General features: G+C 40.9%; 1 protein-coding gene across 4 annotated transcripts; it reads right to left on the reverse strand.

The window, feature by feature from the left end:
- Window positions 1-1,650: 1,650 nt before the first annotated feature.
- Window positions 1,651-50,740, reverse strand: LOC134861850 (zinc finger protein 516-like). 4 transcript variants are annotated; one of them, XM_063879409.1, is made up of 6 exons: window positions 50,672-50,740; window positions 48,004-48,162; window positions 20,048-22,288; window positions 15,071-16,423; window positions 10,600-10,704; window positions 1,651-5,725 (listed from the first exon to the last, which is right to left on the reverse strand). In XM_063879409.1, exons 3-6 carry the CDS (start codon window positions 21,789-21,791, stop codon window positions 5,526-5,528), a joined length of 3,402 nt encoding a protein of 1,133 aa, XP_063735479.1. In that variant the 5' UTR covers window positions 21,792-22,288; window positions 48,004-48,162; window positions 50,672-50,740; the 3' UTR covers window positions 1,651-5,525. The 4 variants fall into 4 exon arrangements, with proteins under 4 accessions (XP_063735479.1, XP_063735481.1, XP_063735482.1 ...); XM_063879411.1 differs by lacking the exon at window positions 50,672-50,740 and having other exon boundaries at window positions 20,048-22,010; window positions 22,127-22,288; window positions 48,004-48,264; XM_063879412.1 differs by lacking the exon at window positions 50,672-50,740 and adding an exon at window positions 7,994-8,064 and having other exon boundaries at window positions 48,004-48,264.
- Window positions 50,741-51,963: the final 1,223 nt, after the last annotated feature.

Here is a 51,963-nt window from a genome sequence, read left to right on the forward strand (position 1 = left end):
CTTACAATGTTTTAGGCTTTCTCACCTTGATCATAATACGATTCTGAGTAAAAGAGTTTAAATGGTTATGTCATATCTATCGTATATAGGCTATAAACATTCCTTTAAACAGGTGGAACATTGTAATGTTTTGCTCAAAGGCAGAAGTTACCTGTAGATATAACCCTGCGGTAACACATTTGTGACTGACAAAGAAAAACAACAATAGCTTACTTTTGCCACACAAAGATGTGAAATAAGAGGCACACTATACTGTGTTCCTCAGCACACCTTTCCATCAAATGTGAGTCAGCCTGACTTTCGGCGTATTTTCCGTCTCAGTCAGTCATTCAGTCAGTCAGCTTCTCTCTGCTGTGTGACAGAAAGAAGAGATGTCAGCGAACAGGTTTTTTCAGGGAGCTCAGGGCCGTCACGTCTGCCTTTGCAGTGACTGATGAGGTTGGGAAGAGTGACGGGCAGCTGCAGTCTTTTCTCAGCCCGCGGGCTTGCCTGGCATTAACGTTATGTGCCATGTTCTCAGAGGGAACCCGTCATTCACCTGTCGCTCAAACCGACAGACAGATGGTGCACATAGACACGCAACATGAAAGAGACTGGCAAAGTAGCAACCAATCCCTAGGTGGTCTCTCGCAGTTGAAGGGTGAGGGTTTCTCATCACCGTTGCTTGGCAGCTCGACTTCAACCGCACGGCCACACACGGACATCAAGGTGCCAACGGGCCCGGACGAACATCAAAGTGGCTATCCATCAAACCTGTCACACGCTATGAAAGGGAACAGCTTGCAGTGTAGCTTATGTCTGATCTGTTTTTCACCTCATCTTCATAAATCATGACCACTTTCTCTTTCTTCTGCGGGTCATCGGGATTGTGTGTCGAGTGAAATCATAGCCACAAGGTTTAGGATAATAGAAGCAATTTTTCATGTTGACAATTAGTGACATTCAACTAGTTGCTTTTTGGAGTGCAGTTGAATTTTCGACTCCACATAAACTATTAGACAACTTAGATTCAAAATGTTTATTACACGGAACATGATGATTTAACATACCCCCCGCCGTCATCTTAAGTGTGAGGGAGCAAGAAGGGACAACTTAGTGAGACCCAACTCCTCTTCGTAGGTAATGGTTAAGGGAGACACTCCAAGTAGGGAATCTGTACTATGCTGAGTGCACTTTTATGAACTTTTTATTTTCCGTTGTAATTTCTGCTGTACTTCATTGCTGCCAGTTGATATTGTATATTTATTTTGATCTCCGCACTGCACAACCATTTTTAAAAAATCATTGAATCAGAATTGGGTCATTAAGAGCTTTCAATTGATCTTATCTGTTTGTGTCTGGACTGTGTAAAGAGAAAAGACACATAGGATAAACATTTGAACTTCATATAAAGTAAAATATGATGACAGTGAGCAACCATGGCGAGAATAAGCCTTGTGAGAAAAACATAATACCAAATATGCTCAGTTCTCAGTAATCTTGTCAATATTTATAGATGTTGCACTGAACGTTACTTTGTAAATTGCACATTGGTAGTCTAAGTAAAAGAGAAAAAAGAACATTTCATCTAATCTTGGATGTGTTCAGTCACAGAGGCTGAGGTAGATTTAAAACAAACAAGCACAAATCAGATGAAACAGTGCCAACAGGTGCCATTTTGTGTGTCTTTTATTGTGGACATGACATTACATCTTTTTGAAATGATGTACAAAAGTGTAACAGAACTGAGAATGGCTCAGACGAGGTAGAGCTTTCACATCGGCTTGCTGGCATGAAAACTACACGGTATAAAAACAAAAAAACAACCCAGGAAAATTGTTTTATCAAATTCAACAAACGCTCCTGTCTGCCTCTGTCCTCTAAACCTGTTTGAAGTGATAATAAATACAGATATCAACCAAACACATTTGGAATAATAATTTCTTCTAAGGTAAATTAATCATGAAGTTCATAACAAATAATAATTAAAAAAGCAATACGGACACAAATAATACAACTTAAGAGGCACGATAAAAACCCAACCAAAGAATAAAGGACAACACATGCCAGCCCCTGTGGGAGGGCACCCATGGCTAGCTACTGAACAAATCCTACAGTTTAGCAAAGAGAAATACTAAAAACACACTCTTACATCTTTATTATGAAAAAAATAACCACTGCTGCACCTAGAATTATCCAATTATCCAAGCAGTGCCACACAGCTGTCACAAAACAAATCATTTGTCAATAGAAATCTATGGAATCATCCTAACAAAAAGCCTCTAAACCCCAAGTGACATTGCAGTGTGTTAGCCGGCACCATTAAAAAGACATTCTCAAAGAAACCTTAGCTAGTATTGGACAAAATGAGAATGGTTAAAGCAGTAACCTAGTCTAAGTGCACTAGTAATGCCATTTGGTTTCTACCGCTGTATATAAGGGTTTGGTAAGAGTGGATTACTTATATACAGTTTTATTTTACATACACTCACTCCTGCTTCAACGTTTTTCTAAGTCACACTTCGGAGTACAAATTCATCACTGAGGAGTTAATCTTAAAGGGAATTCTGTACAACATTGGTATTAGTACTACACTACCTCGAAGGCTAGAGTATCCGTTTCAAGTATTTTCACTACCCACACCTTCAATACACACATTTGTGTATGATTAGGCATAGTCAAGCACACAACGCTGTAAGCACACAACCCACTGGTATAGCAACCATTTCATCATTAGGGAAAAACTGCTGAGGTCTTCAAATAGATTGGAAGTATAGTACTCTTTATGTTCCGTATTCTTTTAACTGCTTTGATTTTTGATCTTATGCGTACAAAATGTCTCCACATTTCAACTCTTGCTGTGTAATTTTGCTTTCAACTTTCTCGCTTTCATCTCTTTTCCCCATCGTGGCAAGACCATAGACTGTTTAAAAAGAAGTGGACATAGCCTTAGGGTCTGGAAAATGAAGCAAATGCAGAAGTGCCTAAACCTGCACTATTTGTAAATACCATCAGGGGGAGAAACCACCGGCTGCAAAAAGAGGTCAAACTGTATAGAAGTCTATGAGAAAATGACCCTACTTCTCAATTGATTTTTTTACCCCAGTAAACCCTTACACCCCTAACTCTAATTATTTTATGTTTCTAACGTTCCCATTTAAAGTAAAATAGAAGATAAAGCAGGGTACTCATTAGGGCTTGGCTACCTACATTTAGTCACTTCCGGATCCAAAAAAGAAAGGGATGACATGGCATACATTTCAAACCCAAAGTTTCAACCTTGAACGGGGTGACTTCATGGTGGCTAAATACACTTATTTTATACATTCTATGGTCAATGCATGGCTTTTTGCAAGATGTGGAGGCTGTTGAAGAGAAAAAAAAACAAGCCCAGGACACAAAGAGAGCATCTCCTCCTACTCCACCAGCCAATAACTAAAAACACTTTCATTGCAGAGGAGGTAGGCTAGTATAAAAGCATCTAGAGGAAGGCTGGAGTACACAAAAGTGGCAAGTCAACCTCCTGTACAGTACAGAGAGGATTTAGAATGCACATACACACACAATAATTCACACCCACCAGTGTTAAGGCTGTGACGGCTCTTAAATTCAATATACTTCAAAAAGTCTCCAACTCCTGTATGCACAGCTGAACTCTCTGGAAGCCTGACCTCCTAACTTCTGGCTGCTCTCTCCCTCTTTTCTCTGACCTCATCACTCTTTTCTTGCTAGAATGCAAATCTACCCTCAAAGAGGCCAACAGTATGAGAGTTTGATTCGTTTAGTCTGCTTAAATGTTTGGTAGCAAAATAAGCTCTGCTCTCTGGTTGCTTCAAGTTTAAAAAGGAATAGTTTTGGATATTTGGGATAAAGATTTAGATGATAAGATCATTACCACAGCTAGCCTGGCAATGAATTTTGCTTCTGAAATAGTTTCATTTGAGTCATGTTTAGACGCCTGGTCTAACGGTAAAACGTTTCACTTTATACAATAGTAACACAAAAATAAACTTTTACTTTGTGTAGAAGAAAAAACGTTTTTGATATTCTCCTATCCAATCAAAGGAATACATTATTCCCAATATGGGCAAAACTGGCATTTGTAAATAAATAACTTATGGAGGCATGAGAGGAAAAAATAAAATCTCTTCAAGTTTTCAAGATAACACAGGCTGATTAACTGATCTACAAATGGTAATAATGAGGGTGAAATATTCCTTTAAATAGCTTGTTGCCCCTTAGGTAACGTTGGTACTAAAAACTCTGTGCCACAGGCTTTCAACCAGAGAGACTGGCTTGCTTTTGGTACCAAAGCTTTAAGGCCAAAAAGTCTGTGTTACCCTTTAGCAGTATGAAATGAAGATACATCTTCACGAGCTAACACTTAATAGTACCATATTCTCTTTTGTAATAGCACAAATGAATAGTTTATCTTCCTGTCATCCCTACTGTTTTGTAGTCGGTCTAACTCAAAGTCAGAAGTGCCGGAAACACTCCTTAATTTGATGGAGTTATGGAGGGAAACTGCCTCCACTCAGTCCCTTCCTCTATAATGGACAATAATTGAACGGCAATAAAAAATGGTACGCTCATTTATATTGGCTATTAAAAACGCACACTCTTTTTAATGAGCACTAAAGCAGACACCCCCATTAGCGTTTTCTTTCTGTCTTTAATCCTACCTCTCTCTCCTTCTAATCATCAGCTACACATCCTTAGAGTGGTCACTGCACTGCTAACATTACACTTTGGAGTGGAGGGAAGTGAGTTTAACACACAGGCACACATACACACAGACAGATGCAAGTGTAAATCTTCATAAACCCAGAGGAAAAAAGAACTTGCAATGCGTCAATTGACTGTAGATCAATTGCGAAGCGTTTTTTCTCTCTCAACTCTGGTGATTGGTGTCCTGAGGAATGCACACACTCTTCTACAATAAAGCTAAAACAAAGAAAAGGAACGATAACTACAGCAGCCATGCAATGCCATAGTCCTTGATTCTAAAAGCTAGCAGTTGCATTCAAGTTCAGTTTCTCCGCTTTGTTTTAACTTTGCTTTTCTTGTAAAGCTGCACAGGTTGACATCGGTTTGTACCTCTGAATGACGGCAAGAGATATTTTTAGGGAGTTCTATATTCAGAGTTCAATAAAGGTGATGTACACTACACACAACCTGCTAAATGTTGTCAATCTGAAGAAGCAACATATCGATTTCTGGTGAGGATACTTTAATTTCTTTCCAATTTCTAACAGCAGAATAATTTTTTGTTGGTAGATAAGACACTCTTCCCTGCTTACGCTTGTGATTTCAAAATTGCCTAGCACAGCTTTAACCACCTTCTTATTTCAAATAAAAAAGAAAGAAAACTACAAGAGACTTCATTGTAGAAAATGGGTCTAAGTTCATTAAAGGGTGATAGGTGGCAAGGAGAGGTTCGAAAAGTCCATCATGAGTCTTTGGTCCAACTTCCAGTCCTTTTATTTTTAGGAATGGTGGGTTTTTTTTGGGTTGTCCCTGACTAGCCGGGTCTTAGTCCAGATCGGTTACTCTCGCTGTTGTGATGGCGTTGGTGTGTGTTTGGCAGCCAGCGCTCCTTGCTCCTCTTGGCTCAGTAATAGACTTCTTGTGTCGGGGTACTGGCTGTTATCAAAAGGCAAATGGTGGACACTTTGGACGTGTGTCTTTAGGTTCCCTTTCTGAGATGCTCGGTATGGGCAGAGCTGGCAGCAGAATGGCCTCTCCCCTGGGGAAAACACACACAATACCAAAAATTAAGTTGAAAGGTCAGATGGTAGCCAGAAAGGATGTCACACATGGAATTCGGAGACTTTGGGAGAATACAGATTAAACAAGACAACGATGCAAGACACGGATGAGTATTGTTGTAGTGGAGATGAAAAGAAAAGGGGAAAAAACAACCAAACACACAGACAAACATAAACCAAGAGACATGATGGCATTTGGCTAGAAATAGGGGTTATTATTGGATAAAAACGGCATCCACGTTGTATTTTTGACATCTTATTTCACTTAGAAAGTTAACTTTGCTTTTGTGTCCTGACCCAGATGGACTACGTTTCTCTTTCCCTGCCATGTGGAGAATAGCGCCACCCATCCTGTCTGTAATTTCGCCTTTTTGTATTTTTCTCAATCACCAGGGCCACCCTATGTCCACACACACACACTCCACCCCCCCCCCCCCCCCCATACTTTCTCTTCTAATTAGACTGACCTACAATGGCACAGACACCTTGGTGAAAAAAAAAATAGGAAAGGAAATAATACAAAAAACAAGCAACACACACCTGAACAAAACAGATGAGATTGCCATTTAATTGCACCTAATTATCATTTTGATAAATGGAAGAGTATCAAAGCGGGAAAACAAATGACTCCCCGTGCCCCTCCCGCACCTTTCTCCCTGAAGAAGAAACAGGGAAATATAGCTGTTATCATACATCATCAGACGGTGGAGAAAGATAGGAAAGGGGGGTGGAGAAATAGAGAGATACAAAAAAACAAAAAAAAGGTATAATTAATCAAACAAAAATCTAAAAAAAAAAAAACAAACAGCAGGGAAGACGGGGAGGGCGACATGTGAGAAGAAAGCGAGAACCTCCACGACACCGTCCTGCGAGGAAACATCGCTGACGGGACCGGTGCACTACATTATAATAAAGGTTATCGTCACCGTAAAGCAGCGTCAACACTACATCTAATTGGACCCCTCCGCCGTGCCTGCTCCCATCATTCATAGTGTGCGGTAAATCTGAGTCCATGTGGGTGTGGGTGTGATTAATTAAGATGGAGGCGCAGCGCGTGGAACCCAGCTCTATCCGAATGTCAAAGCAGAACAGATTTATTCCTCTGTTCCTCCTCTGTCTCGTTGACTGACTCTAAAAACTCCTGAAAGACATCAAAGCAACTACAGAGAATGTGTTTGCACATCTTTGTTTGAAACCTGTTTCTGTAGAGATTTACACTTTTTTTGTTGTGTTCAAGTGGTGTTGGAATGAGTCCTAGATGCCACAATTGAGTGAGCATCTTACCACTTTCAGTTCCCTCGACACGTATAAGGCCCGTGGCTAACACAAGCTTAAGAGATTTTCATGTTTTGTTTGACGACGGATAAATACCATACTCGTGAATATCCAAACATTTTGTGATAAAGTGACCATATGAGGCTGCTTAACATCATCACACCCCACACAAGTCCGCCTTTAGCGTAGGGGTGTTGACATGACCTTGATGTAGTTTGTTGTTAGCCTAACGTTCTTTATCCCGGCAATTTCACTGATGTGTGGAGAATTATCATAAACGTTTGTTCGCCAAAGGTCTTACTGTCTGCAATATTCCAAAATACGATGGAAGATCCCATTGGTTTTTGACGAAGTAACCCTTGCGTCAAAACTTCTCCACTTTGTACTGACAGCTAACAGTTATATTAATGTGTGGTCAATCTGCCTTTTAGTATCTAAAGGTGTAACTTATGGGGAGATAATGGGTTTGGTCATTTGTGTGTTTGTGCGAGGGTGTGTCTTTCTGTTTGCAGCACATATCACAATGTAATGGACCCATCAGCCAAATAAATGTTTTAAAACAGATGTATGGCTTTATCTATAGGACATTCTGCAGTTGCAAGTATCTGATGTCAGCACTGAAGGTGTTAATTGAAAAATGGCCATCTTAAGAACTACAATTATTTTTCTATAAGTGACATTTAGAAGAATCTGGTACCTTTTCCTCAATTACTAAAATAACCACCAAGCCTCCCATGTTTTTCAACGAGACAACGGTGAAATGTTTTGCAGGATACACACACTGTTGTCAGGTGTGATCCACAAGCATGTGAGAATGCCAGGTGTTAATGCCAGGTGCACATGAAAAAAAAACAAAAAAAACATGCACACATAAAAGGATGCAAAGACACACATGCTGATGTGAGACAATAATAACAATAAACATGCATATGCAATGAGGGAGCCCAGTGGTTAGCCATGGTGCCACATACTTGTTTGGGAGCTTCAGAAGCGGTGGTGTGAGCGTCAGTACCTCTGTGGAGTCCGTTAAAATCATACCCAACTGTGGGGGGAGAAGGAGGATGGGGGGGTGGGAGGAAAAGGAGAAGGAGGAGGGGAGGAAGGGGGAAGTAGGAGGGCATTCGGTTAAAAGCTCTACCAGATTCACACAAGCATTTCCTTTTCTCCCCCCCTCCTTCCACCACCATCCGCACACATTAGCCACCAGCGCCCTTGCTAATAGAGGGAGGGGGCTGGCAGTGATAGTGATGGTGATGATGGTGGTGATGATGGTGATGGAACCTGGTGGAGGCAAGTCAGTGATTTAATATGACGCATGTTAATAGAGGCCTCGGGGTGGCTGGCCTTTTCTGCGTGTGCACGTCCATTCTGAAGACAACCGTCGGTGACAACATTAATTACAGCCTTGGCGAGTGTTTACAGACCCTTATGCATGGGAGTGTGTGTGTGGTAATGCGCTGTGTGTGTGTGTTTACAGCGAAGCTTGGGGGGAAGCTGAGCGCTGCATCACTTACCATTTGGCCTCTGTCACTTAGAATCACTGGCTGTGCCACATATCATTCACACTCTCTATAAAGAAGCTACTTATCTCACTGTCTACTGTGATCACCGCCGGCACGGGTGATGGACATGACAGGACAGGAGAGGGAAGGAGAAGGCGGGAGATAAAGACGGAGGAAGGCAGGAAAATAGGAGAAGAGAGGATGAAAGGTAGAAGAAAAATGAATAAAGGAAAGTAAGGGAACAGGATATAAGAGGAAAAAAGATGAGAGGAGCAGAGATTATAGGTGGGAATAGGAGAGGAAATTATACCAAAGAGGAAAGTCGAGCAGAAAAATGACAGGAAAAAGAGAAGAAAAAGGTAGATGGAAGTAAAAGGGGGTTGAAACCAAACAAAAGGAAAAGAAAGAGTGCAGAGAGGATACAAAAGTATAAAGAAGAACAGAAATGTAGAATAATAGAGAGGAAACATGAGAGGAAAAGGAAATTAAAAAGGTTGCGATCAGAGGAAACAAGTAAAAAGTAAGAAGAATGGGACAGGAGAGATGGTGAAACAAATGAAGGAAGGAAATAGAAGAAAAAAACTGAGGTATGTTGTAAAGTGAAGAAATTAAAAAAAAGATTAGATAGGAGCAAATGAGAGGAAAGAAAAGAAGAAGTGACAGGAATGGGTGAGAATAGAGGAAATAAGGGAAGAAAAGATGAGGAGGAAAAACAAAAGTAAAGATGAGTGTAAAAAAATAATCAAGGGAAAGGACACATTTTGAGGGAAGGAAAGGACAGGAAGAGAGGAAATGAAAGTGCACTAGGAAAGGAAAATGGAGATGGAGGAAAAGGCAGAATTTCTAAATCAAGCTGTTTAGTGAATGGCATTGGGATGCATGCAAATAGATTCATAAGGTTGGCATGGACAAATGCTGTTCTGCTTCATTAGAATGCGCAATTCCATCTCTCTAATTGACATGTGATTAATAATGTATACAATTTGTCACAGGTCAGTATCCGGAGCACATCATGTTTCACTTTAAAAGATAGAGACAGCTGCCCAGCCCAGGGCGGGGAGGACTCACAGACCGGCTGTTACACTCAACTGAACAAAAATATCCGTTTTGATTTATTTCCTAGAATGCAGGAATGTGCTTGACGTATGGAGAGTCAGATGATTAAATATTGTTGGGAATGTGAATCCTCTTGCATATAATCTCTATATCTCATGTGAGCGTTGATTTGGTGGATAACTAGGTGTTCAAAGGTGGCACGGGAATGATCGACTGTTGAAGGAGTGGCCAAAAGAGTGGGAACATCGAGTAATACATGAATAAGAAGTACCTTACATGGTAGATCGTCAGGTTGAATACAGTACGATTAATTGTTGTTGCTGTTTCTTGTTTGCTAAGGTTTTTTCCGGCATAACTTTTCCTATGAAACTATTTCACTGGCTACAACCCTAACCTTAACCCTACCATTTCTCATCCAAAGCCTCTTTTAGTTACTGCGTATAAACGTTTGTAAACTCATGTTAAAGGACTTGATTGTTCTGTTTGTAGTCCTTACACTTAGGGTCATATTTAATTGGAAATACCAACATACCAACAGGGCTCATTAACTGTTCAAGTTTTTACGAGGATTCCAACATTCACCAATGTGAATGCTCATGCCCATAGAACATATACAACCTGTAATATTTCCTTTTTTCCCTGTAAAACTGAGGTATTAAGCATGATCTTGTTATTTTGTCACCACAATCAAATATGCAAGCTTAGGTTGTTGGTAGCCGTTAACTATATGTAATAGAAAGAGTTTAATTGTGCCATTATTATGATCTTTTTTTAAGCCTACAGCAGAGGAGTTCCAATCGTTGTGTTTATCCTAGAGTTAAAAACGTGCATTATGCGGCATTTCAGATACGGAAAGATAAGATGTTCTTTTTGATCCCAATTTTTTTGATTTCCCAATTTGGGATCAATATCGATATTTCCATTATCTTGTTGATCCATTTGAAGTACTTCAAATGGATCGTGTTCACGTGCAGTCTGTCTTTGTTTGAGTGTGTCTGGGTCTGTGTGAATGTGTTTACCTGTGTGGGATCTCATATGAGTACGCAGGTGGCTGGGCTGACTGAAACTCTTCCCGCACTCGTGGCAGAAGTACTGTCCCTGCCGCATCAGAGACCTCAGCATCCCTAAACACACACACACACACACACACACACACACACACACACACACACACACACACACACACAGGAAAAAGAAACGCACAATTAAAACCAATACTAAAGGAAAAAATAGACACAGAGGTTCAATATGTTAGTGGTTAAAAGGATGATTCAAATGTATAGTATGCACTGTTAGCAGACAGCCAAGAGCCAACATGTTTACTTATTTAAAGGAGGCACAAATACTACGTGGGCTCTGTGAGAAACAAAAATGCAATAAATGTACAACTTATATTTCATTAAAGTTTCAGAATTCTAATAGGGATGTTTGCACTATATAATGCCTAAAACCATTACAGTAGGAACAAGTAGTTCTTAAACAAATAACACTGTTTGTCCCATTGTATATATGCTTAAAAATGTGTTATACTGTCAGTGAACACGCAACATTTTGTGTTGCGATTTCATGTAATGCAAAATTCATGTAGCATTTAGCAGCCATAATATGTTTTGTTGTGAAATACCCACAAATGTCTAATCTTAGAACACAAACGAGCTGCATTTTCTTGACATGCGATTTGCTCTGCCTCATGGTGAAAACAGCCAGTTGAGTTTCGTTTAGTTACCTCCACTGGCTAGCTTGCTACCATCTGATTTGTTGCCCGTCGAAAAGTCAGTGGTGAATAAGGTCAAAGTTGAAAAGAAATTATCTTTGAGCGCAGCGATCGGTAACAATTTCCAGCCGGTAGCGCTTTCACTTCAATAAAAAACACAATGTCAGCGCAGAGCAGTTTTACCGCTTGCATTCAAAGGCCAGTTGAATGTGAGCATTTACGTGTGACTTCTCTTTGAAGAGATGGAAAACGTGAATCAGCATCAGTTTATTTCGAGGCTGAAGACGTTTTCAGATTGAATGACGACGTAAAGGTCAGTATCGGGCAGGAAGAAATGAGTGGGAGTACATGAGCACAGAGCCTGGCTTGCATCAGCGGTGGAGCTAGGTAGCGTCAGTGGTAGTGGACTTGCACAGGCATCATTAGTATGTCTAATGTGTCATTATGAGCGGCTAGCTCCAGGGGCTGGACTGCAGCTGTCACACAGCATCATCTCAGAGTCTGACAGCCAGACACACACAGCACACACACACACCGCATAAATTACAGGCAATTAAAACGCCCCGGCTGTGATGTGCCCGCTCCGCTGCCCGTGTGTCACATGTCAGGTGTGTATCTCTCCGTGTGTGTGTGTGTGTGTGTGTTGTGTGTGTGTTTCAAGAGGTGTGTATATGTGTATTTGGTCCAAAAGAGGAAAGAGAGGCACAGACTGGCTGCACACACGGAATGACAGACACTCCCATTACATTCGCGCGTCAGATTAACATGTTAATGGCCTTAAATGCAGAAAGAAACTTGTTGAATTTTGATGAATTCACTCACAAGATATGACGTGAGTAAATGAGAAATTATTTACGCAAAACTTTAAAACAATCTTGAAGCTTGCTCTACAGTTTTCTTATCTGATACAGATAATCATTGAGTTAAGGAAAACTAGAGAAATGTTACATTAAAATCAAGACACTCATATAATATTAACATTTCCACAAGAATACATGACAAATATGACACAGCTAATCATGTTTTAATGCTATAACACATATCCAAAGAAAACATAATTGCGTTACTTACAGGTAACAACTTAAATAGCCAGTATCAGTTTACTGCAAATGTATTTCTTTATTGAAAATGCAAATTTAGGGTTGATATTACCTGGCTAACGTTTGGCCTATGCTAATGTACTTCCTGAATTATTGCCTTTTTAGTTTGTGACTTCATGGTTGAATGCAGTTTTTGTAAGTCACTTTGGATATCATGGCTAAATGAAATGTAATGCAATATCAACCAGCACTTGATATATCAACCGTTGATTGCCCTGCTCAGTAGACTATATTGGTCCCAATACAAAAACAAATGTTTTGTTTTTGAATCTCTCCCAAATTTCAGTGTCAGTAGTGTATAGGTTTCAATGCTACATTGATTTTGCCTTAAGAGCAATTCATAACATTAAAAAACATTGGCAAAACCACGTGATTTCTAAATTGATAGTTTTAAACTAAAGTAAGGTAGAATAAGAAAATGACCATGAGAAAGTGATGTGACATGGAGCCCGATTTTGTTTCGTAAGTCTGACAAAATGTTTACAATGTTGCCATTGAGCATAAAGAGAAACTGTTGTTTCATGGTGAGGAAATGAGGAATAACTCTATTTAAGAAATTACAAATTTTAAATTGAGATATGATTGATAAGGACCTGTCAGTCTTGATATAATAAAGTTTTCTGGTTGGCTTAAATGTGCATTTTATTTGAGACTACAACACACATACAAATGCACACGTGCTCTCCTGTGACCTCTTCTGCTGACAGATGAAAGACCTGGAGGTTAGTGGGTGCTCTCTGTGAAGGGGACGCCTACTGCTGAACCCCTGGCAGATGCATCAGCACTCTTAGCATTAAGCCTGGCATATACCTGGGCAGTGCCCGCTAGTTGTGTGTATATTTGTGTGCGGATTGGAGGGACACAGCGGGACAGGGAGGCGGAGGAGGTGACAGAGAGTGTCTCTGGCAGCCCGACTGCTGGCCTCTGGATACTCTACTTCTACTGCGAGCCGCCAGCCCTTCTCAGTGATGCACTAATGAAAGACAAGACAGAGCTGGACAAAAAACACAAGCAGACACACACTCGTACACGTATTACAAAGAGAAAACGGGAGAAAGACTTCAAAAAAGGTCACTTTATAGCATGTGACGCAAAGGGCTAAGGCGGGTGGTGACGATATGCGCCTGGACGGGTGACAGCGATGTCATGCATCAGCTCTTGGGCTGTTGTCTTTGACCCCTGGCTCCGCACAGCCCCACTTGACCTTAGAGACACAACTGAAAATGGGCAAATAATACGCGTGTTCGGTAATGACCATTTCCAAAGCAGCTGGTGGGGTAATTATTCTGTCTCATCTCTCTCCCTGCCTCTTATTTTCCCTCTCTCTTCATTTCGCCTCCCTCCATTCGCATCTGTGCGAGTCTCTCGTCAGGCAGAGCCATGACCTAAACAGTTTGTGACAGCTTTCTGGGAGAGTGGAGCTGGAGACTAGGCATGCCTCGCAGACCTGAGAGTAGCAAAGGTTCTCTCACGTCTCTCACGTAAAAATAAAATAAAAAAGAAAGACACACACTTGCATCAGCACATATGGACACACATGCAAAAACACACCTGCTGCCCCAGATATGGCCTCTTATCATATCTGACAAACATGCAAGCCGCCCATGTGCTTATTTAATGGATAACCTCTTCATTATTCAAAACCTTGTCAGAACCAAGCACTGCGTGTGTCTGTCAATCACTTTCTGCTAGATGGGGAGATTGTGTAAGAGGCAGAGTTGGTATGTGTTGGAGAGGATAAATGTGTATACTAAATTGAAGGTACTTTAGGTGTGGATCTACGTGATTACGGTCATCGTGTTCTGGTTTAGCCTTTGAAGTTTGGGCAATTCTACTCAAGAAAGCTCAAAAATACTATGTCACTGAAAAAACATTTCTCTTCAACTCTTGACATTTGGCATTTTCTCCAAAGCTATGACCCTCTGGGCATTTTGTATATGAGCTGATGATGACGGATTCCACAAAACACTTACCAAGAGGGCTTGTTCCACATGGTGGTACTACACACATTTAAAGCTACAGTTGGTAACTTTATAACCAAATAACGTTTTGTCAGATTTGGTGAAACTATCACTATATCCTACTTTTTAAGGAAGAACCCTGTTCCCTTCTAACCCAAGTTCCCCTAATGGCATTTGCAAGGTTCAACTGCACCAAAGGAGCAGGACCAATCAGAGCCAAGGAGTCTCTAGCACTGCATGTGAACTCCAATCAAACTGTCAAACTAGGTAGAGTTAATGAATCACATTTCTGCATTGCTTTTTTTTGAAACAATGGGCAGTGCTTGGGTTTGGATCCACTTTTTTAACATATCTGTGGTTTTACAAAACAGTCCAAAACAGTACCAGACATGTTAGTCTCTGTTTATCAAATTGTTAAGTTTGACAGATTGATGGGAGTTCCAGGGACTCCTTTGCTTTGATAGATTGTTTCCTTGTTTCCGGTGGAATTCTTGCAAATGTCATTAGGAGCACTGCTAGGAGGAAGAGGAACATCATTTTGTAGATGGATCTTCAGTCTAATACAGAACTGCCAGGATATAGACAAAGTTGAACAACTATGAAAAAAGGATAAAATAAAAATGTGTTTTAAGGTACCAAATACAGCTTTAAACTAACACAAATACATGTCAACAGATTGAACAAAAACGGTAGTAGTAGTAAAGTCATTCCTTACCAGTGGGATCCATCAGTGCATTGGCTGCCCCCCAGCGGTGGTAGAGGGAAGCCAGTTCATGGGGGCTGTAGTTATTGAGAAGACCGAGAATGTCTGTTGGCGTCTCTGACGACTCTGCCATTGGCTCCTGCTTGACATCTATACGAGCCTCTGAAGGCAAAGAAGAGGAGGAAGTGGAGGAAGAGTTCAGCAAAGTGCCTCCATGTGCCTGGTAGGCTCCGTAGTTGTGCCCTGCAGCGGAGCTATGGGTAATGGTGCTGGGCCTAGTAGCTTTAACCCGGCTTTGGCCGTGGGAGTTGGGAAGAGACTGATGAGGGAAACCTCTAGCTCGGCTGTACTCTGCCAGGCCATGTTTGCTGGACAGCATGAAGCCGAGGCCCTCTTGAGGCATCACATAGCGGTCAGAGATCCGGGATGCAGAAGCTACGCTGGGGCTTGGGGCTGAGGAGCGTGAGGCGGCACCGGTGCTTTTCTCCAAGGGGCTGGAGGAAGACGACGAGCCGCCCCGAGGGTAAATATCCACTTTGGGTCTAAAGCGAGACTGATGACTCTGGTCCTCCATGTGTCTGACACTGCTGGCTTTGCTGCTGCTGCTGCTGCTGCTGCTGCTGCTGCCAGGCCGGACTGGGACTCTCACTGCTTGGGTTCCCGAGGTGGATGAGGAGTCTCTGGCGGTCGAGGAAGACGGGGTGGAGGAGGATGATGATGATGGCATAGCTGCTTGACTGGCTGGCTTGCTCTTCTTTGGAACCTCGTTAGAGTTAGTTGGTGGCCGGGTGCGTTGGGCACGCATCATTTGAGGCAGCGATGGGCATTCCTTCCCCTCAAGCATTGGTGGGGGACCAGTGCGTCTCCTGGGGGATAATAAGTTGTCCCTGGAGCCCTTGGAACTATTTTTCAGGGCCCATTTCGGAGCAAGATTGGAGCTACTGCTGTTGATGCGGTGAGCCACAGTCTGATGCATCCAGAGCACCTCAGGGTAGCGGGTGGAGTGGGAGCAGAATGAGCACTTGTGGCTTGGGAGGCCTTTCCTGTCCTGGGTTAGGGAGGCTATGCCCCTGCAGCCATTGGCCCTCATGCAAAGATCTACAGGGGTCATGCTGGGGTCGAGTGGGGAGGATCTAGCTGAGAGGTAAGCAGGAGTAGATGCAGAGTTGTTCAACCCCTGGAGAAGAACTTTCTTCAGCTTGGGGTAACCATTTGGGGTGCCTCTGCCTGAGCTGGAGCAGGGGCTGGGAATAGGGCTGGGTCTATCTCCGGGGGTAACGGGATGTTGGACACGAACATGAGTCAAATAGACCTGCAGATCTCTGCTGACGAAGTCGCAAAGGCTGCAGACATAAGGCTTCTCATCTGTAGAGGAAATAATGACATCATAAAGGTGAATGACTGCAAAGGATTATACTCTTCTCTACTACTGAGCCAGATTTACATGGTTCCATCCACATGTAGTTTGGCTGAACAGCCACCAGGCTGCAGTATTGGCCAGTGTTTCCAATGTATCTCTTTCATTTCGACTGTCTGTTTGTCAGCATTATTACATGAACAGAACCGCTCCGATTTTTATGAATCTTGGCGAAAAGGCAAAGGCCAAGAAAGAACCCATTCAATTTTGGAGCATAGGCGAATCTCAGCGCGGAAACTAATATTATGTTTCTCTCATGGAAACGTCCTTGGCAGAGGTCTGTGCTCTCCACGAGCCCCTCAAGTCTACTGGCGAATATATTCAAACATAAAATGTGAACTTTGGCTATTGCAAGGACAGTGAACATATTAACACTTAAAATTTGAAATAAATACCTACATGTTATCATCATTGAAAATAGTTTCAAGGATCTCATAGTTTTTTTATAAATAGTACCTCTGTGGTTTTATCAGATGTTAAAATGTGTCAAAGAGAGGAGTTGATTAATCTCCATAGTAATGGGTGGGATGAATTCTATTTCATACAGCGTGGAACAACTACACAATAACATTAGAATAGAGTTTCATAAACACAATGTGATGAATAACATCAATGGGACATTATAAAGTTCATATATCTAGCATATAGATCTTACGGATATTGTGCTGGAATTGCATTGTATAGCAGATATGTTGACTTTATGAAGACAGTAGTACTTAATCCTAAAGTGCAGCTTCCTAAATTCTCCACAAGATGGTGTGTGTCACCAATCTTTTCCTTATGAATGAATTAACTGCTGTTACTAACACACTTTGGATTTCCTAGAGCGTAAATACAAAAATAAGAATATAAATAAAACAATGAATGGTTGTACTAAGTAGTTGTATTCATAAGTGATATATAATAACCATACATTTCCTTGGAAATCCTAAAGTTTGGTTTACAAAGGTTTAGAATATAATACCATTTAATTGGCCGGAGTGTACTCTATATACATAAACACACTTCAATATCCTGTGATCCAACAGATCAGATTTTGAAAGAAGTACTCCCCGCTACCCCTCCTCTTCTTCACAACAACACCAGTAACCTGCCATCTGTTTTTCATTTGGCTTCCTGTTGGCAAAACTGGCCAACACACACACAGCTCAGGCTCTGCCAAGGTGAAGCCCCAGGGCTGGGCAGTGTTAGTTTGGAAGATGCTTTGACTGATGTGTCCTGTTTATCGGGCTGATATTGGTTATTTAATAAAAGAAAAAAACAAGAGTCTTCCCCAGTAGATTTTTTTGTTTTTTGAATGCAAATTATTATGTAATTATCTTATTAAATATCTGCTTATTTTTAGTCATTATGGTAAATGCAATCTGAACATTGGATGAAGCCAGGCCTTACATTCATTTTCATTTTGTTGACAAATGTGATGCAAAAATGAGTCCTGAGGGATTTTTAGATATCTTTTTTTTTTTGATTACCCCATAAATCAGGAAACACTGTCAAGAGCTTCTCCATGTTTTTAGGAGTAAAAGTTATATAAATCAAGCCATGTATAATATATAAACAAACCCTTCAGGGAATACCTTCAGAATATATGGAAATAAAGTAAACTAAAACATGTATTATATGTAAGCGAGTTCTTCAAATTAGCCCCTTTATGTGAATAAAGAAAGACATGTTTTGGAATCAAAATAACCCAAAACTCTCAAAATGAAGAGGTTCATAAAACCTGTTTGTAGTGTTTCAAGCAAGCAATGAATTGAACATCCTGATTGTTCCAGAATTAGACTGAGAATGATTGAAACAATTGTTTCTGATTTGTCCAAACCGCTATAATGTGGATGTATACTGTCACTTCTCATTAGCATTCCTAAAAAGTAGCACTGTGGCTATGAGGGACAGCAGAGTATTCGCCACTAGAGCGTCCTCTGTGTGTCTCTTTCCCCATTGCCTGCATCCCTCTCCATCGGGAGGTTACTCTATAAATAAACAATCCCTCAGATATCGGGCAGCCTGGCTGGCTCAATGGTAAGAAGAGTGGTTGAGTGACAGTGGAAGTGCCACAGGAGGTAACCTGAGAGATTATGAAAGAGTCAGAGGGGACAGGAAAAAAAAGGGATGAACAGGCTGAAGGCCTCCTTTTTTCTTCCTGAAGGATATTCTTTTGGTATGCGCAGAATTTGCAACCATTTTTACATAAATTGGCTCTGAAGAAATTTGGATTATATCTATTTTTTCTGTTACTGTTGCATGTTTTGTATACAATATATTACATACAACTGTATATAGTGTATATATTAAGTTAATAAGATAATTAGCTATAAATGTAATTCCTCAAACTACACTCCAGGATGTTCACCAAACCTTTAACTGCTGGAGAACAGGACTGTAATTGTGTGTCATACTAATAAAAGCTTGTTTTACAATAAACAAGCTGAGCAAATAGAACAAGGAAACATGCAGACAGATTTTCATGGCATAAAAAGGAGAGCAAAAGACAAATTCAAACACAGATGACGGGGGGGGGGGGGGGTGAGGGGAGTTTCCTGAGACAGGAAGACCTGAAATAGCATACAGCTCGATCAGGCCTGAAGAAATGTTGCAGCTATTTTTGAATGTCTGTACTAACAGGGAGGAATGGTAGCTATCACTTCAGTTCTTTGCGATCCACTGTCCTAACCTGTTCAAACAATAATTTCAGTGAGTTTGAAAGTTACAAGACAAAAGCCAGAAACTATGATGTGTTACATACACAGGATTCCTTCCTTTAACATATTTCATCCACGTTTATGGGTGTTTTGTCCTTGCATGGGTAGGTTTTCTTTTTTTGCTCTGCAGTGTTTATTGGTTGTGATGGTGAAAAAAAGGATAGGTATTCCAAAAATTCCATCTCATTTACTGACATGCTACTGAAAGGCCTGCACTTACAGTTAACTACTAGTTTTATTGCACTGCCATACAAACAAATTGCATTGTTGTTAATATGATTTCCAGTGGCAGTAACATTGTATTGACCCTATTTGTGTGTTTGTGTGTAGTTCTCTAAACAGCTGAAGTCTGATGTCATTTCAAAATGTAGCCACATGGTGGCTCCAGCTTCCTCTCCATACACACTGATGTTATGAGGAGCTCCATCTACACAAAGCACATTTCATCAACAGATGTTTACTACAGTGACTGAGTCAAAGGCCTCCAGTGGGAGGCTTGGAAAGGGCTACAGTCCTTTCTAAAATTACTGCAGTGCGTGCTTCTATTAGTAAACTGCTGTGTATACTTGATATATATTTGTTTTATGCTAGAAAGTTGAGTCAGTAACTTACAAAAACAAATTGAATATTGACTTGGCAATGGTGGTCATAAGCAAAAATGAAACATCATCAAAGGAATCTTCAGCACTTTAGCCTCCAATAATTGATTTTATACTGAATATGTGACTGACAGATTGAAACTAAGCTGCAATTCCCACATGAGCATATTTACCACCAATAAAAATGCAGCTCCCTTACATGGTTCCTATGATTATAGATTTTTGTTTCAAATTAAAGTAAAATAAAAGAACACGATAAAAAAAGACTGACCTGTAATCTCTCCAGACTTTGCCGTACCCATCTCTGAGGCCTGGTTCACGAGGGTGGAGGCTGGGGGAGAGTCCCCATACCCCGGGGTGCTGGGCCGGCTTGGAGAGCCTGACTCGGGATCACTGGTGGAGCCCCATCGGTCGTCTCTTGTAGTTCTTTCCTTGTAGCCCACAGATGCCCTTCCTCCGTCCTTCCTGTGTACCCGCTGGTGGACGATCATCTGGTGACGACTGCGGAACACCTTCCCACACTCAAAGCATTCGTTGGTGGACTTGGAGGCAGATGGTCGCCGACGTTCCTGGCGAGACGAAGGCCGGTACTCAGAATCGCTGAGGCTCTCTGGTGACCGGTCCCCTGAAGAAGCATGGCTTCCAAAACCAGAGCTGCTGCGTCGCCCAGAGCTGCGTTTCTCTTGACCTTGCAGGACATAACGGCTGCTCTCCTTCTCAAAAACCACAGCGGCCCCGGCAAGGGCTTCCTCTGCCATACTTCCTACACCATAGGAGCCCTTGGAAGTTGAGTCCACTGGCTCAACAACTCTTCCTTTTGTAGCTAATTGCCAGGCCTGGTAGCTGCAAAATGGATCAAGCTCTGGGATTCTTTGACCTAGCTTTTCACTCTCCTCTTTATCCACAGTGTTTTTCTCAACAGGCTGGAGGTTTAAGCAGTCAAGGAAACGTCTCTTAGCAGCTGGTGAGTCCTCATCATCACAGAGTTGGCCTTGGCTCTGGGATTTCTTGCCATAGCTGACACTGTGGATTTTTTCATGGGCCCTCAGGCTCTCTTTGTTGTGGAACAGGTTCCCACATTTGGAACACACTTGATAGATGGATGTAATGTGGCTAGTGACAACTTCGGGATCCTGAGCTACGTCATTGATGGTGGCTGGTTGCTCAGCAGATTCCCCTTTTGACCGTGCCCTGGATTTGGTGTTGTGTGTTTTCATGTGCGATTTTAGGAACCAGGCTTCACGGAACCGTCGTCCACAAATGCGACAGCAGTGGTCCAGGATCCCTGCATGTTTTTTCATGTGTGACTTCAGAAACCAGGCCTGGGTAAAGACCTGGCCACAGGTCTCACAGGGGAAGCTCCCATCAACTTGGGGTTGGACAACATCAGGTTCGGGCACAACCTCTTCCTTAACAGTGGTATCTTCATCTGCATCTGCTGTTATGTGGACCTTTTCAATATGGCTGAGGAGCTGATCTTCACGATAGGCCTCATAGCCGCACAGACGGCAACAGTATGGCCTCTGGTCAGTAACAGGCTTTTCTCTTTTCAGGCTCCTCCCAGGCACTTTCCTGCGACTCTCCTCACCATTATCCCCATTAATCATCCGGTTACAGGCTGAGCTGCTCTTAGTTGGACTCGTACCTCCATCAAGGCCCTCTGAAACACTCATCTCCTCCTCCTCGGCCCCACCCTCTTCATCCTCATTGGAGTGGTGGCTGGAGAGTGTGCCCAGTTTGTGGCTGCGGATGTGAACTTTGAGGTTGCCCTTCTGAGAGGCCCTGTGGTCACAGTAGGGGCATTTGTAAGGGCGAGCACCAGTGTGTCGTCTCATATGCTGTGACAAAGAGCTGAGGAACGGGAAGCTCCGTCCGCAGACGTTGCAGTCAAAAGCCCCGGGGGTTTTGTCTTCCTCGCCATCAATGTCATTACTATGGTTGACCTTGTCTCCACCCAGCTTATCCTTCCCTGCTGCACGGGTCTCCATCAGCTCCACACTGTCTCTAGGATTCATTGTACAGTCCAAACTATCCTGTACTACCTGGTCTTTCACAAGCTCAAAAAACCCTGAAAACCACTGCTATCTGCTGTTGCACATCTAGGGAAGTGTAGCGTGCTTCAGTTAAATTGCTATCTGCCTTCAATCATCCAGAGATCAAGCTGCTTACACAGCAGCTCAGTTAGCACTCTCCAGTTACTGGACGCAACACCATCCATCCATCTTCCTCTGGCACTGTCAATGAATCAGTAGTTCAAACTATTTACATGCCACAGGCACCATAAAAAGCAATGTATGTAGCTTTATCATTTATTTTGACACATGCTTATAGTCTCTTTGCTGTTTCTTACTTCCAGGTCATCATTGCGTCAGTGGAAAGACGTTTTGAGTACTATTCCGTCACACTCGTGTTCTTCATTTTATTGTCTTCTCTCCATTCTCTTCAGTCTTTAAAGCACATTGGAAGCTTCCAGTTCATGTGACGATGAACTCTCGTACTGCATATCCTTCACCTGATAAAGCAACACAGAAGAAAGACACAAAGGGGGATGGGGAGGGGGGTGAGAAAAAAGACAAAGAACGTGTAAGTAAAGCAGAAATATACCAAAGGGACTACATTTCAGACACATTTAGTTAGTCTTTGCAGACACATCTACGCTAGCTACAGCATGTATGTCAACTGATGGTGAGCTTAGGTAGATCTGCCTTTTTTTGTGTTGTACTGTGAATTTACAACAGTTGGTTTAGTACTCTTTTTAAGGCAGCTACAAACTCAAAGACAAACAAAGAGCATGACCTCTTTAGAAAGTGACGTACAATTTAAACTACAATTACATTCACCCCTTTTTACTGACCAACACATTTCTCTTCCTTAGACCCCACATCTACTGTTACTTATATGAGTTTATATAGATTTACAGAGCCCATTTAAATTATAGATGGGCTATTATCATGTAAGTCCACCATGTATCTGTGGCTGACATTGTGCACCACTACCGTGCACGTGCATGTGTGGTTGTTCATGAGCTGCACTGAGCTCGGGGGCTCTGACGCCACACTGGCTGAGTCAACACTTTACACAATCAGGTTGTGTGTGTGGGGGGGGGGGGCTGTGTTCACATCAGCAAGATCAGCAGTGCCACAATATTCCCTCCCCATACTGGCCTCACGCACCGCCTCAACTGACGCTATCACATGACAGGGATCTTAAGTACACAACAGGAAGTGGCTCTTCAGACAGTTTGCTTTGCTCTATTTCTCAAACTGGAGTTCAATGGGGGGGGGGGGGGCAGTCAAACAGAAAGAGAAAGTAGAGAAGAAAGTAAACAGTTTTGACTTATTTCATACTTCATGAATTTCTTTCAATGGGTGGAATAATAAAGCCTGACTAATGTTGTATCAAAAGCAAAAAAACTGCTGTTATTTAAATATACCTATTAAGTTGTATAATGTTATACATATGCCAAACTTGTCAGATGTTTTCATTTCCTTTTTATGACCTATTATTATTTCTTGCCGCAAAATCCCAATATTCTCACCAGAATCAGTCAAGGTTAATCACATCTTTATTCTATGCTCCATCTCAGCTCATCGATACTATCATTACAAAAGAGCCATTTTCTGTTACAGCTTTGTTGATTAAACTGACATATTTCTTACTGGAGTATACATTTTAGCCGATGCTAGATCCTGAGAGTGTGGACTAAATGAAAGGTGACTGACAGCATTATTACAGGCTATTATATAAAGTGCCAGGGCCCATGAGCTGAGTTACTGCCAGGTTCTAATTATAAGTGGATAATTGATCATAATCATAAGAGGATAAGGTGGTGGAGGAGGGAAGTTAGCACCAGAACAATCATATGTCTTAAACTCTCGTGCTGAAAATGACTACCCTGCACCCAGGCCACCTATCTAACTGGAATGATTTATGCTATTGAAATCAGAGCGCCCTCAATGGTTTGCCATTCTTCCTCCTGGAGTGCTTAGTAAGCTTAGGCTTCCAGCTGACAAGAACAGTACTTCTCCTGCCAGAAATGCAGCTGTGGCTGACATACAAAACGTATCTCAAGATCCATTCCTTTTCTGTCTAAGTGTTAGGGTTAGAATTGTGGGTTACGGTTAGTCTCAACGAGGATCTATGTAAGCATTAAGGCTCACTATATCCATATGCGTTTGAAAACATTAAGTCTTTTACAATATGAGCCACGCGAGCGATATAGCTCTATGAATGGTAGTGATGTTCTGTCGGTCAAATGGACCACTTTGGTCCAGACCAAACCACTTGATGGATTGCCATGAAATCTCCTACGTACATTCATGTTAACCAGAGGATGAGTCTTATAAGATTGCCTTTTTGTATCCTCTTGTGTGGCTGTGAGGTAGCGACTGTGGCTGCGAGGTATTGCGGTCGTCTTTCAACCAGAAGGTTGTGGGTTCGATCCCGAGCAGTCAACATCAATATACTTAACCCTGATTTGCTCCCGATGGCCAACGGTGTGTGAAAGGCAGTCATCTAGAGGAAAAAGTGTACTGCTCTGTATTTGGGTGTGAATGGGGTGAATGGCATGTAGTATTTAAAGTGCTTTGAGGGGTCGAAAAGACTGGATAAAGTGCTATATAAGTACAAGTTCATTTACCAGCAGTTTGTATTCTCACCATTCACTATGGATTGGCATACAATTTGGCAAAGACATTTACAGATTCCCCATGATGAATTACGTCTGTGATCCCTAAATGATCCTTAATAGCACTTCTAAGAGGGTGTGCGATTTTGAGCAAAATGTCTCAACAACTTTTGTATGGATTGCAAATTAGAATTACTTGATTGCTTTTCAGCCTATTCCAAAGGCATATTTCAAGATTTAAAAGTTTTCCAATTATTAAGACTCAATAGGAAAGACACTTACATTTAATTGAAGGCAAACACTAAATTGTGTTTCATAACATTCAGTGTTTGGTGCTTAGGAAATGTGAGCATACTAAACTAAGAAGGCGAACATGGTTAAAAATAGGCCTGTTAAACATCAGTATGATTAAGCTAACACCGCAAACATCTAGCTCGAAGCATCACTGATCCTCACAGAGCCGCTAGAATGCTGTCATCTTATAGTGTCGTTTTCACAAGCATTATATATATATATATATTTATGTATTTATATATATATATACAAGCAGAATTGATGATCTACCTAACACCATATCAAATCTTTAATGTAGACATTTACATCCTTCCTTATATTCACATAACTGCCATCCTTTATAGGGCATAAAACATATTCCAAACATTTTATGAAGTATACCAAACACATAAAATTCAACTTAGTGTTTTTCATGAATTTATGAGCTTGGAGTGAACTGGAAAGATAAGAAAATAAAGAAAGTATTGATACACTTGACACATCATTTAAATGAGGAACAACACAGCTTAAGGGAATAATATCCAATATGTGGCGTGTTCAGGTGACTATAGACATAAATCAGCAACATAAGTAACAACCCAGTTTATCAATCTACCATAGTTTCCCCCCTCCATCTGTTCCATCTGCTCTCCATCTCCACATCCTAATGTTACTCATTAATACTTAGTAGTTTCTTCAGTTCTGGCGCTAAAAACAGAGGATAATAATCTTATTTCCTGTTAAATGGCCTTGCTGATTGGGGGTCAGTATGGAGCCGAGGGGGGTTGAGACTCTTCAACAGTAAGCCTGTCATCCACCAGGCAGTCGCATGTGCAAATTGAAATGTAATGAGATTAGCCTCCAGAAGGGAAACAATGCAGGCTCCTCACCGTACAGGCAAAGGGGGGAGAGAAAAAATACAAATTGGCTTAAGGGGGGGAGAAGCTGTCCAGGAGAGACGAACAAGATTAGCAATCATCGAAGTCATCGGAAAAGAAAAGGGGCATCAAAGACGTTCTTGGAGCCGACATGGTGCACTAAATGGATAACGTGTCATCCCGAAAGCTAGAAAGAACCGTTCACTTTGCAGCTAATGAACCTCTCATAAGGAAACACTTTTCTGATCACCTTTAAATACTCCAGACCAGTCCAAACCTTGTTGGGCAACGTCATTGTTCTGCCATCAGACGTACCATTAATGGACACTTAAACTGCACCACAATGAGTCACTGGGAGTAAGTGGAGGCCTACGCTCAGCTGATAATGACTGTTGTGTCAAACAGAAACAAACTGTTCTTTTTCCCCCACCTCCATTCCTGCAATCTTAAATTCTGCTTTGTGAACATTGAACCGTAGCGGCTGTAGTTGGGCCGGAGGAGGAAATCTACTCTTATTTTCCCATCCATACGCAACCTTCACAGAGCAGTTTGGGTATTACTGTTCTAGAGACTCCGGAGGTTAACGCCTGGAGTGAGTGTTTAAACTAACAGTGTCAAACGGTGTCTGCAGGCCAGCAGAGAACCTGCTTACAGCGGTAGGGTTTTCAAATCTGTACTTGTATTCTCAAATTATTACTTTCAAAAAAGCAATAATTCTAACGTAAAAAAGTGCAATGTTCTGCAAACGTTCCACCTTAAAATGTTATACAATTACTTATCCCACATTTTTAAACCTAGAGAAAACCACACTTTTATTCATGGTAACATCTGTTTCATGTCCCTTATGTGCAATCACCAGCAGTTGTGGTTGTCCGTCAGAATTTGTCCTAAATGGGCTTGTTATCGAGTTTCAAGCCCAACTTCTAAGCCCCTTTTTAGATCTTGGTGTTTTTTCTAACTATGAATTAACTGTAACTGGATGAAGGATTTAAGTCATCGGTCGTACAGATCATACATTCTTAATCACAATAACAATCTAATGAAACGTTAGCGTTCAGTGTGCACCAAACAGCATTGAAAACACACTGTTTTAACGTTAAACTGTTTTATTCAGTGTTTCAATGGTTTTGATCACCATGTTCAATTGTTTTGCAATGTCAGAGACCTCTGTGGGTTGTTTTGCTCCTGGAAAAATCCTGCTGAGCGTCTGATTATAAAGTCATGACGGCAACAAGACAAGCATATACAAGTGGCTCTGCGAATAATTTTGGCTACCTGAAAAAATCTCAAGCGAATAATCTGACTGTAAAGATGGCGAAGGTGTCATAAACAACAACTTCCATGATTCCTTGCTACTTCATGATGGGTACTATTATAAAAACGATTTGTCAAATTCAAAACAGGGCTACTCTTTAAAGAGAATTTTAACTAAGAGTCATACAAAGCTTTAGTAAAGGCTGCTCAGCCTCACTGATTTCTCCTCTGTGATAGAAAACACTGTCATCCAGGCAGGAAGCACCTTCATCATAGCAATCATCTCAGAAGCAGCCATGACACAAATCTCCTGCACCCAAGGGTGAGGAGATTGGCTTTCATAACACACTGACTCACTCACACTGGCACCTTAGCGCTGATAATGACTGTAGGTCGTTCCTCATGTGGGACATCCTTCAGCCTTGATGGGCTTTGCTTTCCCTCCCACTCAGCATTAGAGGTTAAGAAAAAATACACAGCGGGTAAAAAATAAAGAGTGGACCTCTTGTTTAAATCACACACACAAACACACGCATACATGCCGGGGAACTGAGGAATCGAGAAGCAAAACAGAGGGGGCTTTTAATGTTGTCCACACAGATCTTTTTGAAAGTCTATATGTGCACACTGTGGGCTTTTAACACTGTTTCATACAGGCAGCATTTAGAGCTTAACGGCCCATACAGAGAGCCACGCACACACACGCACACACTGTTTGATGAAGCGTTATACACAGAGCACTTTACAAAAACCTTGCTATCCTCTGTTCAGTTGCTCATAAAGTGGAGACATTCAGCGCTCGGAGTGGGACAGAGGAGATGGTATGGAGTCTTAAAAACACACACACACACACACACACACACACACACACACACACACACACACACACACACACACACACACACACACACACACACACACACAGTGCAGAGGCAGTGTATTCTCAGACCAATCAATAATCCATTATGAACAAACTGCTCTTCACCTCACACCCTGCTCTAAACCGGCAGACAAAGAGGTCGGCTGCAAGCTGCACGATGAAGAGAGGGATGGAGTAAAGCACAGCTGGATGCAAACATACACACACACACACACACACTGGAGTTTTAGGAAATGTTTAGGGTGTCAGCTGGGGCGCACAAAAGAAGCTTTTTGCAAATTTGGTGGTTGATATACAATGTTCTGCTTCAAGAACTGTATATTCACAGCATCCCATTCATCAAAACATCATTTACAGTTGAAAAAAAACACATACATCAAAGTTATAAACTATAAAAAACCCTTTAAGAGCCACTTTGCAAAATACACTATACATGTTTCTGTACAGGAACATTTTGACGGAGGATCCTGCTGTGTACATTACCCCTACATTGTAATTACGACCTTGTTCCATTCCAGGGTTTCCTCATATTCCTTACATAGTTAGACATAACCAAATCTGACCGTGTGCGCATTCAAGCTTGATGGGGCGACCCTTTTGAGACGTAATGCAGATGGATGTGGTGCAGCTGTGTGGTTGAGTCGGTTATTGTACTGGATGTTCCCTGATTTGGGGCTATTCTGACTCGAGATTGTGTCTAGTTATGACCCGAGTTTTGGGCGTATGATTGACTTCTGTCTAGTTTGGCTCGTTGATGCTCATTTGAGTCATTTTGGTTTGACTCTGAGGCTGAGTTAACATGAGTTAAACTCATCAAAGGACGTGATTGTATCTTATTTCTTAAAAAGAGCAATGTAGGTATCCCAAATGTAATTGGTAGTTTGGCTTAAGTTTGTTTGATGTGACTCTTATCGAGATGAATGCATTATTTGTTTTGAATTTGGTCTATGCTAAGACCAGTTTAGGTTTGGTCCATCCAATTTGAGTAGACTTTGTTCTGAGTTATAGTTTGGTCTAGTTTCCGTCTCGGGGTCCCTCTGTCAGAGCAGGTCATGCTCATAAGCACGAAGAGCAGTGTTTTTTTTTTTTGGCATTGTTGGGGTCTCCAATTCCCATCCTATCCCTAGTTCCATCCCCCCCCCCCAATCCCTTAAACCAAGCCAGAACAATAGAGGGGGTCCACGCTGTCTGTCCCTTCTCGAACCCCCCCTCTCTGATAAATAGGCTGAGCGGGCCTACTCTATTTGCGTGAGAAGGGCCTTTGGATAGAAAAGAGTGTGTGTGTGTGTGGGAAGTGGCAGGTGTTTGGGTCAATACTGTCGTCTTACATTTTGGTGACAGGTCCATGCTAGTGGGATTACTGAATGGGTCAGGAGGAGAAGGGGATGATTCTCAGATGTACAGAGTACACTACAGAATACATTGCACAGGAACAAAATAATATGTAGGAAATTATGGCAATGGCACATGTCGTTCCACCTAGGAGGTTGTGTTTTCATTTTGGTTAGTATATGTGTTTGTCAGGAATATTACGGAAAAAAGTAAAGGCCAAATTCTCATGAAACTGAAAACAGATTTCCCAGGTAGTTATATTATGATAGCTGTGCACCTGTAGGTTTTCCTACCAGTGAGACTAAGTACCCTACTCAGTAGTAGCATTGTAGTCAAACCGCAGTGTAGTAAAAAAGGATTATCATAAAAGTGTACACGTAGAAGTACTGATTGTACACTATTTACCATTTCAGAATAATAACTATGATATTATTGGATTTTAATTAGTAATGCAATACTGGCTCATCACTTTAATTTTGCATGTGGTAAAGAAAGAGCTTCTTGTAAATAAACTCCATCTTCACCAGATAATTACATAATGCTTAGTGTCTTGTGAATTTCACTAACATATGTTATGATCTTAACATTTAATGAGAAATGAGAAACTGTTGATTTCCTAACATAATAGTAATCTGAATTGTTTTAATTAACTAAAGTTATTAAATGGATGTAATGGACAAAAAAGGACAATATTTGCATCTCTATTTTAGTGGTGTAGAACAATAAAGAAAAATTCTATTTCAAGTACCTCAAAAGTGTACTTAAGTACAGTACTTCAGTAAATGTACTTGTACCTGTCCACCACTGACCTCAATACTTCTGTGTTGTTGTTGTTTTTTTAAAGGATCTAAATTCGCCTAAATGTGTTCCTTTTCAAACACAATTCACAATTGTCAGAACTATAAACCTGTTGCATGCATTCCTTTTTGCATTGTTTACTATTTAAAAAATATACGATACGAATACTAGGAATACTACTACTACAGCTTATACTGATATATATGAAAACTGATCAACAAGTTGCTTTCATTTAGCTCTGTCTAAAGCCAACAAGAGCTGCCTGCTCTCATGGGTTCGACTATCTTCAGCTTCCTCTGGGTCTAAACGTGTGTGTGTGTGTGTGTGTGTGTGTGTGTGTGTGTGTGTGTGTGTGTGTGTGTGTGTGTGTGTGTGTGTGTGTGTGCGCATGCATAATTCCCTCCCCCCTCCTTGTCAAACTATGCCTGTTTTTCTCACACCGCCCGTTAACCCCTGGGTGCTCCTGCCCATAGAGCCCCCTCGCCTCCCTTGCCTCCTGCACCACAGCAGCATTCCTCACACACACACATATACACAGATCTGCTGTCAACGCACAACGCAGACCAAAACATCATTACATGGTATTAACCACCTCTGAGCTCACAAACAATACACATCTTACTGCAGGAACTCTTGTGTGCAGGAGTCTTGCAAAAAACTTGGGAAATGCAAGAGTAACCCTGACCTAGACCTTGATCTAGCCATAAACTAAAATGCTCATCTTAATCCTAAAATACATGATAACAATGTGCTTATGTAAAGGCAACTTGCTTATTCCCCTTGACATGTATGAATTTCTAAACGAGTAATTGCTAAAGTTATAGTCATACTTGATCGAAGATAAGACGTTTCATTGTTTTCTTTTCATTCCATGCAAATGGCTGCAAAACCAGCTCCCTTCTACGCATTCCCTCACATTGACATCAAACACATAGAGAGGACCAGAGAAGGAGCGAGCAGAAACACAGCGGGAGATGAAAAGAGCGCCGCCGCAACTTGTTGGTGTAATAGCGGCAAAAGCAGAAGAAGCACTTGTGGTAATAGTGTTCGATTGAAATCTAAATTGAAACTGCTCCATCTCTTTTCTCTCTGTGACCAACTGTCCGCCCTTCTCTTGCCTCCCCTTCCTCTGCGTTCCTCCAACCATCTGCAGCCACCCGAACGACCTCCGCAATTGAACCCGAATCGGTCTCTCTGAAGTGTAATTAGACCGGCGACCTCAAAGCCGGCCACCAGTCTTTCACACTGTCACACTTTCTGATACGGTCGTTCTATTTGCTGCTTGCCGCAACAAGATGCCCCGGTGGTGAGTAAGTTTACACACACACAAACACATAACAAGGTGAAATGGATTTGATACGGTGTGGCGGTGTGACCTGCCAATATGTTCTTCGTCATGACAGAGCATTACAAAAATGGTTTTCACCATGTTTTAAGGGATGAAATGTCATATGGCCATGAAATATATATATAGGCAATCTCTTCAGGAAAAAACTTTTATAATGAAGATAGTTATGGAACTGGAATATGTGTACATAGGTGCTAGTAAAGTGGAGATTTCTCAATCAAAGTATGAGAAAAAACTCTTTTTAGAAATGCCAGAAAGATATGTATTGTAACATTCACTATAGGTGAGCCGGGTAAAAAAAATCACCATAAGAAATCACCATAAAACTTCCCAAAGTTAAGAAAAAGTGTTAACATGATTGTATGTTTTAAATATGCAAATTAGGCATCATCTAATGCGATACTGTGGGGAATTTCTGAGAATTCTAAATACACAAATAGACAAAGTCTAACAAACACCTTCATGTAAATTCTTTCCTACAGATGTGTTACGCTGGCAAAATAGCGCAAACTTTCACTAATGACGGCATGGAAAACATAATTTGGCCTGTACGGTCAACCCCAAGAAAACTGATACCAAAATGAACAAAAATTAACCTTCTACCTGCATTTCAAGATGAGAAATGTTACACTAGCAGTTCTTTACGTACAAGTAACCTGCTGTTCTGCACAGTATTCAAAATGTGTTATAATGGAACTAACAGGTCAATGTTTTACTGGACAACCAAAGAGGATTGTTGTGTCCCTCAACTCATGCCCAAATAGCTTAACTGACCACAAACGCATGTTTTAGGAACAATAGTCCATGATAAGGAGTCATATTGGCACTCTGATAGCTTCTTTTTACTGTGCAGGAATACAATATGTGTGTTTGCATTTTCTTTGGCTGCTCATTTACTTGGTTACTTGTGTTTCATACAGGCTGTTTGCCTTGCTTTAAAACCTGTCTTTACCTCGAGGCAAAATTTGAAGAACACATCCTGTTAAAGATATAGAACATAACAGGGCAACAGATCTGCCTCTGACTGTTCCTTACCGCTTGCACACACACACACACACACACACACACACACACACACACACACACACACACACACACACACACACACACACACACACACACACACACACACACACACACCGGCAGTGAGGATGGGAGGGTTTCCACAGAAATCTCCTGATGGCTCTACTACAGAGAGAATGTGTGGGCTCCAACAGGCAGTTGTTGTTGTTGCGAGGTGGTTCACACACACTCCTCTAAAGTTGAAACACACACGCCAACACAAAAAAAAAACACATTATAAAAAAGCTCAACTCGAAAAAAAGTAACCTGTGGGTAAAATCCAATTGAATCCCCTGGAAAAAGTGTTATTGTTAAGAGTACACTGGACTGAGTCTTGAACCCTCTCTGTGTGAGCTTATGTGTGAATGTGTGTGATAGCACTAAAAATAAGAAGCAGTTTAATATACCATGCCTCTTGGTAACATATAGATATTATAAATCCTTATAGGGTTGTCACAGAAGTATCCAAGGGAAACTTTTAGCATATGTTATGAGGTAAAACCAATGGTGGTTTTACAACTGTTGTGTCAGTCCTTGCCGCATTGGGCCCAAAAACACTTTTTCTTCCAACTTACATTGGGAAATAGACGTCTGTAAATCAGTGGAATTTCTTTTATCATAATCAATTACCCAGAATGGACACTTTTATAGACCTTATTTAAATCAGTAGGGTCTATTAGCTGTAAAATGGGCTAAAAGCCGAATCCAGTTTCCTGCCTAATTATTTGACTGAGAAGAGAAGGGTCGTGACACTGCGGATTGGAGGCGGGGCTTAAGCAATTTGAAAGTGCGCATGCTCTTTGGGCCCCGATACGGTTACGTTTGCTCTCGAGTCAGGCCATTCTGGATTCATGCGCAACTGAGCAATTTTTATAGAAATGAACAAGTCTCACCTCCAACGCTGTATCCAGATCTCTTTATAAATCCATGGATAAAACTACCGTAATAAAGCCAGAAGAGGCTAAATTCAACAAAACTCTGAACAAGATATATCTTCAGATAGCAAAAAAAAATGTGCAATTAACTTGAACATCAACTGAAACACACAAAGGGCTTTTGAAAGACAAAAACATGGACACAATTCAAACCAGAAAACCTGTCAATCACAATGTACCCACGCCTCAAAGGATTGGTGCTTTATTGTGTATTGTACTGTAAATGGGATCCTCATTTGTTAAATGAACAGCATGCTGTTTTGAAAAAGACTTGAAAATGGCTATGAGGTCTTAAACTGGTCAGGAAAATGTTAACCGAGGTTATATATCAAATGACAAGTAGGGGTCTTTTTTCATAGACTTCTATGTAATTAAACCAGTGGAGTCGCCCCCTGCTGGAAATTAGAGAGAAGGCTGGCTCTGGCATTGGCTTTAATATGCAATCTGAAAACTCCCTGCTAGATGCCACTTAATTCCACAAACTAGGACTTTAAAACCAATAGACATGTTTCCGTTCCTGTAGGATTAGTATAGGAATATAAACGAGATGCATCTGGAAGTAAAAAAATCTACAAAGTTGAATAAGGGTCACCTCAAACTCATCACTGAACATCAGAAATCCCTTAAGGAACATTCTAGGAGTTTTTCTGTTTGCGGAAACATCTGCCCACGATTTCATAGCCAAAAATAATATGACAAAACTCTGCACCAGGCACCTGGGCTGCTAGCTGACAATAGCAAACATTGTTAGTCTGTTATGAAGGACACTGAATTTTTCGAAGGAGAACACTGAAGCTTCATGACACATTTCTTTCATACTCGAGCTGACAGGCATTACCGTGAGACAGAGCTTATGTGGCTACCGTGGTTGTGATGGATGGCTGCATGAAAAAAGAGCCGGAGATCCCATCTGGGTCATGTCTTATCAGGCTGACTGATTCACATTGATGAAATCATGCCGCCTTGTTAACCCACCCCCGTGGAAGAAAAAAAAAACTCTAAACTAATACAGAGGAAGAAAACAAGGCAGCAGAGGAAAAGAGAGGAGGAGAAAGAAGCATGTCAAGGAGAGTAGAAAAGGCAGAGCAAATAATGAGAGGGAGGGCAGCAGAGGGAAGATAAGTGGTAAATAGTGATGTAAAGTCACGGCAGGAGATATATTGGGATAATAAGAGCTGACTGAGTGGGATATGTGAGAGATCCAGGCAGACTGAAGAGAGAAACAGAGGCAATGGGATGCAGAAATTACCCATCATGCAGGAGTAATTTGACTTTTTTCGGGGAGTATTGATCACCAATGTATTTTGAACGGTGAAAAACTAATGTGACCTTCTGTTTATCATTTGTTTCTGCTGTTTAGTCACTCAGACTTTCTTAAAGGAAGCATGATTGAATCACTCACTTGCCCATAAGCCTTGTTATGACAGATATTTTCTGCAGTGTAACCACAGCACAGGAAATTGGCCAGGATCCACTCTCTCGACATGTATCCAATAGTCTACTGAGACAATCTGCTAGTTACACTCCATCCCACAATCAACACAGCCAACGTGAAAAGTGTGTGCATCAGGTTTGTGTGTTTGTGCAATGTTGGCTGGTTTTGTGTGGGAAACGACAATCTGACTTTTTCCTCTATTTTGACAGTTGCTTCTGTTTTTAAAAACTGTAAAAAATCTAAGAAATGTCCAACTACGGGGTTGGCAGTTTCAATCCGCCCAAAGTGCCATTTAAAAAAAGTCACCCTAACTTCTCTAATGGCAAAGCTGTCTCCATAGGTTTGACTAGACTTGCCAATGTTCATGAAAGCAGCTACTGGAAATGACATCAGCTGCTGTGTGAAATGTTTCCTTGTAAAATATGACACACACTTCCATAAATTATGCACCTTAGAGGAATGCTTTACCCACAACATTAACATTTGGTTATCAAATATTTAAAAAAACACTGAGAAAAATGTGTTAATTTAAAATGGGTTTGTGTTCTACAACAGCCGAACTAAATCAAAACATACTTTTTAAACTCTCACGCGCTCAAGTATTAAAATGTAAATTCAATTTGTCCAGTGATAGGCTTACTACATCCCAAAGTAAAACCTGACCGATTAAACACCTCTGCATAAACAGTCTTATGCTAGCACTTGTGTCCGCATATATGTTAAGTGTTTTATGTTAATGGACTGCAATTACTTCAACTCATCAAAAACATTTTCCGTTTTGTGATACTTTGTTTGCAGCAGAGGCATGGAAGAAAAAACCTTTTTAAATTCAAGATTACTGATAGGTGAATAATAGCAAAAAATGGAAAAATCCTGCAAATTGTCACTTGTATTGTAAATACAGCACAATAAGGTGAACATTCACTTTGACTTCTGGTGCAGGTGGGGCAAAGAAAACCGGAACCAAAACCAAAGCATCTTGTCGGTAAATAAACAGCATTCCTCATCTCCGCCTGTTTGCAATAAACTCGCCAGCAGAAGCTGATCGGCACTGGTTGCTGTGTTGTTAGACAGTAGTGGATTTACGAGATCGACATCTGGAAGCGTGCAGCAGCCACACTGCCATGAATATCAGGCTGACAAGCTGTCTGCTAATGGGCTACACAATGTCAGTGGGATATTAATGGTAACAAATTGCTGTCAAGTTAAAAATGCGCCTGTCCACTTTCTACGGTTTTATTTAAAAATGAAGGAAACTGTCCTCAATAGGAGACAAGTCAGTGTTGGTAAATCTCTGTGTATGTATGGCATGTTTTTGGTTATAGTTACCAAAAACACACTTTTGGAGACTTTTGTAAAATAGTTTTAGGTTGGTGTATTTGCTATTATAACATGTGCAGCGGTAGTGGCTCACGTCAGCTAATATCGGCTCCAATAATCAATCACTAATGGTCATTCTGGGACTGACCCTGATACTGAGGACAAACTGAAAAGTGTGTACACTGCTGGCCCCGTATCTGGCAGGAGATATGTGCCTGGATTTTAAATGCATTTTTTTGTATCTGACACAGCAATGCCTGCTCCATTTCCGAAATCCACATTAGGAACAGGAAATTGTGATGTTAATACTATGAAATCCGGCCAACGTTAGGCTTCTGTAGTAGAAGCAGTTATCGTAGCGGTATTAGCAATAGGTGGTGTGCAATAAGAAAAGTTAAAGTCACGGTTATCCTTGCCATAACAATTGTGATTCACAAATATATTCAGAAAATCTTTAAAATGTGACTAAATGGAACTAAAACATACTGAAATACCTTTTGATATTTTAGTTTGGAGTAAAAACAAACAAACAGAAATAAGGTCCTCATGAATCATAGGGCCTTTTGCATAATTGATGGAAACATAAACGAAGTGGCTGTTGTTCCTTACTTACTTCCTGTATTTTGAAAAGGTATACTTTAACGTAAAGAAATAATGAGTACTTATTGGACCTCTGATAAGCATTACCATAAATAAGAAACTTTTGCATTTTGATGAGAATAAAGAGCAAATTTGAAATATTTTGTGCTCCTTTATCAAATTGTGCAAAATAGACACAGGCTGAGATGTTTATTCAGAGGAGCTACTGATATAGGAGAAGGCAAATGTTGCATCAAGCAGTCATGTTTGCTTAGCTTTTCCCCGGAGAGATCAGACTCTTCCAACGGGGAGTTACCTGCATCAGCGAGGCAGCAAAACAGCCATTAAGCCAGCCAACCGACCACCGTTGGGAAAAAAAAGAAAGAAAGAAAACGACACGAGAAATAAACGACAGAGGATTACGCACACTGTCATTCTCTCCACATCGCACCAGTGGACCAGCTTTACACAACAGAAATGTGTCGAGCCCAGACTAAAACACTGCAGGATGGGTTTTTCTAAAAATGGAGACAGCTCACTCCTGAGACACAAAGAGAGTGAGTCTCCTGCTTAACCTGCAGGTATTTGTATGAATCTAAGATAAGCAAATCGAATAGTGCCCGGGGATGAACTCAAAGGGCTAGCTGACAAAGGCAGCACACAGAGATAGTGACAGCAATCCATATTGTAATAGAAACAAGTGTGGTTTGATAAGGAGCGTCACTGTAAATACTATCCAGCAGCAATTATGAGCCCAGCTTATGTCATACAGTATACACAAGAGAGTGGTTGTTACAACATGAGGACAATGGCCCTTTATTTCAAATCAGAACCACTGTTATGTATCTGATGTCATTGGTATAATGCAGCCTAATTGACATCATATTTAATGCAGAATTATTGAAGACCACACATTTAATGAGATATTTTGAAATGGTCCAACACTATCAGAAGAAGCACTTTCTATGAAGCTTATAATGTATTATAAACATACTACTAATAATTAACAATCTTCTTATATCATGTGTAACTTTAGTTAAAATCACTCGTAAATATTCAGAATTATTTCTCTAACAATAATCATAACACATTATACCTAATTTTAAAATGACTTAGAGGGTCATTTATCATAATCCTTAAACAAGATACTTTTTATACAAAGCTATTTTAAAAATCCATAATGAAACTTATAATGTGTCATATATAGATAGTTATACATGATATCGTTTTATATGGTTAGAATGTATTTTTACTATGAGAATTATAATACACTATAATCCACTATAAAAACGTGTTATGATTTATAATATGGTGTCATTATTTTTAGAAATTAATTATAAATATGAATGAGTGCTCATAACTACAATTACAGACATGGATGTGTCAACTAACTGGTTTTATTATAATAGTGTTGCATGAGTTGCTGATTAATGGGCTTTTCCACGCTGGCTATTTGGACATATTTAAAACATTTATATAAGAAAAATGTGTTTTCAAAAAATACTGAAATCTGGCACAAAAGGCCCTGACGCTTTCGTTTAAGAGTTGGCAGTAACAGTTCTAAAAAAAAAAATGGTAATACATACAAATACAGCATGCAAACCTCTGCCTCAGATCTATCTGGGACATTGATGCCTGTGGAACCTGCTGTCCAGGTTTTTAAACCTAAGCACACCAAATGCTTGAGGAAAGTCATATGGCAATTTGTGCAGCAGCCGGCAAGCACCTTAAATAACTGCATCACAGTGCTGCATCTACAGTGTGGGGGTAATATACATCCGGTATTCAGAAGCCTACTTTATGTTTTAATGCACAGTTGCGCATTTACTGTCATAAAAACCCAGATAAACGATCTTCAAAATGAGCCATGACCATGTTTAGACTGCACCCCACCCACCTTTTGTGTGGGCCTAAGTATGAGATTAAGACTTCTAAATTGGGTCAGGTTTTTTCTTGTGGATTCATCAGGTTTTGTTTTTTTTGGGTAGATGGGCTTTGTGACCATTGTTAAGACTATTAATTGGGTAATTTTGAGGAGTTGGTCAGGTATAATCTGATTGGATTAGAGGCTATTTAAATAGAGTTCTACGGCCCGGGGATTAGATGATCACGGCCAGTTGCACTCATGAGCAACTGATTTGTATCTCTTCTCATGTTTTTAGTTTAAGAGTAAGTTATGATGCTGTATGTTGTCATTTGTGTGTTAGCCCAATAGAGCTACAACTACATATTGGTTGTGTTGCCTATAAAATGTCTGAAAAATGTGCCTCCCTGTTTCTCAAAATACAATGTGATACCTTTAAACGTCTTGTTTTCACATTCCAAGTCCAAACATATTAACTGTAATATGGTATAAAACATAGAATAGTAGGGAATCTACTAGTGACTATCTCCTTGAGGGGCTGAAAACAGCCTTTCAGTGTTATCTGTAAAAAAAATACTTTATGGTTCATTTATCAAAATAATTGTGATGACTTTTTTGCCAATAGATATGTCGATTGGGCAACTAATCGCTGCACCATGGTATCTTGAAATGAAAATCTTGATTATGCGGGTAAATTAAAGTAGGATATCTACCTAGGAGGTCTCACTCATTAGTTTCTGAGCTTGGTATCCTGGAACACCTCCAGTGTTGGGATGTGTTTAGCCAGGAAGGTGTATTGGGGGCTGGGGGTGGAACAGGGGCACTACCAGGGGCCTCTACCTTCCTCTCCTCAACTATCCTCCTCACATCTGGATACAATGTGGGAACAGGGCACTGAGGCCAGGGGGATCGCTGAAGGGAGGGTGTGGGTGTGCTGGGGGATTCTTTACAAAACATCAAGAGCCAATGGAAAACGGTGGTGGTAGTGCTGCTGCTGTTAGTGGATTTTGGGCTGTGTGTGTTGTGGTGGTGGTGGGGGGAAGGTGGGGAGGTGGTAGGTGGAGACCAAAAAGCTCCCTGTCTTTGGTCTCTTCTTCCCTGTGTAGTTGACTGCAAGGCCCCGAGCAATAGACAGACAGAGAGGCAGCTGGGAGCTGAGGTATAGCAAACAGCAGCAGCACACACAAATCCAGACAAGGTTAAAAACCTGGTGTTTCTGGGTAAATACACCTGATAAAACAAGGCAATCAGTCCAGCTTTATATTGCTAAGCACCAAAGGCAGTGATTGAATTCCACTTGTGTTGCAAAGTATGGGAGCGAAAGGAACGCTCTAATTGCCAACAGTCTGATTTAGTTTTAAGACTTTTTCACGCATCCTAAACACATGAGATCCATTTGAATATCTGTTTCACAATCATACCGGCAAAGTATGAAGGAATTAAGTCCCAATTGTATGGATCATTAAATTGTTGTGCCCTTGACCCAGTTAAAATGTCAGGATGGATTGATAAATAAAAAATAATTAATTTATATGAGATCCTTTTTGCATGTTCTAGCTTCTATAGCTAGGAGTAGTTATGGTGCCGGCTATAGGCCCGATTCCGTGGCTGAAACTACACACACCATCCACAGTCACATCAATCCCATTTTGTATCACGGCTGTTTAACTTCCTCTGACAGCCTGCAATCAGAAAAACATTTAACATTTTATGGCCTACTAGAAAGAATTCAATGACTCCACCAAGGCCAAATGTCTCAAAATGTAAATGAAAGTGAAAAATAATGCATGTATCCACCCTGCGATTTGTTTCTGCTCCAAAATTGATTGGGTTCTTACTTCGCCCAGGCTTCAATTGTCAACTAATAATCATGAAAATCAGGCCAGTAGATTTTCCAGTACCATGCCAACAGACAGACCAACAACCCCAACCAAAAGCATAACCTACCTGCCGAAGATAACTACCTAAAAGACGTTGTATACCTTTCTCTGTAGCCACAAAATGCTTTATACAGATTGGTAATGCATTTGAACCAACGAAGACTTCTACTTTGATGTATACAAATGGTGCACTTTCCTTGTATTACCATGTAAAACACCCATTGTGTCAACTGGAATTCCATCTAGTTGAAAAGGCAAAATTGTCTCTGTAGTCTGATTTGCCAACATGTACAGAACACAGGCTACAACGAGGGTCTTGTTGAAAGAACGTAATGCAATGTATATCACTCAGTCTTAACAAAACTCAACTACATGATGGAGTAGGCTTGTACTTATTACTACTGCCGAGTAGAAACCCTCACTTTAGATGACGCTTGCATTTGTTCACCTTGCATGCATGTGTGAATTTGAACTGTATCTCTGATCCACATGTGGATTTGCGGTGAGCTCATTAGCCCTTGGGCAACCCTCCCCCCTCCTCCTCACCTCTGTCCTCAGTGACCCCGAAGCCTGCTTGACCCTGCCAGAGTTCCACTATTACTTCCTATACCCTTTTTCCTAACGCCTGTTCATCCCGCCATTACAAAGTAGCATAGAACAAAGGGAGAAAGACTGTCATACTCTGGACCCTACCTCGACTATTGTCTGAATGTGTATTTTCTGGCTTATCTAGCTGTTCCTATTATATTTACAAGGCTCAGATATGTTCGCTTGACTCATTTGGAGAATTGGAAGTAAAGGAGAAGTAAAACTGCCCCCTGAATTTCCCTTTGAGTGGGTCTGCCCAGGAAATAACAATGGTGACTTGAAAGGCATGTCAATGAGAGCCGTTGCTCATTTAACATAATTGTTGTTGGAGTCTGATTTGTTGTATTTATACGTTGTTATCCAATAACTCTAAAAAAAGGAATCATCTTTCTCCTCCATTATGATCAGAAAAGCAGTTTTTGACAGGATTAACTCCAGTCTTCAATCCATCCACCCCCCACACACACTCAGTAAAAAGCATCACGGCAAGGTTAGGCTGACATCAGCGCCTAACGATCAGTTCCTCTGTGGGCTGAATGATTAGCTGCAGTAGCCTGGAGAGTTTTCCAGCTTGTTTCCCTAAGTTGGTCAGACATGCAACATCACTGGCCTTCAATCTGCACTAACTAAACACACTGTGTACATTCTCTCTGACTTTAAAGAGAGGGAAGACTTTTACACACTAATAGACGATGCTAAGAATGTAGGGAATGTGGGGCAATTGAGTCGGATAAGGGAAAATCTTTTTAAGTGTGTCGTGTTTAAAGTTGTTTTTGTACTCAAATGGAGTAACAGCGGTAGTTCCTCTAGTGAGATTAGATAATGTGAATGTTTGTATAAATGGGTGGAGTAGTTAGCAGTTACATATTTGCATCAAAGTGAAACTAGTGTGAGGGTTAGATGAATGATGCATTGCAAATATTTGCAAATATCTTTAAAGGGGTATTCCAAAAGTCCTGTTTTCTTCTTATGAAGTTGCAACTGAATGCTCCTTTCTGTCATACATCCAGGTTTTGTAATTTGGTTTATGAAGTTTAAACTTGGTGTCACACCTTACTCTGTTTCAACATCCACACTAACCACCTATCCTACTTGCTTCAAACAAACATAAACACATTATAAGAAACTTTGTATCAGAGCTTTCTAACTTGTTGGTAACCTTTTCTTTCCAGTTTAGTGTGTTTATTTACTGGAACAAAATGGTGAATGCTTAAGAGGAGCCTCTCTGCTTAGGGAAACAGCTCACCCAACCCCCACCCACCCTTAATGCCCTCTGGGCTGCTGTGAGTTTGGATTAAGTTTGGGTGCCACGTCCCCTCCCTACAGAGCCCGGACGTCACCCCTGCCAAACATACATACAGAGTTTTTGTGTCATCGAGTGGCCTGTCAAAAGGAAGTCTTGCAGAGAGATAAATAGACTGAAGTTGAAAGAGTGCAGAGGAAATAAAGGCTGGTTTTATAAGTTAAGGTTTTTTAAGGAAACTACTGCATCAAATATATTATAACAACTATTAGTTGACTGAGATTATCAACAGAAAAAATAATAGTTTGATTAACAATCAATCGTTTTTCATGCAACAAAGGAAATAAAGACAATAAATATAAAGTATATAGTAATTTGTAACAGCCCCAAGATACGTCATAATATGCTAAAATAATCCTAATTACATGTTTATCAATCAAGGTAATTTGTGTGATTCAGTTTTTTTGGTCATTATGTGTATTGAGACATTCATGTATTGAAATAAAAGATGAGTCAATACTTTAAGGTGTTTCTGTTTCGCTATTGATAGTTGTTGTTTTTAAATTCCCATTTTAATGCTTTCTAATTAGGGTAACACTGCATGTGTGTGTGTCTGTGCTGAGTGTGTAAAGCAGTGGATCGATAATGGCAGTCTACTACGGTGACATCTGGGCTGGACAAAGAGTGCTCCCCTTTTTCTCTCCCTCCCTCCCTCTTTCTCCCTTCCTCTCAATCCCTGATCACAGCCACGTGGTCCTCTGGGCTATTTCTCCCAGCTAAGCTTATTTCTCTTCTTTAATCCCGCAGCAATCACAGCAACAATGCCAAGCGTGGGTTCACAGACGCAGGCAGATATTTATCTACTATGATCACTATGGCAGCTCAAAAGCTGATAAGCACTGCTAATGAATCCGGCACATTCAGCCTCAGCTCTGTGTGCTTGTGATTGTTATTTCATTGGATCATCAATAATGTGTAAGATGGAAAATCAACATGAGTGCTAGTGATGGATAACGCAGCATGTACCGTATAACTGGCTCCGATTGGAACTCACTTTCTACTATTCAATTTAACTAACTCTAGGCACTGACAAGGAGCTGTTAAGCTGCTTGCATCACTGTGGGCTCGAGCTGCTTCCTGCAAGTGTCCTCAGTTGCTCTGATGAATGGGGTCGATATCCAACCTTGATTATCATATTCTCATCCACTCAGTCCATCCACCCCTGATTTGGTTCCTGCAGTCTTAAAGCTGATGTCACTTTCCTTAGGAACCTTTGAAGGAACTCATGGCAATTTGACCATGGGGACCAGGGACTGTCTTTTTACTTCTTTTCAACCCTCCCTCCCTGTGTCCGGAGGGTGTAGTACTTTCTAGAGGTTGTTACATTTGGGAATTTTCTGATTAGCCGTGCGCTCGCAATTCACATGACAGCATCAACCGCCATTTAAAACCACCTGCATTTGACAATCACTTGAGAGTTTGAGGCTAAAATGTTTTAATATGTCCTTTTTTAAAGTTTCAACATGTGTTCATGCTATCATGCTTCTCCCCTCGCAATCACCATAGGCAAAGGCTAAAAAGACCCTGTTCCTTAATCCCCCCTGCCTCCAACCCCCCTAAACCCAACCCCAACTCTAACCTCTCTCCTATCTTAATCCTGCGATTACTACATCATTTTCTTTGGGCCTAATTGAGACAGCTATCACGACTCACTACCTGGAAAGGGCTGCTTGGCTCAGCAGAGACTTGATCTTCTGATCTTATTGGTCCTCATGGGTGGGGAGGATGCAGGTGTGACCCAAATAGAGGGATTATGTACTCACCTGTTGGTAAAGTTTCAAGAAAATGGTCAAGAATGTTTAGGTAAATAATAATGGGCATATCCACGTACTGGTAATGTCTAGAATGATGGTCGCAGTAAATGTATATTCTTTGTGATTATCCAAGGCAGGAAGCAATGTGTTTCCCATGGAGGGCTCATTTATAATTTAATCCAGGAGCTTGGTGTTTCTAAGCTAACACAGAGAGATTGCCCTTTCAGAGTAAAAACCCCCACCATGTAGCAGGGAATCAATGCCCACAGAACAGACACAAGACATTGTAGTATTTTCATTTTCTGTTTCATTTTCAAAAGAAATAAGGAACAGACTCTCCGTAATCTAACCGTGATTGTCCACAGACAGTTATTAAAACCTGTGAAGGCAGGCACATCCTTGCTTTCATAAAGGAAGTGATTGATACAATAGTAAGGAAGATCAGAACGTCAGCAGAACTGACTCAGTGTCTGTTCAAAGCCACACAACATCAACATGAACAGTCGGGGTAGGAATGAAGCAGCCAAAGAGTCAAAGCAGGGTACCAATTACACTTCAAAAAGTGCTGAAGAGATTCAATCAAAGACCTATTTGCGCAAAGCTAGCTCTGGAACTCTGCCAGACGTGAATTCCACAAGGTGCTGGAAACCACAGATAGACTTCAGTGCACGCTAATGCTAAAACAGGATATATACACACCTAAACCAGTACAGAGGTTCCAACCGGGAGATGCACCTGATAACAAAAGTAAATGCAAACCTGTTCGTAAAAATGTCTTGCATTCAGGAGGATTCTAGCATTTGCAGATTATTCTTTAATTTATCTTCTGGCCACTTGGGGGCAGCAGAAGCTACAATTACAAATGTATGTCAATATTACAGACCTTGTTATCATATTTGGCTCATTTATAAATCTGGTAGATGCAAAGCAGCATTAGCATTCATTAACTCTGTTATGTTGTTCTGTTTATTTATTGTCAATGGCCTGGTTGTAAGGGAACTTGGTGGATGGGTGTCGCATGAGGCAAGGAAAACTCAATACTTTTTGTGGCATCAGAGGCGCCACAAAAAGCGCCTAGATTCATTATTTTTCACTTATGGGAAACGCCTTGGTGGCACCGTCCAAGTGCCCCATCTAGTTTGATTGTGTTCCAAGTCCAATTATTCATGGTTCTTTTAGCTCTGTTTTGGTCTACACCATCTCCTAAGGGAAATATATGGTTCTTCAACTGCTTAATTCTACACTGTGTTGTCTATCTCCTTACTTTTTCTTTCTGATGATTAGTTCTGAGCAGGAAGAAGTACAGTTTTAGAGCATTTGAATCAGAAGTGTAAAATTGCGGGGCCAAAACATCAAAAGAAAAGCGGCTATGGATATTTGTAGAGTTGCGATGAACTGCAAAGTTGGGTGATAATTCTCTATGACAACATTTTTCATGCCAAACAATTCCATTGTTAATATATTTTTGGGATCATTCCAGATTTAATATTAACAGCCGCGTATGGAGAAAATCTGCAGAACCAATTACTTCGTTTTTTTCAAATGTTTTGCCCAAAAAGCAGCTCTGTGTCATTATACCTAAAAAAAAATGGCAGCGTCTTTATGGTGTTGCACCCCCCTCTCAGTTGGTGAAGGTAAATGACTATGTCCATGGTGAAAAGGCACAAGGCAGTAATGAGTAATGAAAACAGCCGAGTTAGTGCTGCCATTCAGTGAAGGGCCTGCTGCTGTGGAATGTGAGGCGCCATTCATTCACATGGGTTAAAAATGCATTTCTGCCACCACAAAGCCCTGCCTTGTCCTCATTGTTACTCACCACACCAATAAAACACTTCCACATTCTGAAGGGAGACGATAAAAAAATTAAATTGCTAATTTTACTCCTACATGTACAGGACAAAAACATAAGTAGGGGGTGTGGGGTAAAGGTGGGGAGGAGTGGTGAACTTTGCTAAAAAAAATAAAAAAAGTCAGGTCTTTGAAGGAGTCGAGTTGAAAGTTTGATCACGATAAGCGTGGGGACGCAAAAGTAAGTAAACACAGGCTTACAAAAGTAAAAACACTCCTATTGACAAAAGCCCAATGTATGGCGCATGTGTATGTTTAGAGCAATTACAAAAAGCTTCACACGAGTCATGTGTGAGCTCTCGAGGGATCCGTGTGTGAATGTGAGGCATCTGCGAGAGGCTCTGCCAGAAACGGGTAAAAGCTCATTCTAACATGAACCACAATACTGATAACATGTCACATTTAAACACAGGTCATGTTCCTCAATGCTCGACAAGTGATCTCAGGCATGACACTGTTTAGATACTTGTGACATAACCATCTCAGAAGAATACTCCCATATTGTGGCTCTTCCTTGAACACAAAAACAAGTATGACCTAAAGTCTGCCAGAAATCCATAAAGAAAAGCATTTATTTGCATACCAACCTTCAGCTTTATTCCTGGTTCTATTCATGGGGGGAACAGGTGGCACTCTTAAGGGCAATTTATCATCTTTCGGTTAATTTGGGGAAGTTACATCATTTGTTGTGGTGTGTTCACTAGATAACCACAGAGTTGGGGGTTCAGGGTTTAGAAGAATTGTTTTACATAATGTCTGAAATGTGAAATAGGGGAGACAATGTAATCCTGTCTGCAAAACAACGCTCCGTCTCTTCCTCCCTCCCTCCATTCCTCCCTCCCTATCTGTCTTTCTGTATCTGACCTTACACAGAAGAAAATACTGTACACAACCAGAGAGAAAAACAGTTCACCACAGAAAGGCCAAATCAACGGACGGGAGAATGCCGTCAAGTACAGAAAGCTCACAGTTGATGATGCTATGCACACACTTTGTTTTTAAGATAACTATTTCAATACTGGAAGATTTTAAAAATGCTTATATCACCAAAGTCTAACATAATCCATACTTTAAAAATCCCCCAAGAAGTACACAAAAGTACAGGTGCAGCCATTAGTCAACTAACAAAGTGATAATCCACACTTTTTTAAATTACTGATTGATCATTAAAGCCATTTTACATTGAAAAATGGCATTTTCAGCCTTTCAAATTCGGACAAAAAAACGTTTCTCTCTTCTATATCATCTCATTGTACATTTTTGGTGTGTTTTGGCATGACAAAAGAATAAGTTTAAAGACAACAGCTTGGACTTCAGAAACTGGGAAGGACATTTTTTACAGTTTTCTGGCTCCGTCTACAGCAAACGATTAATCAAGAAAATATATTGGAATTGTTAATGAAAAAGCAACAAGGAAATTATTGTGTGTGTGTGTGTGTGTGTGTGTGTGTGTGTGTGTGTGTGTGTGTGTGTGTGTGTATGTGTGTGTGTGTGTGTGTGTGTGTGTGTGTGTGTGTGTGTGTGTGTGTGTGTGTGTGTGTGTGTGTGTGTGTGTATGTTCAGCACAGTAGCCTACTATTCCAAGTCAAAATTCCAACTACACCAGATAAGCCTATGTTTCATTTGTTCCCGCTAAACTGTATTCCTTCACTATAAACAACATAAGAAGTGAGCCTGTTTTGACACGCATGCGCGCAAGCACGTGCACGCGCGCGCTGTCTTCTCTATCTCACTCCACTGCAAACTGCTTTTACATAACTATCTCCTCTGATACTTCACTCAGTCCGGGAGGGAGGGTCACTATGACAATCCCGTAGTGTTCCTTTAATACACCACTAAGAGCTTTCTTTAATAGCTTTTATTGTGACCTTTATGGATTCTTTGCTCCTATTATCACCTATAATTGTCACTTAGGGACTCCTGCTGCTGGTTAGTAAGTGTATATCGCTCGTGTTCTACTTTATGACATGTTACACCGCCTTCAATATCCCTTTAATAACTTAATTTTAATATCATACCCTTCCTTAGTTCATAATATGATATTTTGTTCACAAGTTTCCACTGTGTTATCAGTATTTCATTCTTTAGACCCTTATTTCCATTATAGCACATGCACTTTTGCTGCCCCGTTTCTTAGCCAGTCCACTCCTAAAGGAAATGACTGGGTTAATGCCCAAAGAGTCGGTAAAGATTGGACTACATAGCAGCAGCCCGAGGAACGCACCCTCCAAACGAACAAACAATGATAATTATACAGTCACTTCCTTACCAGTTAGCAACACCGCTGACAAACACTCTCCAAAAAAGGGACCGGTTCAGCTCTCGGAACGTTCAAATATATATAAGAGTCCAGATCCGCCAGAGATAGAGAGGACACCCGCTGTGTGTGCCGGTGTGACTACTGACAACATCGACCCGGGGTTCAACTCTGCAAAAAAACCGTGTGGAAATATTATTATTATTATCTCTGGCGAATTCCTATCTCCTTGTGTTATAGAGCAGTACAGGTTCCTCTCTCGCTCTCGCTCGCTCTCTCTCTCTGTCTCGCTCTCTCTCTCTCTCTCTCTCTCTCTCTCTCTCTCTCTCTCTCTCTCTCTCTCTCTTCCCCTAGCTGTTTCACGGTGTGTGTGTGTCTCTCTCTCTCTTGTCTCTTGTCGTTTCACTGCTGCTGCCTTCAGGTGTTGTTGGGAAATGTCGCGATTCAGATTAGTCGATCAAAAAAAGATCACTCAACTTTTTTAAGTAACAAAAAGGACAACATTATATTGTTAGCCTGTCATATAGAGCATTACAATTTGTTTAGAGATATTACTTTCGACTTGTTTTACTACACAACTGAATTGAACAGTAGGCAGATTAATTAATAGTGAAAATACAAATGTGTTGCTTTTGTAGTTTATTGATGACGTCTCGTTGGAAAAAGTTTTACAATAGCTGTGATTATGATAAACCTACTGGGATAACGATAAACATACAGTAGAATCATATCAGATTTGCAGAGACTACGTGTCATTAAATAAATGGTTGTGTCGATATTAGCCTACGATATAATGGTAGGGTTACCAAAGTTGAAACCATAGACTGTATATATATACAGTCTATGGTTGAAACGGTAGGCTGTATGTTTTGTTTGAAAAATCTGAGTTCATTCACAAAGACATTGATTGACAATCATCACTTTCCCATAAGTCCCTCACTTATAAGGAAGTGCACTAGGTAGGCAGACGTATTGCTTGTGATGAAACACATGTGATCATCAAACATGTCACAGTACGGTTGCCCAGACTCGTGCGATTCAATCATGGAAGTGCCGGAGTTTATAGCCGCCCATGAATGCACCACCACCAATGGAAAGAAGCCCTGTGTGTGTGTGTGTGTGTGTGTGTGTGTGTGTGTGTGTGTGTGTGTGTGTGTGTGTGTGTGTGTGTGTGTGTGTGTGTGTGTGTGTGTGCGTGCGTGTGGGCGTGTGCGTGTGTGTCTGTGAGGACAGGATCGAGGGCGGAAAAAAAAGGAGAAGCAGAAAAGTTTGTCCTTGTCACTGAACCTGAAGTGCAAACACAGAGGTGTGTGTATGTTTCATTTATGTCTCCATTGCGTTAGATCAGCATGATCAGCCTGTGTTCGTGTGTGTATGTTTTTAGAGTACAGAAGAACAATTGTCCCCAGACCCTTGAGCAGCCCACCACCATACATGCGCAATGGTTTATCCTGTGCGCTAAAATACACGTTGGTGCGATCGCGCTACCCTACTTTTACCCACACACACACACACACACACACACACACACACACACACACACATTTTCGTTCCAGTCACCTGCTATTGTGTCCCTTTACCATAACAGCAGACTCACATCCTGTAGGTACATCATCATTTGGGGAGCAAAGCAAAGTTACATGCATGCCCCCCCCCCCTTCACACACAAGACCCCCCAACACCACCACCTCCACCATTTACTCATCCCTCCCACATGTTTCCACCCCCCCACCCTTCCAAACACACACACACACACACCGCATGCAGATGAGTTGTTTGAGCTTGAATCGGTGCAGAGATTGAAAGGAAGAATAAAATGCGACACATGCACGCGCGTACACACACACACACACACACACACACACACACACACACACTGATAAACGTTCTAGTGGTTTCAGATCCTCATATCTTTTACATTGAAGAGAGAAGTTCCGGCTGGCTGCTGCTGGCACCTGTGCCTTGCTCAGTGGCAGTTGTGTGCCATGTCTATTATGTAGGACACGTCCTCCTAATATGGATATACTACCCCCCCCCCCCTTCTTAACCCTCCCTAACGTCCACATAAACCCTGTGTGTCTGTTTCCGTGCAAAACATTATTTTAAAAAAGGGGAGCTGTTTATCCCTCTTTCGGGTGTTTCCTGCTCTGATCTGTCTTCTTTTCGTTTCTTTTGTAATTATACTCGCACTGTTATTTTCACCATAAATCTGCGTAATTGCGGTGATAGAGTGTGTTTCCCCAAAAAATATATTTATATAAAAAAAGATACTAAAAGGAGGAGATAAACTAGTGGAAAGTTTGTTTAACATCAGAGAGGACATGACTCCAGCGTTTCTCACTTTATTCTTACATGTTTTTATTCCAAAAACTGATTTAAGGCAGTTTTGTTAAAGCTTGATGAAGTATGGTGACTCGCATATTAAACTGCTATGATGAACAATGGAGATTACAAATGATTCCCTTTACACACTTCTGGCTCTGGTGCCTTGGTATGATAGCCGACAGGGCATCATAAATTATGCATTTTTCCTTAATCAACCACTACACCCTTGTATGCATGAAACCTATTTATAAATCAAGATCGGACTATCGCCTCCACCTACAGCCCATTCCGAGCTCACGGGGTGTTCCGATTGAGTCTGTATGCGTATATAAATAGACAAAAAAGATCTGCGTACCTGCTTTATCCAAAAGAATAATCCAGGGTGACTTCAAGAAGCAGAGACAATCCTAAAGGTGAAAGCATGCTCTTTGCAGTGTATGCTGAAGTGCATGATTGAGTAGGACGAGTCCAAACTGTCCCACGGGGGTGGACGATTATCCTTACTGATAATTTTCGTTGTATCACCAATATATTTCTTGTTGATTATGAACACAAGCTAAAACGTAGCTTATATTTGAAAAAGGCACGACTGCTTGACAAATATAAGCTAAGTCCTTTAGTGAGCATTTTGGTTGGTTTCCGTACACCCCATTTGCTCAGCTGAATGGTTTCCCCCGCATTAAATGGCACTATGCTATTGTCTCATCAGCGAAAAGTTGTTGATACTGATGGGAAGTCCAAAAAAAGTGCAAAAAGACTACGATTATGTCCACCATGACGTCGTATTCAGAGTTATGTTGACATTTTAAATGATGTCAAAGAAAAAAGCAAAAGGATCCAATCATGAAAGTCAATGTGAATGTACTCTTTGTCAATTCAGTGTTATTATTTAGAGTTGAGGATTAAGTTTCGTTTATCCAACCTGTTGCCACACCAAAGCTTATTTTAATATGGAATACTATTGTATATGAAACGTTTTTAAATATGGCTTGTTTTCAGGGATAAAATGTTACATAAATAAGGTTATGTATGATTTAGACAACCCCCTCTGTAATAAACCCCTCAGAAGTTAATAGGAATATATTTATAAAGTGGAAATTATTGGTTCAGAGTTATGGGAGAAATAGCATGTGATTATTTACAAAATGACAATTACTTTTACAACAACTTCTCTAAAATATGATGTTTAAATATGCAAATTAGACATTATATAATGCTAACTGACACACATAGACAAGGTATGTATTTTGGATGTTGAAACAAGATATGTTATTGGAGCCTTCACCCTTTTAACTTGTTGACGCCGGACAAACGCACTCTCTTTTTCCCCACAAACTGATTGTTACATATTCTCCCAGTGTACTGTGTCATTGTGTGCTATCACAGGTACTGATCAGTGTTTTACATGGGAAATACCTGAAAGAAAATAAACAGAATTTAAACATGTATCCTACATTTATATCAGCTCTTCTGGCAGTGTCCTTTGCTTTCTAATACAGCTGGAACACATGACAATAGCCTAACTACTTTATTTTCGGCCAAGCAGGTTATAAATCCTGTTCCACAGACACACTCTGGACAATGACAAACAGAATAACAGCAACAACTCAACTCAAAATTTAATTACATCATATAAATAACTACAAG

This window comes from Eleginops maclovinus, chromosome 3 (genome assembly GCF_036324505.1).
Source record: "Eleginops maclovinus isolate JMC-PN-2008 ecotype Puerto Natales chromosome 3, JC_Emac_rtc_rv5, whole genome shotgun sequence".
NCBI lineage: Eukaryota > Metazoa > Chordata > Actinopteri > Perciformes > Eleginopidae > Eleginops > Eleginops maclovinus.

What these genes read in the sequence shown, in the direction of transcription:
- LOC134861850 (XM_063879409.1), bottom strand. Translation starts at nt 21,791, where the DNA reads ATGAATCCTAGAGACAGTGTGGAGCTGATGGAGACCCGTGCAGCAGGG. An exon ending in AAAGTCTGGAGAGATTACAG is followed by an intron (nt 16,424 to 20,047) that starts GTCAGTCTTTTT and finishes TTTCCTCTACAG; the next exon opens with ATGAGAAGCCTTATGTCTGC. An exon ending in TGCACTGATGGATCCCACTG is followed by an intron (nt 10,705 to 15,070) that starts GTAAGGAATGAC and finishes GTGTGTGTTTAG; the next exon opens with GGATGCTGAGGTCTCTGATG.